The sequence below is a fragment of the Sceloporus occidentalis genome, unplaced genomic scaffold (genome assembly GCF_023333645.1).
Source record: "Sceloporus occidentalis isolate IW3139 unplaced genomic scaffold, rSceOcc1.0.p SCAF_7, whole genome shotgun sequence".
NCBI lineage: Eukaryota > Metazoa > Chordata > Lepidosauria > Squamata > Phrynosomatidae > Sceloporus > Sceloporus occidentalis.
This window is the reverse complement of record NW_028316987.1, coordinates 14,154,104-14,225,960: the sequence shown is the minus strand read 5'-3', so window position 1 is coordinate 14,225,960 and position 71,857 is coordinate 14,154,104. Positions and strand designations below refer to the sequence as shown.

Here is a 71,857-nt window from a genome sequence, read left to right as displayed (position 1 = left end):
TGTGTTCCTCGCATCAGGGTCACTATAGCTAGTTGCCAAACCCAGAAGGATTACTCAATTAAGCAAGTAAAGGGAAATAGCCATTCTGTTTTCCAAAATTTATACCATCCCTGGAAGCTTCATTCCATTTGCTGTTTTCAGGGGCAGGTTGTGTATGTCCTTACATGTATCCACATTTGCAAAGGATAATGTTTCTTGAGCATACACAACTAACTAGACTTGGTCTCAGCCTCACACCATGAAGTTGCCAGTACAAATTCCGGAACCACCAATGGCTTGGATTTGGGATTGGGAGTACGGGAAAAGGAAATCAGCTGTCGTCAAATTTGCTTTTGCTTCTGCTAATGTTTAAGGTAAGTGCTCTTTAAAAAGAAAGAAATGAAAAACAACAGAAACTCAGCTGTACAAGAAGAGAGAGGGAAACCATCTACAGGTATTGCCAAATACCCCTGTCATGTTCTACACGGTTATAAGTACATGGGAGATGGCACTTCCTGACCATTCAGATTACATTCCCATTTTCCTGATTTGTTCAGCCACATTTCTCAACAGCAGTAGTGGTCCCCCCACACCCATTTAGTGATAAACCTAATTCAGTGCTGCTTGGCTGTGTTTCCTTCAGCTACTTGGTCTGATGTGTGCAGTATGTTGGGGACTCTGGGCACCTCCTTCCTTTAATTTCTTCTCTCCTTTCCCCGTTTGGCATTATGACTTCTAATGGCCTATCAAGAGTGATCAGCTCCAAAAGTGTCACAACATGGGGGCTTTCAGTATTAACCTAATGCTGGGGGCTGCTGTGTCACCTCCATTTTAGTATATTGATTGGCAACTTCACTGCCACATATTTAATGCACTTGATGGAGAAAGAAAGGAGGAGCAAAAGAAACAGTGGCGGGTTACACACCGCCATTTAGTACGTATTCTATACGTACTAGGTTTAGGAAGGGGCGGTGCTTTTGCACCCCCCTAACCCTAGTACGTATAGAATACATACAAGATGGTGGCGCCCTGTTCATACGGGCGCTGCCATCTTTACGTATCGGACGCTGTGCGTCCGGATGTCACGTGGTGTCTATGACGTTGCGAGTCCGCCCCAGGCGCCTCGCGACGTCATAGAGGCGCCGCAAAAAGAAGCTCCAAAATGGAGCTTCTTTTTTGCTCCGTGCGGGAGCCGCGCGGTGTGGCTGCTGCAGCTCCCTCACGGAGCAAATGGCGCCGGCGGGAGACCTGCCAGTATAACCAATTCTTTCTGCATCAGTTGTTTATCTAGAAAATTGGGAAGCAAATATTGAAATCGAGATATTGAAGTGGAGAATATGGGTGCCCCAAAATGTTAATGTTAAATGTATCACCATAGAGTAGTAATGCTATGACAGTAATAATTTCTTCACCTTTGTATCTCAGACGTAGATACTCCTTTCACTTGATTGATAGCTTTCCTTTTCTCTGAAGAACACCTTCATATCTCCATAACTGGGAAGCAGCAATGGGAAGAGAGTGGTTTTTGCAGCCAGAGTAGGGAGACAGGAGAGCAGGGAACCCAGAAGTATTTTTAAGGGAGAGGACTTGATATTGACAGGCAGTTTTGCCTATTTACCGTGGGAAGGCAAATTGTTGTTCCCATAGATTATCACTGAAACATCCTTAAAGATGTTTAAGCATAAAATCTACTTAAAGTGATCTCTGTGTTTATTGTTTATTCCCAAATAATTGCATAATATACAGTGCAGAATCCTTTATTAAGTTCTTGGGAGGGCTCAGCAACAACCACTGCCTTAATATTTCTTAGTGCTAGATCAGTTTAGTGTATTTCTGGTTGATAATTCTTGGTCCAGTTTTGCCAGATCATTTGGGGACGTGTGTGTGTTAACCGAGTCTTGGGAAGGTCTTGAGCTCCCTGATCACCTGCTGCAAAGTTCATGAGGGAGAATATATTTATTGCTGGGGGATGGGGGGAGACCAGTGAAACCAGTATGAATTATCAGCAGCAGGACCTTTTCTCTCCTATGCATAAAAGTTGAATTCTGTTCCCAGTGAATTGGGAATAACTGCTTGTCTGTTTTCCCTGTGAGATTTCTAGTGTTGGAAAGAATGCAGAGTTAAGTTGAATTGTGTAAATTATTGAATATTCGCCTGTGCTGTACCTTGCGAGTTCGAACAGCACATTTCTTGGGTTTATTTTCTAACATGGCCAAGTAATGATGTGTTTCATTTCAATCAAGCATATGTAGCTCACATCCTTGGCAGAGTAACTGATGGGATCTCACCCCTTGTCATCACCACTTCCAAGATTTCCACCATGGCACTGTGCAAACATTGAAAAATCGACAGTTGTTTTAAGTGCTTTTACCTTTATTGACTTAACAGAACCAAGAGAGGTGAAATATATTTTTCTTCAAATATATATATATATTTATATAATATATAATCTTAGTTAACTCAAAGGTATATATATACATTGTATAATAAATAATTATAAAAAGAACATTTTCGGAATATAACTTTTTAAAAAAAGGACTGAAAATCTACTGCAGACTTCCACACCCGTTGCTCTCCTCCCAGATGTATTGGACTAAAGCTCCCATCTGTATGGCCATGTTGGCTGTCACTGACGGGACTTAATAGTTTCAAGACATCTGGAGAACACCAAGCTGTGGACAGCTGCTCTACAACTTTGTAAAGAACTTTGGATACAGCAGGTTGATGGGAGAAGAAGCAGGTGGACTGTGGGGATTCTCTATCTTACACCCACACCTTCATTTTGTCTTGGAATAGAGATCTGATTCCGGTAAAAAGAGGATGAAAAGGTTATTTAAAAACCGATAAGAAATATGTGCTGCTTATCTTTTTTTAAGGAAGCAGTTTTTTTTCTTAAGCAGGTTTCTAGTACTAATACAGTGGACCCTTGCTTTACACAGGGGATCCATTCCAGACCCCCCCTCCCCAAGTAAGGAAAATACAGCGGGACCTCAAGTCCCATCGATTTTAATAGTGGTGCATGCCATATGCACGCATGCCATTAAAAGGGCCGGGGCTCACCATCCACATGACCGTGAGTCCGCGTATGACCAGCTCGCATTTGGCGCGGGTGTGCTGTACATTCTAATGGTAGTAGAACTAGTTTGAAAGCAAATTCTCTCTGAAATGCCTCCCTTGGAATGCCACAAATGTGTGTTAGAACTATTTCCACAACATATTACACCGTCAGTCTTCATACTTAATGGCTTGACTATAATCCACTGCAGAAGTGCACAGCTTGTGGCCTTCCAGATACTGAACCGCATCCCATGATCTCTCACCACTAGATAAGATGATGGTGTTGAAATCCAACAGTTTGAGGCCACAAGTTGCCGGACTCTGAATTATTGGCATACAACGTGTCTGCACCAGCATTTTCCTTTTTTTGTACAATGTCAAGGATTTCTTAGGCACAGTTAGGAGGACCTTGAGTATACCAAGTGAAGAGAGGATACACATATCCTCTCACTTCAGTAGAGATTATTCTTAACTCCCCTAATTGCTAAAAAAATGGTTCCTCTTGTTAGCAAGAACAGCTTAATTGTAGTTTACAACACTGTGTTGTTGCTGAACTGATGTTAATAAGGTGGGAAAGGTAGAAGGTTGTTTATTTGAGAAATGAAAAGGATTGTGCATGGGGCATGTGCCAAAGCAATTCTCATGTTAGGTTTCAGCAACACAAGTTTCTGTTAAGCATGAAAAGATCCATGTTAAATAGATCATATGCTTAAATACATACACTACCTTGCTTTTAGCTGGCACTGAATGCCCATGCAATGTGACATAGGTAACGATACATTCAGTAGCATTGTGAAGATTGATTTGGAAGGTAAAGTGGATGACAAACTAAGTGTGTCTTGTTAATGGGACATGATGCCCAGAAGTGTGATTGAAGGTTAGGTAACCAAGGAGGACTGTTGTTTCCAAGAATTGAAGGTTACGGAAACAAGTCTACTGCAGCCAGTTTATTTGGGCTCCATTGCTCAGGATTCCAGTAGTCAAAAATGACTGCTGACAAATGGGCAAATTAAGAGGAAACAAAGTGGTCAAGGATGTAGACTGCCTCTGAAGAAAAAAACTCTTGTTAATTCATTGGGGGCAAGGGGATTATAGGGAGGCAATTGTCCTTGCATCTCTTAGAAACCCAAAAGAGGTCAGAAGAATATTTCTTTTCCAGCCACTGTCTCTTTAAAGCAACTTACTCCCATAATCATTCATGGTGGCTAAGGCTTGTGGAGGTTGGATGGTTATTGTTGACCTTCCCTTGTCTAAGTTGGACAAGTTATTCCGGTGGTGGCATAGCCATCCTTTGGAAAGAGAAGATACTGTCAGAACAAGACACAGAAATCGAAATAGAGGTGAACTGAATATAGCTTAATTTTTTTTAAATGGGTCCCATGTTGCAAGTTAGAATGAATAATGTGTCACTATGGAGACTAGGTTTTATGGTTTAAACTATAGGATCTACATGAGATGCAGTGGAGACCTTACTAAAACCATGTTTTTCACAAGTGAAGCTGGGGTATGTGGGGGTGGGCTGATGCAGAAATCCTACGTGTGTGTGTGTGTGTGAGAGAGAGAGAGATAGAGAGAGAAGTTGCCTGTCAATTTATGGTGATCCAATGAATTTCGTAGGATTTGCTTAGGCAAGGAATATAGTAGGCTCTTCATCTCAATTGGGGTTTGGTTCCAGGACCCAAGTAGGATAGGAAAATCCACTGATACTCGTCCCACTAAATACAGTGGCATAATAAAAAATAATATAAAATGGCAAAAATTGAGGTTTGCTTTGGGGAATTTATATATTTTAAAAATATGTTTAAGCTGTGGATCATTGAATTTCTGGATGAAGAATCCATGGATACAAAGGGCCAACTGTACTCAGAAGTATTTTGGCCAGTTCCTTCCTCTGAAATACAGTAATCTAGGCAAAACCAACCAGTTACTTTTGTGTGTATACATACATAGATATATATGATGTCTGATCTTTATCTGAGCATAACTACACCACAACAGAATGAGGAAGCAGAATAATGAGTTGGTATAAGAAACTGTATCATGTTGAATAGCAGATGGAGGCATCTTTATAAAAGTGCTCCACAAAGTGAATTTTCTGCAAATAAAAAACAAGCAGTAGCGCAGCAGAGAAGATTGATTGTAAACCCAGTCTTCTCTGACCCATGCTACTTCTCTACTAACTCATCACTTTTTGGGCAGCATGTCTAGACTTTGACTTGTGCTACTTCTATATTAACTCATCACTTTGTTCTGCAGCATGTCTAGACCCAAGCGTTAAGTGGGTTTTGTAGCTTCAAGAGCCTGAATACTAGAAGAGGGCTTATTACCTCCAAACTTTTCTCAGTGCTGTTACCAAACTACAGTTTTTTGAAAGAAATCAAGACAGTGAAATAGCTTTAAAACGCAGTCAAGATTATTATCATGATTATGCTAATATTGTACACAATATTAATGTATGCTGCCAGGATTGTAAGCAAAACAGGGCTGCTAAGAACTCTGTGTATGTGTGTGTATGAGAGGAAGCCCCCAAGGTTTGCAGAAGTGCTCAATTAAGAAAAAACAAACCACAGAAACTCAGTGGGATGTTAATAAGGTTAAGTATTTTCAGTAACCAAAGAATGTGGAGATATGGCCGAACACAGAAGACCAGTGGATGGGAGCAAAGTGGAATGCCCTGCTGGATTGAACTCTGAAAAGGAGCACTTCTATGGAGCGGAGAGGGTACACTAACATATTGTTTCAGGTCCATCATGTTCTGAGAATGAAATAAGCTGGTTGAATTCTTTAAGCTGTTTGTGAAAATAAGATGGTGGATTCTACATACATACCCTCCAATATTTCACAGATGAAAATCAGAACGCATGTACCCAGTCAACATCATAGTGTGGTCAAGATGGCAAAACGTTGATGACGATGAACACACAAAGCTGGGAGAGGCTGCGGCAGTTTGCTTTTTCCAAAGCTTACTATGGAGGACAAGATTCGCCCCCCTCCTCTCATCTCCCCTCCGTTGAGGTGAGTGGAAACTACTTTTGCATTGTGAACTCAGTGTACAGCAACTGAGATAAGCTGATGATGAAGGGCAAAGGTGGAAGGAGGAGAAAGAAACTGGTACGTTTTAAAAGCAACTGGATAAGAGACTATAGATGAACTGAGAGTGTCCTTGCCAAATTGGGGCAATTGGAGGGTATGCACATACTGATGACATTAGATATGCCAAAGTACCTGTCCTTATGAAATACAAGGAAATAGTGTTTAAAAAGTCAGGAAGTGGCCTAAGAAGCACCTGTGAGCGTAGTGAATATTCAAAGTGGGGCGGAGGGAGGTAGAGATCGAAAGAAACCAGAAGGTGCACAAATTGTGAATCGAGCAAACAAGAGTGTTTCCTGATGGATGGCTTCAAGTGCTACTACTCAAAAGACATCCTGTAATGTGAAGTCAAAGGCTTTCATGGCCGGCATCCATAGTTTTTTGTGGGGTTTTTTGGGCTATGTGGCCATGTTCTAGAAGAGTTTATTCCTGACATTATGCCAGCATCTATATCTGGCATCTTAATTTTTCTCTCTTCCTCTTGCCTGGCTCTTAAAGGGATTTTCCGTGGCAAGAAAAAAGACGGATGAAGTGGCAGGAAAAGATGTGAGAGTGATAAGGGTGTCATCTGGTGCTGTATAAAACCCCTTAAATGAAACGGGGTGATTGCTCAATAAAATGAAATGTTGAATGATGGTTGGGAGGGGGAAAATGGGAAGGCAGTATGGGAGAAGAGAATTGGCCTTGAACTCCTCGCAACTTTTAACACACTCAACTAATGCCTAGTTGGCTGACACCCTTAATGAGAATATTATTGTAAAGGAGTAATGGCAGGCTGCAATGTTGTGTTGCAGACCACTTTGTTTTTGAATCAAGAGGAGATGTCAGGGAGAATGCATACTTCCTACAACCCCCTTTCCCTCCTACAATGAGATTTCTTCAGACAAAGATGTCTCAGCCACCAGGGTTTTAAATTAGGTCCATGTTTACCTCCCAATAGCCAATCTACAGATAAAGCAAGTGAAATGCAAGACGGGCATTGCTATGTCATATGCTATGACGAGAAGATATCTTTCACCCGTTTGGGCAAACACCCCTGGAACAAACAAAACAAAATCAATTCAAATCATAAACATATAGTCAAGTTTGATCCTAAGTTAACCCAACCTGCTGGGAAATACTCTAACATTTAGGTAAAAGCTTGGGTTTTACAGTAAGGGCTGGTTTCAGATGTTTTATTATGATCTCTATGCCCATTCTTTTGGGAAGTGCTGGACTATAGCAACAAAAATGTATATATACACATTAAATAGAAGGTGTATGTATGTATAAAAAGATATCTCACTGGGCCACTTGGACCAACAAGTGCTGAAAGGAAGGTAAGGATAAAGGAAATCCTCTGTTTTACATGTATGAGATACTGTCACCTGCTCTTTCCCTCAAACTCCAGAATCAACGCTGTTTATAGAGCAGATGACTAGGACAAAATCATGTTGGTTACATGGGTGTATATTTGGGGATTGGGGGGAAATAAGTCTTTTAGGTTCACACATTAAGTTATTCACAAAACAACTGTACTTCAGACCTTCAGCGTGTAAAATCACTCGCCATCATCAGGGGCACTTGGTTACCCTTCACATTTTCTTGAACCTTGGCTGTTAATCATCTGTATTTTGTACATCAGTAACTGTAGACACAGAACTGTAAGCATCTGTCGATATTGCTACAGCCTTGCTCTTTTCTTATGGTTTTTAATATATATATATATAAATATTATATTTTGATATGTGCAAAAAAAAAAAAAAAAAAAAAAAAAAGATTGGGAAGACCACCTCCAGATCTGTTTGGTCTGAAGTCGGCAGCCATGCTCAGCCTGTTCAATAGCAAAGAAGAAAAATGTTGGCAGGGCTGGCAGAGGATCCAGAAAAGTCTCATGGAGTGGATTTGCAGTTGGGTTCTTCCTCCACCATTCTCTGCCTTGGTTTCAACAGGGCAGGGGATAGGCTAGAAAGAATGTGCTTCTTCTCGGTTTTCAGGAGTTGGGGCTGTCTCTGTGGAATATCTTGGCAGTCCCTCTTTCTCTTCCATGTTCTGCTTCAGCTGAACCATGGGATTCTTTTCAGGAAAGGGGAAAAAGTAAAGAATTAAAAGCCAAATCACACCAGAACCAATGTTTCTTCAGGGTTTGCGGTGGCTTTAACTCTCCCACCCACTCAGTCATAACAATGCTTCTCATCCATGATGAAGAAAGATGAGGTGACATCTTCCCCCTGCACTTCTTCCTGAATCCAAGTCTAGAAAGTTATGGGGTGTACAGACTGGCACTTCACGCTTGTCTGCACCCGAACTAGGGCTCAGGTAGGGCTGAGCATTTACAGGTGCCATATTGGCATGCAACTGTCCAGACAGTGTGCACCATGATGACATCTGTCATGTGCATCACCCAAGTGGTGTTGCGCACAAGAGACGTCATAAGGCTGCACACAAAAGACATCATAAGGCCACACCATGGCACTTATAGTGTCTGCTCTAGGGCGCAAATAGGAGCTGCATTTTGCGGCTTCTATTTGCACCAGGTTGGGGCATGGGGTGCAGCTGCCGTGTCCCCAACCCTGCACTTCCAGGGGCGGCATAGAGCTGCTCCTGTTGGGCTGTCTGTATAGCCCCTTATTGGTCCTGCAGGTCCATGCAACTTTAGAATGGGAAAAGACCAGCACTCAGTTTCATTGCCTTGGTTTGATTTCCATCTTTGCCTTCACTTTGCCTTTTTTTTTTTTTTAAAAGGAGATCCAATCATAGCACTCTCATAACTTTGCCTAGTTGTGAAGAGGGTCATGTCACACTTATAAACCCCAAATCCTGTTGTGCCACAAGGTATACATTTAATAGGGAGCCAAAGCTAATAACACCCCCTGACAAATGTGCCTATTTGCAACAGTGGCTTGTTACAGACTGCCAAAATAAAGCTGCTTCAGGTCTCTTTGGAGGTATGGCATTTAAATGATGCATGGGTCCTAAGAGTCCGGAGGTCACGCCAAAGCCACACTCAAATCCTAAGCACTGGAGTGCAGCTTTGGTGCAGCTTCCGGATTCTTAGGATGCATGCAGCATTTAAACAGCATATCTCCAAAGAGACCCGAAGCAGCTTTATTTTGGCAGTCTGTAACAGGCCAGTGTGTTGCACAATTGAACTATAGGAGGCGAGGAGCTTCTTGTCTAATAAAACAGCTATGACTCTTCAAAAGAGGGAGGGAGATGTTTAATCCACTAGAAAAAAACCCCAAAGTCATAATAAGGCAATAATTTTATTAGGATGAATAGTGGTACCACCAAGTAGCAAGTTCTATAGAGTTTATCTTTGTGCTGGATCCAAGACTTGACATTTTTAAAAGAAAGGCTCCCCCTCCTCTTCTGGTAAATAATGAAAAAAAGGTCTTAAAAATGGACTTAAAGGTAGATTTGTCATGGTACAGTGCATGCAGCCATCCCTTCTTCAGCTGGATCAGGGACATGACAACCTCATGCCACAGCTCTGATCCAGCCTTTGGAGGGTGCAAAAAGAAGCCACAAAAAGTGGCTCCTTTTTGTGCCCTCCAAAGGGCGCCATAGCCATTGCAGCGTGGCTATATGGTGCTCCTTCGGTGCTGCATCATCTTGTTACAGTGCTGGAGGTGTTTGGAGTGGTGTACAGCATCTTGGCACCTTGGGGAGAGTGTCAGGGTGTGTGTTGTCAGGACGCTGCACCCTGATTACCCATAGGCCAGCCTTTCGGGCCAGTCTGTATAGGGCCAGAGATGTTTCTGTTGGGCATTATGGATAAAGAACTAGGCAGGTTAACATGGATTCAGCAACAACATTGTTTGCTCAAACGTGGAATGGACTGAAGCACCAACGACAGAAAAATGACCAAACGTGGGTTCTAAAGGCAAAGTCAACTGAAGACATTTTGAGATTGGAAACCATTTATGGACTTTTTGAGCAATAAGAAACTTAACAATGTAATAATCTGTGGTAGTAATTGCTAGTCACTCTAATAAAATAATTTAACCTGTAATGGTAGAATATATTTCATATTTATTAATCTTTTCATTAGAGTTAGGATTAGGAGCCCTGTTATGTTTTATAAGTTTCAGCATAGCTGTTTTTCTTCTTCTTCCTTTCTCTGTTTCTTTTCTTCTTCTTCTTTTTGAATGTATTATTTGAGTGTGTATTATCTTGATTTTGATTGAAAATGAGATTGTCAGTGCTGAATGAATGAATAAATAAATTACCAAAAGATGGTTAAAAGTCTCTTTTGTCACTTGGAACCTCATTCAAAAGTGACAAGAGCCTGACTGAACCACAGGGGCTCTGACATGCAGTTCAGGAACTGAATGCCTTGCCATCTTTTCTACACTTTGAAGTTCATGTTTGCCTTCTTCAGACTGTAATCATAAAGAGTGTGCACATCTCAGCTGATTTTTCCTAAATCATTTTGACATTCAGGTTAAGCAAGGAAACACTTGTGAAATGGATGCAACTTTCTTTAAAGGACAGCTATCTGTTTCAGCTTCATCTTTTACAATTTCCCCTCTCTTTTAACTGCTTCCCTTGTGTCCTGCTCCACATAACGTTCAGTCTACCATTTTCTCTTCTGCCTCATGAGATACTAGGCTCTTGTTCTAATGGGGTTTCACCATTACGTATGCACTGTGCAAGCCCTGCTTTAAGATTGAAAAGCCAACCCTTCTTTTTGGCTTCCAGCACAGCAATTTCATTTGCAGAGGGTGCACTCCTTGACGTTCAGGTTTATGTGGGGAGTTTGGTCCCTAGACTTGCTAAAGGTTCCCACTCCTAAAAAAGACTGCATTTTGTAATTTAAAAGCATTTCTCATGCATGAATTATTTCAACAATATTACAAGAACTACAGAAGCTATGCAAGTATTGTCTCCTTATTATTGCCTGTCCTGGGTGCCACTGAAACTAAAAACTTGCTTAGATTTTTTAAGGACAGGAATGCCCATCCCTTCCTTGGCTAGCTCCTAATCTCTTAGGATGTAAAATCTGAGCATTTATTGGTTGCTCTCACCAATTCTTCGTGCAGCCAGTTCATACAACCAATCTCGCAGCTTTGTGTAAAAATTCCTAATCTTTAAGTAACTGATATATATGTGTATGTACCAGGGTGGTTGAACATATGGCCCTCCAGACATGGTTGAATTGCAGCTTCCCTTGTTCCTCACCATTGGCTATGGTGGTTAAGATTCATGTGAGCGGTAGTCCAGTCACACCTAAAACCCCTACCCTAGCATATATATTATGTGACCCATGGAGTGTGGTAGGCAATTGGTTGCACTATCCCCTCCAACCTCCAAATATGCATTGTTTTGTACCTGGCTCTCATTAGTGGGCCTTAGGGTTTTAGTAAAAAAACAAGGAAGGTTGTACAAGCCTGAAATCTGCCTATTCCAGTCTAGAAGAATTGCTGTGGCAATGAAATCTGAAGTAGGAACTTCTCATTTTATATTCTGTAGCTATCAGATTATACCAGGCCTTTTCCCCATTTTACTTCTGTGTTTGTGCCGACTGTCCCTTTGCCCCACACATACCTTTCTGTTTACTTGCAGGTGTGCACATCGTAAACCCGGATGCATTCCTGGCAGCTAACATAACAGCACCAATGGAATATGCAATGGCATTTCTCCTTCCTCTTCTCTGTCCTGGTGTTATGTCCACGGCCGCAGCAGAGCAAATCACACCCATCGATCCCATGTGAAGTGACATTGCACATCCTGTCCCTGGTGCCAAAAGAGCCAGTCTCAGGGTTGGGTTCACAGAAATTGGGTGAGTTCTCATAGTAGACCAAGTCGCGCTCAGTTGGTGGCTTGAAGAGGGCATACTTGGCACGCAATGTTTCCACCCACCCACGAGATTCTCGGTGTTTTTCCACCACCATCTCGGAAGCGCTGTCATATTTGTCCTTCAAATAGTCGCCAATGGCCCGGAAATCCGGCTGGGCCCACCAGCAAGTTTTAACCTCACAACTGCCAGAGAGGCCATGGCACTTGCATTTCAAGTGCATGTGGTCCAAGATAGTCTATCCAGGATAAAACAAAAACATGTCATGTCAGCTTAGATAAATTTAGAGAATTATTCATACAGTCAAGGGTCCTTCCTGAACAGTCTCCATTAGCATTATTTCATCTTCATTGCAACTTACTATGTTAGTGGAAAGAACCTGTTCTTGCTTCATATTCCCCAGTGTTTTTTTTTTAAGACAACAAATTCAAACTAACTGCCAAGCATTAGCCACTCAAAGCATGCAGAGCAGATATTGGAGAAGACAGTAATTTTTTTGGGACAAAAATTCAGAACATTCTAGGCAGTGAGAATGTCAGCTAAAAGACTCTGGGACTGCTAGTCCAAAAAGTAACTTTTCTGACTTCTGTTTCTGAGCCCCTCATAAGGTTGGAGACGTTCCTGCTTGCAGCTAAATGGTGTCAAGGACTGAGTCCATGGCAGATGTAGAGACTGGAGTTTAGGTCTCCGAGATCCAATTCATCTGCATTCATATAAATAAAATTTGCATTCTAAATAGGTGACAGCTTTCTCCCATTTTTGCATCTTGAAACCTTTTCTCTTTCTCTCTCTCTCTCTCTCTCTTTTTTTGCATATGTTCTTGTCAACTGTAGTCTTACTTGAGTTTTGCAACAATGAGAATGATGGACATAGTTTTGAAACTATGGCCTGGTACAGACCAATGCTTTGCGCCAACCTGGGGCCGAAATTAGGGCTAGGTAGGGCTGGGCATCCACACACGCCCAACCCTACTATTAGTGCCTGTGTGCCATCTTGCTGTGCCCTCGCCCGCACAGGGCACATGATGATGATGTCCAAGCGGCGTAATGCCCAAACAATGCCACGCCACGTGAATGTCATGATTACGCACTAGTGCACCAATGGCGCCCCGTGTGGAGGGTCAAAAGAACCTGCCAGGAGCGTGTTCTTTTTAGGCCTCATGAAGGCCGTGCTGTTTGGTTGGCGAGGTCTCCATCTGGGGCAAGAGTGGCGTCTCTTCTAAGAAATTCATATAACTGGAAATTGTTTGTCTTCCCCATGCCAAAATTTCAGACATTTTAAAAATGATTTTGCAACCTAGATTTCATGCAATATCAGTAGTTCACACTGAGGGTTTTTAATCTGTCTGAACATCTTTAATATCACCATCTGATCGTCTGATTGTGGCTGGTGATTTGAAAGCTACTGTAAAAAGTAAAAAAGGCAAGAAGCATTTTTACCTAAGTGCTTTTTAAAAAACCTGGTGTATTACACATTACAAAAATACAACTACCAAATTCAGCTGCAATTCATCAAAATGATGATGATGATTTGTAAGCCTAAGGACAGGGAATTGTCAAATTAACAATTTAATCTAAATGAATTTTTAAAAATAATTTTGCTTTTATACTATGCTTTAGAGCAGTTTGGGTAGAAAGTAATCTGCATCTACTGGTAGAGCCTCTTGAATAATTTGCAGTAGCTTGGGAAGAAGCATTCCTACTTTAGTTTAATGACAGCAGAAGCAAAACCTACGTTATACTCCTGAAATGACTGAAGCTTGGTAAGACTGGGGAGCAGGGGGAGACCATGTGGAAGGATAGGATTATAAACCCCATTGAGTTCTGGTATTCAAGAAGGAAATTCTTAGGCTGAAAAATACTTTAATTCTTAGTCTATGTCTCTTAGACTGGGCATTATAATTATGGCCTTCATCATAATCATCTTCACTATCATCATCAGCTTTCTTTATACAATGGGCCCTTGTTATCTGCTGAGGTTTAGTTCCAGGATTCCCTGTGAATACCAAAATCTATGGATGCTCAAATCCTATTAAATACATTGTAAAATGATGTCTCGTATATAAAATAGCTGAGACTAACTTTCTCATGGCCAAATGATCAAATGATTTGTGGCTCAGCTTTGTAGTCTCTGTCCAGCAACATGTAGGTCTCTGATATAGCTAGATGTTCATATTCCTTTGGAATTAATACTTTCAGTCCATTCCTGTGCAGTCTTATTCAGAAGTAAGTCCCATTTGGATGAGTGGACCTCTCAATGCAGACAAGACCGTTGTCTTTCATTTCCCATGATGACTTAAACTCAGTCTTTGTTAGTACTTAATTGAATGTTGCTGTTAATGTATCCACAATAAAACACTGGTAAAGGTTTTACAAAACTCCTTATGGTCATCTAAGCTGGTGGTTTTTAAAATCTTTTTGTTCTCCAGTACTTTCTCTGCACTCTGCTCTGATAACCAAGATGTATCTATGTATCATTCCCATGCTCCTGGATCTCCTAATTACCTAAATCAAGTTATTATTTCTGAATTTTTATTTGGTGACTCCAACTAGGTTTAATAATGATAAAATTCCATTCAGAAGAAGGATATGGATACAACAGTTTCCTCTGTTAAAACTATCTTTTCCCCTAATCTGTCTCCCTCTACTTGGGCAACCTTTCCTGGTACTCATATGTTCTTTCCTTTAAAAAGTGCTATTTCTGTAGTAAATGATTTTTTTAAAAAAATATTGGATTGGTGTTTAAAGAGAATTCATCTTCATGTATCTCCTTCAATCCCCATTCTTGCTTTCATAATTTCTTCTACTCCCTAATGCCTTTTTAACATGTAAGAACGTATGAAAATGATGACCTAAGCCAAGCTTCGCCAATCTTGTATCCTCCAGATGTTCTGGACTACAAATCCCAGGATTCCTGACCATGATGGAAATTGAAACTGAAAACATTCTGGAAGGGACTAGGCTGGAAAGACTGATTTAACCTCTCAACAATGTCGCCTAAGCATATTTTAAAATTAATTCCCAGGGAAGGAAACAATAAGGACAACAGGAAGCAGAAGGCTTTTTAGAGTTATTCAAGATATCTTGGAAAGCTACATTTTAAAATCCCTCGCCGCATCCCCAACCCTAATTATTTCTCTAATAACAAAATTAAGTTGGTTTAGAATTTACAAAGGAATAGGGCAATTAAGACAAAATGTACTGTTTTGCTTTAAATCATGTTAATATGGAGTTTGCTATTTGATTTAGTTCTTTGGATTTATTACTATATGCCCTTGATGATATAACCGAACAATACTGTTCTCCAATTTGGTGCACCTATCCAGTGTTTTGGACTTCAAGTCCCATCAACATAGTCTTATGGAATTTATTGTCCAAAACATCTAGAGAATGGCAGGCTGGTGAGGGCTGATCTGAAATAAAAAATGGTGCCTCCTTCAAAAATGCAGGCAACAAGTTGTCTCTGAGATGCTTACATAGTCTAGAAAGCAACCCTCCAATTTCAGTATGGTTTAAACTTAATTTTGCTCCAATCAATCAATCAATTGATTCAATCAATTCAATCAATCAGACTAGTCCTTTAGCACACTTATCAGATATATATCTTTAAGCTCCTAAATAATCTACATACAGTCCACCCTTTGTATCCACGGATTCTTTCCCACTGGATTCACGCATCCACAGCTTGAAAATAATTAAATATATATATAAATTCCAAAAAGCAAATCTTGATTTTGCCATTTTGTATAAGGGGCACTATTTTACAACACTATTGTATTTAATGAGACTTGCGCATCCATGGATTTTGGTATCCATAGGGTGGTGGTGGTCCTGAAACCAAACCTCAGTGGATACCAAGGGCCTACTCTATCTTGTCATTTTGTGGTAAACACTAGGAGCAACCAGAGCTTTGGCAGATTTGGAAGCACTTGCTACATACTTCTCCTCTGTTTCTTGGTGGGCCTAAACATTAATGACAAATGGGCTGGGATGTTATAGAATGGCACAGCTTGAGTGGTTGGAACCATTAAGCAGAAAGGGCAGACTCCTTGTACCTAGACTAGCCCATGTTTAGTCCTTTGGTCTGGGACATGTGTCTTGCTCAAATGTTTGGGTTCTCCTTTCTTGCAGTCATTAGGCCAGGAATGCAGACTGAGGGGAGTGGGAGCAAAACTATTATCCTGTGCTTTTCCAGAGGAGGATAAAGAGAGGAACCACTCACTGTTCTTCCAGCTTCATTATTGTGCCTGTTCATGGCTGAGCGGGCATCCGGGCGATTTTCTCGGGCATCGGCAAACTCTCGCGAAACCAGCACTCCAAAGTCAGCATCCTCACTGCAACCACCCCATTTCCATCCTTCACCTGGTGGACCTTTGTGATGTGAGTCACAGCCACAGATGGTAGAAGTGCCTTCAGCACAGGAGCGTGTCACAGCAAATGCCACGCCGGCTGATGCAATGGCATGGACAAAGGCAGATTCTCGGGTGGCTGCAAGTAAAGGGGAGAGAGAGAAAAGTTCAAATTATTTAGGTAGCAGCAAAATAGCTTCTGTCCCATCTTTCACTGCCTATGTAGAGCTATAGCTCTGGTCTTTGAAAACACAAATCAACAGTTCTAAGGGCCCTCTTGTATTCCATCATGATTTTTCAATCAAGGGTAACTATATACTTCTGACTATCATATCTGAATGCTGATGACACCTAGAGGAGTGATGTCCAACTGGTGTGTTGGGACAAATGAGTGTGTATGTGGAGAATTTGTGTAATTCAACCAGACTCTAGAAAAATGATTGCAAAAAGATAATTCATCAATTTTGTTTGGGTTTTTTAAAGAAGCAATTTGTTGCACTTCACAAGTACTGACTGATGTTCCTGATTAGTAACATATTACTTTGTAGTTTTTTAAAAAACCTTAAATTTACTTTTAAAATAACTTTACCATATTTTAAACGGCTCAAAATGACTCAGAATATATTAAGATTACTTGTTACCTGAAATAATGCTGTGTTACGTTACTTCCTGCTCACTATTTTCTTACTTCCAAATTACTGCAATGCTCCTATTTCCAAGCTAAATATCCAATGTGGTGTAGTGGTTTGAACATTGGACTACAACTCTGGAAATCAGGGTTTGATTCCCTGCTGGACCATGGAAACCCACTGGGTGACCTTGGGCAAGTTGCATATTCTCAGTCCCATAAAATCCCATGATAGGTTCACCTTAGGATCACCATAAATCTGAAACAACTGGAAGGCACACAACAACAATAAGCAACAATCTAATCATTAAAAGAGGCTGGCTGTAGTGTCTCTGTATACTTTAGTCTCCCAGTATAGATTCCTTTCAGTCAGCCTTTGGTGGGAGCAAATCCCTCTGCTGTTATTCTGTAACTGGATCATTCAGTCAAAGTGCCAAAACAGAATTAGATGACTGTTTCTTGAAGTTGTATCTGTTGTTACCTGACATTGTTGTATTTTTATTGAGAAAATTGTGGTTGCATTCAGATGTTTCAGTAAACTATGGCTTACTGTGACAGAAACGAGACTTGGTGAACTATGACATTATGTACTTTTCACTTCCAGTGCAGCTTTTGCTTTCATTTCCAATATACCACATGTAAGCCTAACATTCAAAACAGAACTGGAATTAATCTTAGATATGACTTAATAAAATATGACAACTTCTTAACCTATGGATTAAAATTGGCCCCTTTCAGACAAACCATAATTAAGATTAGCCAGTTTGATGGGTTCAGATGACACAACGACCCACAGTCAAGAAAATGGAAATGTAAGTGTTCAGGCTCCTCCTCTTTCTCCTCTACCCCACCAGAGAAGGGGAACACATGAGCCTGAATGATGTTGGCTTGTTCGTCATGATAAACTAGGTTTTATTATTATATCCATTGCAGCCAATATATCCAGCTGCTCAATTATATTAAATATTGCTGTCACCTGCTTTGGGGATTTCCACTGCAAAGCATGATTTTAAGTCTTTCTGCTCAGCTAAGGCAGTGATACAGCAGGAACGCATGCAAACATGCAGAGGTGGTCTCCTCTGATGGAGAAGTTCTTGTGAGCATTACAAACTGTACACATTAACGTGGTTTTGCTGTAAAAGAATAAAGTGCACCTCCAACTGATGTCAGATGTTTTAGAAGTATTGAAATAGTGTAGTTCCCATCTGGGATGCTGTCTTAAAACTGGTCAACCCAGTGTATGGAAATAAATAAATAAATAAATAAAGTTGGTGAGCTGGGAGGTGTCCCAGAATTACTACCTTGAAACCAGTTCAGAAATTTGGGGGAAAGTGGTCTGGGAAAATAAAACACCTCTTCCAAGTCTCTGTATTTCTCTTGTGGCTGAGGAGTTAGGAAACAGGGGCTGGGATTGCCTTCGAGAGATTTCCCAGTTCCCAGAAGGCATCGGAGGGGGCTGGTGGAGGGGGGCAAAGCTTGGGTGGATTAGGGGCTCTTGACAGTGCTTCACTGTAATGGCCTCCGATCCAGACCCCGTTACCTGCTGGGACACTCAATTTGCCATTGTTTGCGGCGTGTCACACTGTATTACCCACATAATGTGGAATGTTTCCGCCAGGCCCAGCAGTACCCACGCTGGCATTCCCTGCGGCCACCCCTTGGCAACGGGGCCCGCGTTCACCCTGCCCTGCCATCCCCCTGCAAGCCCACCAGTCAGGCTCAGAAATCTCTATTGAGACCTCTGATGCTGGTCCTCCCCTCCTGGGCCCAGAGTGGCAAAAGGGCGTGTGAATGGCGCGGGGGTTGTGAAACAGTTCAAGGTCTGGAACGATATCCCTTGCCCTGATGCACAGTGGGGATTGCAGCTTAGCTCTTTTCTCCTGCATATAAGCTCATTTTCTCTCCCTCCCCACCACCCGCACTGCCTTTAAATCTCTTGCGTTTATATCCCAGTCTCCTCTTTTAATGCAAATTTGTCATCTGTGTCACAGCTAAAAAAAAGACGAGGAAAAGGAAAAGAGGGGGGAAAAACACTGCTGGGTTATCACAATGCTGTAGGCCATTTTGCAGCCTGCGGAGCTAGCCTTTCATTTCCCTGAAGGATAGAGGCCCTGGAGATGAAGGTTTTGTTATACGTATTTGTTCCGAGGAAATGTGGTCGGTCCCGCTTAGCCTGATTTGTTTTTATGTTTTCCAAAGTTGGTAGCAGTCTGTGGCTTTTTCAGATCTTTTTTAAACCCAACTCTGAACTCTGAAACACACCTTTAATTTTTTTCATATTCCACCCTCTTCACCTTACTCCATAGGCCTAGCTTTTCCTGATGGGATAAACCAGACTCTGTCTGGGCAGGACCACTTCAGAAGATGAGAAGGGCCTTGCATACTTGAAAATTTCTGCATAGCTCTCCCCAAGCTCCTAGAAAACCTTTTCACCTAGAAAACTAGAGATTCCGAAGAAAGCGTTCTTGCCTATTATTATTTATATTTATAGTGCTGTAAAGGTACACAGCGCTGTACATACAAATGTGTAATTTTGTGAGATATTTAGCCTTCTCTATGCAAGAGCTCTGTTGCAACAACAAGCTACAAATTCCAGTATTCCATAGGATGGAGTCATGACATTAATTCTGTAGTGAAGGTGCAGCCCAAACCTTTTCCTTACATGGCCTTCTTTAAAATAAAAATGATTGTACAGCGAATGTGGTCCATTTTAGATGTATCTCAGTGGTAGGTCATAATAATAACCTGTCAGGGATCTTAAACTCAGTTCAGTTTAAAGATTCAGATCAAAGAACAACTCCTGCTACTTTGCAGCCTTTGCAATTCAGGTAAATGTTTATTTTTGATTAACCTTATGTAACTAAATAAAGCTGCCTCAGACCTCACACCAAAGGAATTGCAGACAGATGTAATCCATATCACCTTGGGTTCCCACTGTTTAATGAACGGATACAAATTACTACGCAGGAATTTACAGAGGTGGGATTGCAACCATATTAAGGCTGTGAGCTTCTTACTGCCATTTCTCCAAAATTCTGGGATGTGTAGTAAATAATCTCCTCACTGGCTGGGCGCATGCCATTTATTTATTAATCATTTTTCAAATGTACATTCTGCTTAACACACAACACCACAGTGTACACTGTAAGAACATACATAAAAGTGCTAGTGATACCATATGAGAAAAGTAATATAAAAGTGCTAGAGATGGAAGTCGTCTGCATTATTTCAGTGCTGTCTAACCCTGTTGTCTGGAATGGTGCCATAAGCAGGTTCTAGGTGGACAAAGCTGAAACACGACAGGGCTACCCAGCTCACCTGCCCAGTGAGGTCAGCTTCCTCATCCATGATCAGGTCATGGATGATCATAGCCTTGCTGTGAACCAGGCTGATATTACACAACAGCAGCAACAGACCAAAGGCCAGTGGGAGAACACTGTTATGCATGGATTGGGAGAAGATAAGGCTTAAGAGGGGAACAGTTTACAACTACCTATATCTCACTATTCTATGATTCTGCCCCTACCTTCACCTGTCACTGAAAGAGAGGCAGCATCTCCACCTTTTCCTTATTAACTCTCTGAGGCAGAGCTTGACTATATACAATGGGTCTTAATCACTTTCCTGTGTCAACTTTTGGAAAACGGTTATCTATACTCATCATAAAGCTAAAATCTATTGTGTGTGTGGGAGAGATAGAACTCAAAGACATAGATATGTTAGTCTGTAGAATTAGTATGTAGAGAGATCTTGTAGCACCTTTGAGACTAACTGAAAAAGAAATTGGCAGCATGAGATTTCATAGACTTTAGTCTACGAAATACATCTGAGGAAGTAGACTGAAGACTACGAAAGTTCATGCTGCCAATTTCTCTCAGTCTCAAAGGTCCTACAAAGTCTCTCTACATACAGATGGGTGCATAGTTATTAAATCTAGCATACTGAAAAGCATTCTCCCCCCATTAAACAGTCTGGCTTATCCTAGCTCCTAGATATGTTTTCAATTTACAATTATTTATATAACAGTTAGTGCATTTAGCATGTATACCTAGACTGTACTCCAACTTGGCATATGCTGTACCTTTATCTAGGACAGGCCCAAAAATGGCCAAGCTGTCATCAATGGTGGTGCAATTCCAACGCCGCCCACGGAACTGGTGTTGGCATTCCTGGATTCCCAGCTTCACACCTTCAGCAACACTGGGCATGATTTCAATGTAGTTACGGCAGAACCGAAGCTGTTTAGGCACTAAGCCAGGAATCGAACCACACAGGATTGGCTGAGACCCCAGCGAAGTATACTGTTGGCCTAATGCAAGGGACCTGCAAAGAGAGAGGAGACACAATCCATAGCTGAAGTTATACTGGGGCACTTGATATGCCCACATTAACAATCTGTAGTCATCCTAAGCGTTTTCTCACAATATGCATCATAAGCTTTGTAGGATTTCTACCACAAAATAAGGTGATTGCCATTCTTTTAGGTTGTATTTAAAAGAAGGATAGGATGAGTTCAGGACACATTGATCTAAGACAGAGCTTGGGAAAAGTTTTGGGGTTTTTTGGGGGGAGGGGGTTGTTTAACCCAAGACATTTACATAAATATAACAATTTTCCAAATCCTTAATGTCTTTTGTATGTGTAATGTTCTGTGTTTCCTGACTTGATGTGCAGACAGTTGCTATGTTTCTGTTATTGTTTCTACACATATTTCTTGTTTTTGTTTTGTGCTTGTGTCAGATTATGCTAGTATGAATAGTATAGATAGGTAGTGGTGGCCCTGTATCATCTATGGGAGCTTCCTTCTTTGTGTTGTTTTCCCACAAAGAGCTGGAAACTGAATGAGCCTGGAAAAGATACTCCTTATGCAGGTTGCTTTGAGATATGTAGAATCTGTAGCAATGAGAAGGGCAGCGAAAATACTCTAACACAAGCCTTATTCCAGGACATGATGCTCTGCATTTAAAGCATTCCAGAACTTTCCAAGAAAATGTTGATCTATTTCTCCCTGATCTGAACCATAGTTTCTTCCCTGCTCCTGAAAACATTTTCAAATGTTTGCAAACTGAAGCCCAATTAATTCTTAATTTTTATTTTCAAAAGTGAAAAAACATGCAATTCCTTTTTTTAGTCTTTCTTGTTCTTATTAGCTGGCATTTATTGGTAACATCTCCTTCAACAAACTTAAGATTTGCCTTCTTCTTCCCACTCACAATAACCCTGAAAGGAAATAATTTCTCTAAAGCCAGCCAGTGGAGACTTGAACCTGATCTCCCAAGTTTCAGTCCAACACCTATCATCACTTGCGCTTCTGCACTACAATGTATACATTGTACTTACAAAATTTCATTTAGAAAGAAAGGTTCCTCTCCATGAGATTTTTGCATTCTATAATTGACAGGAAGAGGAAGAGAGGAAATAGAAAGGCCTGGGTAGTAAGGGATAAGTATGGGGAGATGCTCTTACATTCATTTACATTTAAGTCTGGGAGAAAGGATTAAGATCTTAAACCAAAGGATAGATTTTGAGAACAAGACTAAAGCGAAGGAGATACGTATTCAGGAAGAGAGTTTCCTAAGTAGCCATAGAGAATGTTTGATGTCATGTTCCATATGAAAAATGTATACAGTGCGCCCTTGCTTTATGCGGGGGATCCCGCATAATAAAAAATATTATTTTATTGAAAATAATGGGGCTTGTGCATGTTGCGCGGCATGGCACGCACACCATTGTTACTTCTGTTGCGTGTCTTTCAGCGTAAGCTGAAAGCTGCATAAGAGGTGACTGCACATGATGCAGGCACACTGTATTTTATCTTCTGCTCCTGAACAGCTTATATGACTCTTTTCACTATAGAAAAGTCATAGGAACATTATAGGAATGTTGCTTGCTGACTTCCAGAGGAATCAAATGCTAGTTTTAATAAAAGAGCTAGTGTTTCTTTCAGTTACACCACCTTTACAGCTACATTTGGTGAAGGCACAAGGCAAGGCCTTCTCAGTGGGTATCCCTAAACTCTGGAACTTTCTTCCAAGTGAGATTAGGTTGCCCTCTTTCTAAATGCACTGCTACCTGCAAGCAAAGATTTTTTTCCAAGCAACTTCTGGAAACGGACTGGTTGCTGAAGAAGAGAATTTATAAGGGGATCCAGTAATTTTGCTAGATTTAAACTGTTTCTTGATGCAGTTGTTTAATTGTGTTTTAATATTATAATTTAATGTGTTTTTAACTGCATCTATTTCTTCAATCATGTTTTCCCCCCATATTGGGAAAAAAGCAGGATATTAAAAAAATCTGTATGTGGGTGGTGCATATTACATTTGCAAGCCGTCAATTCTGCAATTTATTTCTAGAAACCTAATCTGGATATAGGATGGATGATTTTATTATCTGGAGTCTAATTCTGTTAGTGCATTTATACCGGCTGTTGGGGAGAGAAATATTCTGTCGTTTTAATATTGTTGTTTAGCAAGCTCTACAACTCGGGGAGGGGGAACTCAGATTGTTCGTTCAAAGTGGTGTTGGCCTGTTGTATCACTGGAGAGACAATACAGTGGACCCTTGTTATACGCTGGGGTTTGGTTCTAAGATCCCCCGTGTATAACAAAATCCATGTATGCTCAAGTCCCATTAAATATAATGACACAGCAAAATGGTGTCCCTAATAAAAAATGGAAAATCAAGGTAAATTTATACTTTTTTGGAACATTTTCAAACCGTGTATGCTTGAATCCGTGTATAAAAAATTCGTGTATAAGAAGGGCCGACTGTATTGGTATAGTGGCCTGACTGTTGGACTAGGACTCTAGGAGACCAAGGTTTGAATCCCTATTCAGCCATGGCAACACACTGAGAGACCTTAGGCAAGCTTTCTCAGCCTCAGAGAAAGGCAAGGGCAAACCCCCTCTGACCAAATCTTGCCAATAAAAAAACTATGGCAGGGTTGCTATAAGTCAAAGTCAACCTGCAGGCACATAACAAGAAGAACACTGAATCAGTTGGTGAATGGTAAAGCAGTCTTTATGTAAATCTCTCTGAGTCATATGATCTAGATTAGTTGGGACTATCTGTTTGATTTTGACCCTGTTGCTCTCCAAATCCAGCAAGCTGGCAGGAGGCTGATACAAGTTGTATTCCAATCCACTTGGAGCAAAGTAAAGTTGTGATGAGTACAAATCTGGGAGATTTCCAGCTGTGGTCAGATTTGCACACAGTTCCACTTCTCTGCCTTCTGAACCACACTGCTTCACACCCATCTATTAAATCTAGGGGAGTGGCACATGTTGTAAAAACATGAAGCAATTATATCACCTTATTTATTTATGTTCCATGCTGAATTTAGACACGGTGTAAAGATCAAAGCAGTAGCTCTTTTCCAGAGTGATTGAGTCTGTCATCCAAAATCTTCTCCACTTCAGTGCCTTCCGACTGTCCTGGGTGGCAGTTTTGAATATCCTGGCAACATACTCATTTTGAGCTGCTTCCAGAGGAATCAAATGCTAGTGACTGCAGAGAGTTTGGCTCCAAGAAACATCTGTTGTATCTTTGGGTTGTCCAGGTCACATGTGTTACCTGAATCAGGCACTGTACAGAGAGATCCTGGAGTGTGTGCTCCCTGCTTTTTCTTCCCAGATACAGTTCTGGTATTGCCTTCCCATGCTATACTTTTATATTGTCCATTATAACTGTTCAGGAACTGAGGCTGGTCTAGAATGCACCAGCTAGCTCCTGACTAAGGACCATGTTTCTTTTTCTCAAAGAGATCCACTGCTTGTCAGTTGGCTGCCCTAGTAGCCCAGTGGTTAAATGCCACTACTGCAGCCACAATATTATGAATTTGAACCCGCAGGGCTCTAGATTGACTCAGCCTTCCATCTTTCCATAGGTTGGTAAAATGAGTACCCAGCTTGTTGAGGGCAATTGCTAACACATTGTAATCTGCTTAGAAGGTGCTTAGTTCACTATGAAGTGGTATAGAAATGTAAAGTGCTTGCTTGCTTTTGAGCACAACTCAGAGAGCTGGGTTTAACCTTTAAAATTCCCATTTAAATTAAAATATCTCCTACCCATGACTATTGGCTGGGGTATGGTGGATGCACATGGGATCAAGGACCTTGGCTGCTTTAGGGTCAGTTACTGTTTTGTACAGAGCATGGGAAAAAATACTTTTCAGAATAAACTCCCAGATTCCTCCAGTCAGATTCTGGTAGTTATGGCCCCAAACCCTAATTTTTCAAGATCACATTTGTACTGAGTACAATGTTAAACACTAGAAGTTGCCCTGCTAGGTGTTTGGCTACAATTAATACCTGCTTCTACATACAATGCAAATAGAAAACAGGCAAAGTCTTCTGTAATATCTGTCATGTTGCTGGCTGGTCAGTTTCCTAGTCCAGGGAGCTATCCAAGAAAAGGTGCTGAACCTGTGTTTTCGGAACCTAGGAAGCCACCTGCAGGAAGTTTTGGTTGGCCCAAGAAAGTATGAAATCTGAGTTGGGTATGATCCTCCCTGTTTTAAGTATATTGATTTAAATTCCTGGTTCAATCTCTCTGTAGCTGGGATGGGAATCGTGTAATCCTTCAGATGTTGGACTAGACTACAACTTTAAACATTCCTTCCCACTGGCTGTGTTTGGTGGGGCTGTTGGGATTTGCAGCCCAACAACACTTGCAGGTCTATATGACTCTTTTCCTGATCTAAAGCACTCATGGGGTGGATAACAGCAATTGCATGTTGTCAGATTTGAAACAGTAAAACCTTGCTGATCTCCTGTAGGTCACCTAGAGATCTTGTTGTAGACTTTATTCTGTCTTCTATACATTCCTGCTTTCACTGTGTAATCTTCTATTTCCTTCTCTCCCTTTCTTTCTCTGTGGCCATGGAATAGTGAACACTACCAGATGCTGTGATAAATAGCTAATACATCACACCAGCACAAAAGAACACCATTAGGTTTAGCCACCACTGTTAAAATCAATGGATTGCTCATTTCTGATCTCCTTGATGTATAGTTTGTTAATATCAGTTATTTAATGTCTCCTGATTTCCTGGATTCTGCCCTAGGTCTACTCAGTAATGCCACAGAGATAGCAGGTAACCTCTGTTCTAGATGCCCCCCTTTATATGGACCATAGAATCACAAAGTTTGAATGAAGCACAAGGGTCATCTCATTCAGTCACTCCCACCATCTCATGCTCAAAGGGACCTTCGATCTGTAGTCCACAAGCTCCTTATCCTTCAGTTTGTATAAACGAACAGACTGCAATGTATCATGTGGACAAAGTAGATGCAAATCCAGAAAGACACCTGTACAGCAAAGTGTTTCCAGATAACTGTTTAATGGAAATGAAAGTTAAAATGACCCGTCCATCTACAAACTGGTTCCTAGGCCCAAGTATGGCTTTAAGCTCCATTGCACAAGAGTCATAGTAGTTCCTAAAGTCATCCCAATTAAGTTATTATTGGATAAAACTCCAGGTCTGTAATTTTTCTTTGGGTCCTGAGGAAAGCAGAGGGCAAAGCAGGAACAAATGGGGATTCGGCTTTCATAAGGAAAAAACTCTGCTGTGTCAAGGCAGAATCCACCACAGATCAGCATGAATAGCTGAAGTCAGGTTGGATACATACTTAAATGGAAGAGATTGATATTAATCACGATTAACATAAGCACCGCTAATTTAAATGACTACATCAGCATTGAATCCATTGAGTTCAAACAGATGATAATTTTAGCACACGGTGATCCAGATGGTCAAATTACCTAGGGCAAGAAAATTCTTTACCATAGGAGTTTGGTTGCCCACATGGGCTCAATATATCAAATGCATTCACTGTTCAGCACTGCAGAGATGGTTCATATTTTTAGTTGAGACAAGTCACTGAATGATGGCATATTGTCCAAAGCCTGTGCATTGCACATACAAATCAAATATCACAAGGTCACAACGCTCCCTTTTTTGGTACAAAACAAACTGATTAAATTGACTAAAAATATTTTGTGACTGATGTGACTGGGGGTCTGTAGCAATTTCAAAGACAGCCCCCTCCCTTTGTGAACATGGACAAGCTCCCACACTGGTGGGTCAGCTTAGGTTTGGTGTTGGCACTGGGATGGTAGGAGCTCTTCCCAGAACTATAGTTAGTCCCATTTCAGGCTGAAGAGATGGGAAACTGAGCATCCCTTCTCCCTTTTACACACCCAGCATGACTGAAGTCAGGGTTTTAGAGACGGCAGTGTCCATGAACCACCACCACAGTCTGAGGTGCATGGTGCACGGTAGATAGTATAAAATCTTGGGGAAAGTGAAGAGGAACCTACAGCCTGTCTCTTTCCAGGAGATTCTTTTCTTGATAGCAAGACAGTACAAAAAAATCTGGATAAGGCCACCAGGCTCAAAGGGCCATGGAACATTTGCCCTGCTGCTAATAAGTTTTGTTTCCCATTGAGTTCTGTGTCAGGAAGAGTTTCCTCTTCATGACTGGAGAAATTTCCTCTCTGTCTCTGAGATAAACAACAACTGCATCTTTCAGAGCTGTGATGTTGACTGGTGCTGCAGGGTTGACTTTCCCTCCTAATTCCCTCCATGGAGCTTATTCATAACAGGGTTTTCACTGATCCCCACATTTGCGGTCAAGAAGGAATTTTTCCATCCACATCAATGTTGGCAGCTAGCTTTCATGTGCTGGCAATAAGGGGTTAACTCTGTCTGTGTGTCTCTAGATCTGTCTATCTGTCTGGCCAGCTAAAAGAAATGACTTGCAAACATTACAGAGCTATAAAACCAAACAGTAGGCAGAAGCAACAGAAACAGGCAAGATTATTTAATGCTCTAAGATGATCAATAGATCTCTCATAAAATCTTTCTGCCTTCTGGTTGAAGTGGGAGAGTTCCTCAAATTAATTTCAAGATTGGCTCATGTAAACTTTACTACAGTTCCCAGATTGCTTCTCCCCCGCCCTGTTTAAAGCTTCCTGATGGAAAATGCCATGCGCGCACACATTTTTTTTAATAAAAAAGAAAAATCACAGCGCAAAAAGGAATCTTGATGCGATTGCATGAGCAGATCAAGATTTCTTTTTGCACTGTGGTTTAATCAATGCGCACACGTGCTGATGCCCATCAGAAAGCTGGCAAGGGGGGGAATCCAGCGGAAAAGAGAACCAACTTGGTAAGTGCAGAGATTGGAACAAAGTCCATAAAGAAGAAACAAGGAGAGTGGGTTGCTAATGGGGAAGCAATGTCCCGGAAATACAGCCAAGGCATTTGGACACAGTTCGAACATCGGCAGAGAAATTTTGAGTGAAACCTTCACAAGGCATCTTACATGAAACAAGAACATCCCACCATTCTCTAAAATTTTGGAGTACTTTCACTACAAAGGCAAGTCAGACAGGAGGAGTGTCCGACAGCAGTTCAGCATCTTACGTCCCAAGGACTTTCTAAAGCTTTCTTCCTTGTGATCCTTTATTTCACTCCTGCTGTGAGTGCTCCTTATCAAAAGGGCAACCACAGACATTAGTGGCATGCTTAACCCCACTGGGCTGTTTCCCTGGCTACCGTATTAGAAGATACTTATGGCCCCTTCTCCATGGGGTGGGGGGCTTCTCCCATAGAAGCCACAATAGAGTCAGCTCACCGTGTAAGCCACGCGGAAGTCCCCAGTGCATGTGTACACACTAGAAGGGAAAAGGCTCCTGAAGCAGGCATGAGTTGGGTCTCTTTCAAAAATTGACAAAGGTGAACTTTCAGACTCCCAAGCAAAATTAGGAACAATCCCTGTTGCACCCAGCAGGACTTGCTTTTGGGCGAATGGACATAAGATGGGATTGCTAGCTGTCTTTCCCTGTTCCCCAGTCCTCCTGTCACATTGAGAGTGCATAAAAACATGTATGGAGCCAGTGCAGTGTAGTGGATTGAATGTTGGACTATGACTGTAGAGATGGGTTTTATTCCCAGTTCAGCCATAAAACCCACTCGGTGATCTTGGACAAGTCACATTCTCTCAGACCTCAGCGGAGGGCAATGGCAAACCTCCTCTAAACAAATTTGCCAAGAAAACCCCATGATAGGTTCGTCTTAGACCTGAAGAGACACAACAACAAACTTGTGCGAGTTGGATTCTACATCATCAGATGCATGAAATATTATTTTTATTTAGTAGGTTGGCATAAAACAGGCATGATGTTCTCTGAAAGTTGCTGAGGATTTCCTTAGGAGTAACATGGGGAGATGATGTTAGCAGGGTGTTGGGCCACAGCAAGTAATTAGGGGATGCTAACCCCTGTTTCTCTCCTTGATTTTGGAAGACATTAATCCTGGGGGCCACCTTATGTTGGGCAGAGCTTAGAAATGTTACTGAACTCCCAAAATTCCACAGGCATCACAGGCACTGGGCTATGTTGGCTAGGGATTCTGAGTGCTTTGGTCCCCAAACTTTTCAGCGTCTAAAATTAAGTCAAATCAGGGCTGCAAGTTGGCCACCACTCTTATTGTAAACAGAAGGTTTCCAGGGGCACAGGCGGTGACAATTCAGTTAAACGTTAAAGGCATATATGCTTGGCACTGAAATTGACCGCATGTTAAGCCTTACGGAACCCCTCAACCCACACTGCTATCCTTGTTTCATGAGCATGGTCCTTCAAATGATTGTAATAAAGACACCAGATCCTAGCTGGTCTTGGAAGCTAAGCAAGGTGAGCCCTGGTTAGTACTTGGATGGGACAGCACCAACTAATACCAGGTGTTGTAGGCTGTATTTCAGAGGAAGGAACAGGCAAAATCACCTCTGAGTCTTCCTTGTCTAAGAAAAACCTATGAAATTCATGGGAGTCACCATAAAAGTCAACAGGAAATTGAAGACACATACATGCACACTTGCAAATAGGATCTCAGTTGTGGATCATGGACCTTTCCAGTGGAAATTTTCCACTCTAAGCATTCCCTCAACTACAAAACCAACAAAGAGGTAATCAGCCAAATCTTGGGAGTTTGCTGGCAAGTCAGAAAGGTTTCCCCATATAGAACAAGAGGTGCAGTCAACTCTGAAAGGCTCATCCCCATAGGGCACCCTGCACAGTCGCTTGTCTGAATGTTGGCAAGCTTCCCTGCCCCAGGGAAGCGATTAGGTGGAGATAATTGCTCTTTTACTGGCTGCTTGCTTTGTTGTCATTACCTCTGGAGGGAACCTGACTTGGGGGCAAGAAGCAGCAGCTTATTTTTAGCATCTAGGGAAGGTAAAAGTTGGCATCGGTTCCACTTGGTGCCTCTTGCCAAAGCAAAGATGTCTTCCAAGTTAGGTAACCGAGTCCCAGTCATATCAATTGTTACCTTGGAGCTGGAACAATTTTGAATGCTCTAAGTCTATGGTAAGCTCCAAAGACATAATGGGGTAAGTGGGTGGGGGGACTCAGAAGATACTTGAGTATCAGGGAGGCTGATCATACCATTTTGGTTGATGATAAAGGAAACAGCCCAAGGGTGTATCAACTATAACTTCCTGTGGTGACCATCTCAGATGTCAGTGCAAGGAGCAGGGATAGATTTCAGCAGGAGGAATGTAATAGCATCAACCCACTTTTTCTTTCCAAGCAAAGAGTTTTGTATTTTTAGGATGTAGCACAATTGTTGTTGCTGTCTTGTGCCTTCAAGTCATTTCTGACTTATGGCAACCCTAAGGCAACCTATCACAGGGTTTTCTTGGCAAGATTGGTTTGGGGGCAGGGGGTTGCCTTCCTCTAAGGCTGAGAGAGTGTGACTTGTCCAAGGCCACCCAGTTTCTGTGTCCAAGAGAGATTCGACCCCTGGTCTCCCAGTGTCTTAGTCCAACACTCAAACCACTACACCATACTAGTTACACAGGTCAATATAACTTGCAGGCTCCCAAACTGTAATCTATGCAGGTGGCCCTAAAAATAGATTACTTTTAATCAAAAACATACAGTACTCAGAAATTTCTAGTCAGTGACTATATTGAATCATAGAATCATAGATTTGGAAGACACCACAAGGACCATCTAGTCCAACCCCTGCCATGCAGGAACTCTCAATCAAAGCATCCCCGACAGATGGCCATCCAGCCTCTGTTTAAAGACTTCCAAGGAGGGAGACTCCACCACACTCCAAGGGATAGGAGATTCTGAGAAATGAAGACCCTATAGGAGGTAACTCTTCCAAGCTTTAGTCTTAATCCAGTGTGAGAATGTCTCAAGTGGACATTTGCTTGGTGTTATGACTGTACGATTTGGAGTAGCCAAATATTTGAAGGTCTATCATGCTTCCTAGTACATATATTGGTAAAATGTTTGTGTGGGGAAGACTCTTTTTATTTGTTCAAAAGGGAAGCATTGTGCTGGTGTTTAGTCACTGCAGACACAAATCTTATTTCGGCATGCAAATCCTCAGGTATTTCTTTAGTTTTATGTACATTAGCAATTAGTAGCTAATAGCTACTGTATTGTAATATTACCTTGATCTTTGCAATGGCCATTGGCCAAAAGCAAGAAAGAGAGATTCAATCCTGTTGCTCTTTCCTACATTAGCAATTAGTAGCATAAACCCAGCATGTTTGTTAGTGATGGCACAAAAATTAACACATTGGGACAGACAACAGGCTGGGAAAGTTACTTTTTGGGCTACAAACCCAATATCCCTGAGCAGCAAGACCTATCAGCATTTTGAAGTCCTGGCTGTGGGCCCGTACAGACAGGCCAAAATAAAGCTGCTTTGGGTCACTTTGGAGGTATGCTGTTTAAATGACACATGCATCTTAAGAGGCCAGAAGCTGTGCCAAAGCTGCACTCCAGTCCTTAGGACTGGAGCGTGGCTTTAGTGTGGCTTCTGGCCTCTTAGGATGCATGAATCATTTAAACAGCATACCTCCAAAGTGACCCGAAGCAGCTTTATTTTGGCCTGTCTGTATGGGCTCATGTGCTAGCTTTTCTTAGAAAAGACAATGTCTATGTTGTTGTGCCTGAATGCTAATGACACTCCCAAATAGAGAAGACCTATTGAATCAGTGAGGTTTAGATAAGACTTTATTCACTATGAGTCTGCTCTAGTAGCAACTACCAACAGGATTCAGGCCTAGGTATGTCATCTAGAGTGGCCAAAACTTTATTTGAGTTTATATAGTTTATAGGCATATTGGCAGTTAGTGGCATGATGTAAGCAGTAATGCCAAAAGAGGTGTCCTCTATTTAAAAAGCTGTCCTGTTCAATTCTGGTTTAAAGATGAAGAACCTTAAGAAGGCAGATCGGAGGCCTTGTAGTTGCCTATCAGCGGTGAACAAGGTAACAGGAGATGAAGCAGGCCAATGGGCCAACTGGTCACATTATTTTACCCTCACATTAACTCTGTCCATATTCTGATTTTTTTTATTCAGAAAATTAAATAAAATCACCTTTCTTCATTAAAATATTAACCCAATGTAATTTAAGATATGTGAGAAAAATTACAATGAATATACATTTTATACATCTTAAAAAATATTGCTTATTTAAAACATTCAGAACATCATATAATCTCATAGCAGTTCAATCAATAGCTAATGCACAGTGTCACTGTACAACAGTAGAGCAAGATGTTGAGCACTCCTTAATCCCAGTTTACTTACAAACAAAGACCAAATTATATCATTAAATCAAGCCCAGGATCTAGTTTGGGATTTTCTGCAGGATTTTCAAAGGCTGTCTTTCAAGTCATTTCTGGCCTAGCAGGGCAACCCTAAGGCTTGCCTTAGAGGTCTTCTTGGCAGAATGTGTTCAGAGTGTGACTTGCCCAAAGTCACCCAATGAGTTTGCATAGCTGAGCAGGGATTTGAACCTTGGTCCCCCAGTGTCCTAGTCCAGCACCATACTGGCTCTCATGTTTTTCTTATATCAGATCTGAAATAAAAATTGGCTAAAAGCCGCTACCTTGAAATGCACAGGAGGCATACAGCTTGCCTAAAAACTAGTTCACCTCTCTTTTATTCTTAAACCAAAATCAGTGGAAGAAGGTTTGGGGTTTCTTTGTCTATTCTATATCTACCTTCAATCTCCCAAACCTCTCCAGAGGCTCCTGAGCAGAGTGGAATGGGGCAAGAAGAGAAAAAGGAATGGTTCTTTCCCATGAATTTCCTCCATTGTTTTTATTATATATATTATATATATCAAATCAACTTATGGCAACCCTATGAATGCTAACTCTCCAAGGGCTTGTCTATGTGATGAAAATACTCCTCATTCTATTTGAATAGAATGTGATCCCTCAGATGCAATTTGGAGGAATTTGGCCTTTCTGTGGGGTGCATGTGAATAACTCCTCAGATTCCCTAGAAAAAGGAATCACAATTTTTACCAGAGCATCTGTGTGTATTCATGAGGATCTGCATTATCGAACATATGGCTGTCTGTCCATGTCACATGGATTAGCATGGATTCACATGGCTGTGCATTTTTGGCAGAGGGAGGGCAAATAGATGCAGATTTGCATAGAGAGGCGAATACAATTAAGTGTTGATGCAAATGTGCAATAATTTGCTGCAGTTCACGTAATAATATGTAGACTAGCCCTAAATCACCCTGTTATCAATAGCCCTGCTCAGGTCTTGAAAACTCAAGGCTGCGGCTTACTTGACTGAGTCTATCCACCTATAATGCAGTCTTCTATTGTTCCTACTGCCGTCTACCTTACCATGCATTATTGTCTTTTCTAATGAGTCATATCTTTTTATGATACGTCCAAAGTACAACAGTCTCAGTTTGGTCATCTTGGCTTCTAGGGACATGATGGATTTGCTCTTGCACCCATTTATTGGCCCGTTTAGTAGTCCACAGCATCTTTGGAACTCCTCTCCAGCACCACATTTCAAATGAATTGATTCTCTTCCTATCAGCTTTCTTCACAGTCCAGCTTTCACAACCATACATAGAAATAAGAAATACGGTGGCACGGACAATATTGACTTTAGTATTTAGTGATATATCTTTACAGTTGCTTCTTCCATTAACATATCTTAGAATTCCAGACTGATGTGGGGCAATTCTCCCTCTCAGAGCTTGCTACTTGTCACCCCACTTTGTCTAGGAGCCCCCAACCCCTCCGTGGAAGTTTTCCATGTGGATGGGTGGGACTGCTAGATGAAGGGGTGTGTGTGAGAAAAGGAACTTTCCCTTCCATTAACATTCTTAGTTCTATTTGTATCAGGATTCAGTCATTTTGCAGAGGATCTAAGGATCTGCAACATGCTTTGGTTCATTTAATTCCGTTGCACATTTACCAGTTATCTTGCTTGCTGTCTTAGTAAATGAATGTTCCTTAGGTTTCCTAAACATATTGTAGTGGTGATCATGAATCAAAAGCAGGTTCTAAATGGATCTCTCAAAAGCAGTCTGCAAAGATAATTCCTAATATGGATAAGTCAACCAACCTGAAGGCTCCAGATCCCATCTGATCTTGGAAGCTAAGCAGGGTCAGCCCTAGTTAGTACTTGGAAGAAGGACTACCAAGGAATATCAGGTGCTGTAAGCTATATTTCAGAGGGAGGCCATGGCGAACTTCCTACAAGTATTCTTTGTGTAAGAAAACCCTATGAAATTCATGGGTTGTCAGAGGTTGAAGGGTGATTTGTAGGTACAGGCATATACATTCACACTGATGAATTCAGGCAGTAAATTCAGCAGGTCTGAGAAACCTTTTTTTTTAAAGCTTAAAGTCTAAAAATCTAAATTCCAGGAGGCAATAGTTTTATAGAATAATCAGGTTTGGGAAACCTGAAAAATCTAAAATCTAAAAATGTAGGTTTCAAAATGCAATAATTTCATAGAGAAGTCAATTTCCTCTAGTGTATCTGTTCAACTGAAATAATAATAATAATAATAATAATAATAATAATAATAATAATATAAAAATAAGATGCTTCTGTATTGCCCGGCTCTAGCCACCAGTTTTTCTGCTTTGTTTCTGTTTCCCCTTTTATTTTCATTTTGGAGTTTGTGTTTTTCTTTCTTGCTCATTGTTATGGAAGCAAGAAAGTAATAGCAATAGCAAGCACATTTCTATATTGCTTATCAGTGCACTTAAGCATTCCCTAAGTGGTTTACAATGCGTAAGCTAATTGCCCCCAACAAGTTGGATACTCGTTTTAGCAACCTACAGAAAAATACCAGGCTGAGTCGAGCCTGAGTCCCTGGTTGGTATTGAACTCATAACCTTGTGGTTTGTGAGTGAGTGGCTGCAGTACAGGCATTTAACCCACCAGGGCTTCTGTAAGGACAAGAAGGAACAGGTTTAAACATTTTTCAAAAGTCTTGTCATCTTTTATCAGATCAGCCTGGAGTTTTTATGTCGGAGACTCATCTGACTGTGCTCGGTTCCCTTACTGTACACGGACAGTTCACATTCCACAAACTTTGGTCAACTCCAACTGCACCTCCCCAGCCAGACAGTCCTTTACTCACTTTCAAAGAATATATTTCAAGTATTGCCATCAGCAGGAAGCTGCAGCCGCTCACACTTACCAATGCAAAATATGTGTTAGCAAGCACCTGTTTTTACATTTATACACCGACTTTGCAAATGTATAGTTACAGTGCAATCCTATACATGTCTAGCACTTCAAAGTAAGTCTGATTGATTTCAATGGGACAGTCTCAGGTAAGGATGATGGAGATACAGGACTCAAGACTTAACATATAAAGTGCCTCCAAAGAAGATTGCCTTTTAAGACTGAAGCAGTCTTGGAGAATCTAATTTTTTTTTATCCTTATGCATAAATTTGCATGTGAAAACTATTATTTTGATAACTGTTAATTTCTGGTTTCTGAACTTTAAAAAAAATATATGTCGATTACACAGAGAGCAGCCAGCTATATAAAGCAAGTACAAAGGAGCCTATACAAGACATCTAAAAATACACAAAGAACTAAAGGTGCTGCAAAACAGTTCCATCATAACATGTCACTGCATGGCACATACAAGTGAATCAAGTCTCATGCTGGTTACCACCTATGAACAACTGGTTTATCAGAACTATAATGGGGACAAATCGTCCTATGCAGCTGTGGGATCAGTTGGACTCCAAACTTGAATGAAGTTCAACTACCATTATCTTCCAGCCTGAAACACATTCGGTGCAACTTCATGCTAGCAAACTGTTTAAGACTTGGATACTAACAGGACCTAAAAGTGTCCTTTCATACCACACAATTGTAGCCATAGATTCCGCTTTAACTTCCAATGGAATTCTGGGGTTTATATTTTGGTGAGGCACTAGAGCTCTGGCTGATGATTCCAAATGGCCCTTCCTAAACTGCGAATCCCCAAATAGGATGGAACAATCACAGTTAATAAGAAATCACAGTGTGATGTCTAGTGTGAAAGGGCCATCTGTATGTATTTGTCCATATAGGAAGATTTTCTGTAGGTGCTCCCAACCACTGGAGATGAGATGGGAAAAGACTAGAGGGAGGGACATTCTGTATTTCAATATGCTTACCCCAGAAGTATTCACCTGATGCCTACCCTGTTGGCCATGTCAGTACTAGACAATGACCTTCTTTATTTTCCCAGGCCCTTTAGACTTAATTTTAATTATGATGATTTTTCTTATCTGGCTTATAAAATCTTGCTGCTTTTTATTCTTATGTTACATGACTGTTTCAATCTCATTTGCTTGTAATAGTTTTCTATTTTCTTTTAATGTTAATTTCTCTGGGATATTTTTTTTAATTGAAGGGTGGTATAAAACTATTCACCATTAAGTAATATAAACATATAGCATTCTGCTTCTGATGCTGTAGAGATAAGATGGGGGAAGGGATCCTTTTTTATTTTACTGGATTACTAGAACATAAATCACACAATATTCTTCGTAAACCATAGGAATCGTCTCTTGAACCCAAGGATGTTCTTAGCTCTGAACATTGGTCCAGGATATTCTGCAATCAGATTGTGAAAACCTCTTGGTTGGCATCCTAAGCTGGATATCCAAGGGGAAAAGACAGGGAATTGTGAATTTTGATTTTAAAAGTGTCCCAGGTTACAAGGCAGGTCCAAGAAAGCAATAAAAATGCGTACAAAGAGGTGCTTCTTACAGGGAAAATCATGTGTCTCTTATGGAAGATGCCAGACAGGCTTGTCACATCTGTAATGGGAAGGTTTCTCCATTTATGTTCCAAGGAAACAGCTGGGCAATTCATCATGTGACAGAACGCTTCCAAGAATTCTAATATCATTAGTATCAGTACTTGTATTAGCATTGGTATTAGCATGATTAGGTTTTCTATTTGCATATAAAGCTACCAATTGCATGCCTGCACTAGACTGCCAGACAGTAAACAGTTTTAAACATTTCACCCTGTTTTATTTATATAAACATACAGATACATCTTACACATGTAGTAAATGCCAGATATATAATGAATATTAATGTTTAGTGGCAATTCCTGAAATTTCACGTACTTTATAAAAAGTTTCAGGAATGCTTGTGTCATGAGCCTTTAAAAAACAGAAACAAAACAACTGACCACAACAATGCATGATAGATTTATTTTTTAGTCACACTGTAGAAATACATAATGATACTTTTGTCATTAATGGAACAAATTCAATTGTTCTTTATTTCACAGGTTATCTCAGTAGATTTATGACACTTGTCTTTATACATGTGCTTTGTAGGCTAAATCCAAATGTTCATCCCAAGTGGACTAGTTCCACTGAATCAACTGAATTTATATAAATGTTGGCTTCACAAGTTCTTTTTGATTTAATGGATCTATTTGAGTTGGGACTAACAATTGATTTTAGCTGTGTGTCTGTGTTCAAATATCTAAAATACTGTCTGAAAGAGAATAAGAGGCTTGACCCACTCGTTTTACTGCACAGGAGGTAGAAATAATGAATGCTTTTGAGAATGTGCAAAGTGCTCTCCCCATTATCTCTGAGTAACTTTTCAATTTTTGGAGGCTGGAATAGAAAAGTTAGACAGCCAGAGAAGTGCAATTTATTCAGGTTTGTGTGAGTTAAGGGTAAGACCTGATGCTGATGACCCCATAGGATGCCTTCCAAACGCTCCAATTTAGGCACTTTGTTTGGTAAGATGAAGCTGAATTTGCTAGTGTTTAGCACCAGAAACTGTTTTTAATGGAATAGCAGCTCTGTCCCACTTTTCAGTTCAGCTGCTTTCTTCTGCAAAAGATTTTGTCTCCAAAATTCATTTTCACTATCTGAAAGGTAAAGTTAGCATGGATGCTGATTTCACATTTGCCTAGGCAGGGCAATGACTCATCTCTTTGGCTAGGGCTCAACAGATGCCTGTTGGCTTCTGAAAACAGCTGACAATACTGGTTTGCCAGATAAAACCCCCTGAAGCAAAGCAATCAGAAGTGAAAAGGAATATGAAGTGTCACTCCTAAAAGCACCCTCTCCTTCAGCCATACACACTGACATCTTGCTTGACCACAGGGAGTTCACATCACTTCTGGGAAGCACCCAGGCTTTGATTTTAGTGGCATTTCAGGGGAAGGATGAGAGTCCCAGGGCTGAATATAAAGCATGGCATAGTGGTTTGAACATTGGACTATGACTTTGGAGACTAGGGTTTGAATCATGAAAACCCACTAGGTGACCTTGGGCTAGTCACAGTCTCTCCAACTCAGTGGATGGCAATGGCATGTCCTCTCTGAAGAAGCTTGCCAAGAAAGCACATGAGGAGAATTCTTGGGAGACACAGGATATTTGAAACATCTCTTTTCAAAGATATGAGTAGGTTTTCAAAATGCCACCACAAAACTCTTGTAGTCCTCCTTGTAGTTCGGGATGAGAATGGCTGCATAGTTTCCCATGTTACCACTTTCTGGTATAACAGCAAATAGGAAATAGCAAGCCATGAACAAAAGAGTAGGGTCAATTTGGATGGGCAGGTAAATATGGAAGAATATGCCCCCCAGGGCACTAGCTGTGAGCATGCATCAAGTAGAAGCAAACACAGATTTGTCATGGATGTATACCCATAATGAAAACAGGCAAAAAAGGAAGTCTCCTTCTTGTTGTTGTTGTTGTTGTTGTTGTTGTTATTTGCATTCAGGTTGTTTCCAACTTATGGTAATTCTAAGGTGAACCTATCATAGGGTTTTCTTGGCAAGATTTGCTCAGAGGAGGTTTGCCATTGCCTTTCCTTGAGGCTGAAAGCATGTGACTTGTCCAGGGTCACCCAATGGATTTCATGGTGAGCTGAGAATTGAACTCTGGTCTCCAGAGTCCAACACTCAAACCACTAGGGACCAAGCTGTGGTGACCACTGTTCATTGCGCCATAGGCTTTTCCCATGTGTGCACTTGTGTGGAAAGGAGGTGTTTGCTTTGTATGAGGCACTAAGAGATGTTCCATTAACTGGAGCCTCCCAAGATGGGTGGCGGAGAGGAGTAGCTAAAGAGCATCTTGCTACTGGAAGGCCAATGTGCTTGCAAGGTGTGTGTGTGTAGAGGCACTGGCAATGCCTAGCTGAGACCTCAAGAACCAGAGGATTGCTGAGTGCCGAGACAGCCACCACAACAACAGCTAAGCATGGAAGTTACCACAACTAGCCCTGCAAGATGGCACAAGTGGCACACAAGCTTTTTCCCATCAGCAGCAACTGATCCTCTTGCTCCTCCTCCAACTTGAGGGATTGCAAGTGGGGCAGGTCAGGCAAGCAGGCCCCTCGGCTCAGAACAGAGGGCCCCCACACACACCAGTCCAGCATAGCTATACCCCTGCCCCCTTATACTGAGCCAGACCAATGGTCCACCTATCCCAGCACTGTAATTCTGACTGGTAGCAACTCTCTAGGGTTTTAGGGAGGGTTTCTTCCCTAGCTCTTTTGGAGATTAGGTGTTATTGTTTTGTGCCTTCAAGTCATTTCTGATTTATGGTGACTATCATGTGGTTTTCTTGGCAAGATTTGTTCAGAAGAGGTTTACCATTGCCGTCTCCTGAGGCTGAAAGCACGTGACTGGCCCACATTCACCCGGTGGGTTTCATGGCTAAGCAGGAACTTGAACCCGGTTCTCCAGAGCCATAGTCCAACATTCAAACCACTACACTAGGCTACTTGAACAACCCAGGCCTTCCATCTGAGTATTAATAAGGCCCAACTCTCAGTTGTTTCTAAAGTCAGATGTGATCAAGCATGTTCAGGGTGACATGTTAGGTGACACAGCACCATGGGCAGTCACAGATCCCTGTAAAGGTAGCTCTTTGATAGGTCACTGTATACACTGTGAACACACATTTTGAGAAGTTTCAGCCAACCGTGGATTTTTAGAATGTATAATGTGTTAAATATATATGCATGTTTTTAAAAAAATGATTTTTTTTAATTTAGAAAACTGTTGACTGAGGAATATTGCACAGAGGATCTAAACTGCTGCAACAGTTTCAGTGGTCACCTGTTCACTTCCAAATACAAAAGCATTAGTTATGACTTTCGAAATTTTCTATGTCTTGGGTTGAACTATTTGGAGGACAAATTACAATTACATTTTTCAGAAGAGAGGCCTTTCTCTCAATATGATTACTCTCAAAAGCTTTGTCTCCCATCTCCAAATATATTTTTAAAATTTTTAAAAACTCTTTTCAAGTTAGTAGTGTTGACACAATAATCCAGTTAACTTTGTTTTAACCTTATTTTATTATTTTTTTTAGTTGAATCTGTATTTTGATCATGTATGGCTTGGGCCCAGGGTACTTAGAGGACTGCCTCTCTCCGTACAATCCGCCCCGCACACTCAGATCAACAGGGCAGCATTTATTAAGAGTTCCAGAGGCCAGATTAGTTAACACCTCTAGAAGGGCCTTTTCCATCTCGGCCCCCACCCTCTGGAACTCACTGCCCGCTGAACTCCGCTCAGCTACCTCCTTGGCCCAATTTAAGAAGGGGTTGAAAACACTTTTCTTCGAGCAGGCCTACCCCTGACTCCTCCCCCTGAATGCCTCCCCCCCCTTTTTTTGCCAGTTGCACTGATGACCTGGCATGAGTTTTAAGTTAAATGTATTGTTGTTGTTGATTCCTGCCTTGTTATGTTATGTACATGTATTTGTATTGCTGTAAACCGCCCTGATGTTTTCGAAGGGCGGTATATAAATAAAGCTTTTATTTATTAATTATTATTATTATGTAAGCTGCTTTGGGTCCCAGTATTGGAGGAAAGACAAGATTGAGGGGGGAGGAAGCCTCCCCTTCTCTTTCTCTCTCTCTCTCTCTCTCTCTGTGTGTGTGACGAAAGAGAGAGGAGGGGAAAGAAGGAAAGAGAGATCCGCTGAAGCAGCCCCATATCTATGCTACTGACACTCTTTGGTGTTTTTTCTAACAAGTCACAAGGTGCTTCTGGTGATTATCAGGTTCTTCTCCCTATGTTATGCAATCTAGTTTTCTTTGCTCTAGTGAGTTTGAAACAGTTTAATTGTATTTAAGTTCTCTGAACCACATTTTTGGTAAATACAAGAAGGGATCAGCTTCCTCATTTAACAAGAAAGCAAGAACACTTGGCAAAGCAGCACCATTCCACTGCTAACTAATCAAATGTAGGTTTACAGAACCTGAGTGGCCAGATTAAACCAGAGCAAGTCCACCTTTCTTTCTTATGGTTTAAGAAGAAGCTGGGGGCTTGAAGACCAGGAGTATAAATAGTTTGGTCCTATCATGCACATTGCTGCATGCCTTGCAATGGAGCTCTTTATAAACAAGACTGAATATTACTACCATGAAACAGAAAATAGTAAGGAAAAATAGTGTCAATAAGTTTGGTAACTCATGGTGTCACACACACAAACATACACACACCCATTAACCTCCTCCCATGCCACACTATACAGAATCCTTAGTAATGTTTTTGTACCAATGTTACTCATTAATCGTAATGCCTATATATTTCTGAATGTCATGGGAATTGCTGTGACATAAAACAACTAGCAAAATTAACATTATACTTTTAAATTACAATATCATACAGCCTAAATGCATTTACATATACATAGTTCAAGGTGTTTGAAGTGAAAATTTGGTTAAAATGTGATGTTTTTAAAGAAAATTTTTCTTTCTCTCTCTGGTCACTAAGTCTCACCCCACTGACACCATCTCTTCAGCATTTTAAAGGGACAGAGGCAAGTGCCACAGCCAATTTCTGTCCAAAGGCAGATAGATGTTGGCCTACTGTCATCTCCCACCCTCAGGAAAAGGCTTTCACCTCTAACCCCCGTTTGATCCAGACATGACTTAGAGTTGCATTTTCATAACATCTTACATTCTTCATTGAGCTGAATCTGAAAGTGATATTTGATGAATACAACAGTACTCCAAAGCACATTCTTTGCTGATTCTTTGCTACTTGATACTTTCCCACAAATAACTTTACTCTCATAAACCTTCTACAATGAAGTGTGCAAATTGTTTGACTTGAACACCTTCAATGGTGGCGATGTCATTTTATTCTATTTGCTTAATTTATACAGGATATCGGCTGAGTGAAGTAAAAGAATTTAAGATATTTAACACAGAACTATAAGGGCATGATGCTCACCTTGCAGAGAAACTGAACACTTGCAAAGAGTGCTAATCTTTATCCATCAACTCAGATCTTGCAAAGCTTATCTTTTTATCATGACAGTTTCATTATGGCTTGCCTAATACTGTTCATGCGCAAAGATATGTGCAGTCTTGTTGATCTGGCATATCTTGCAAAAATCGTATTATTCTTATTTCCCATTTGTAGAGTTCAGGATCCTTTGAGGGAACAGTGTTTCCTGAGGATACACAATTCATTCATAACAAGGAAGGTGTGTAGTTAACTGATAAAGGATGGGAGACCTCCAGCTTGCTAGCTGGATGAGCCTTATGAGAGTTCACCATCCAGCAGGGGAGATTCCCTTCTAGGCCACAATCCCTTCCTGTGCTTGTCTTCCTTTTGTCCCATCCCTTCTACCAGTATTGCAAAAGAACTGCCTGTGACACTGTGAAAGGAGAAACCATTCTCATCTTCAGTAACTATGGCCTGATATAGATGGGCAGAATGGTGCGCCAAGATGCCACTACTTTCTGCCCCACATGGAGGCTACAGCAACCAAATACCATGGCCTCCAGGACCCCTAAAAACAGGGGTAGGCAACCCTTTTGAGCCGGGGGCCGGGTTGCTGTCCCTCAGACAACTGGGGGGCCGAAGCCAAAAAACAAATAATTAAATAATTTTTTAAAAATTAAATAAATAAATAAACCGGGACAAATGTAGGACAAAATTTTCTAATGGAGGGCACTTTTTAAATAAAAAATGGAGGACACGTGAAAAAATTTGCTGATTTTTAAAAAAAATGTTAAGATAAATGCATGTTTCTGAAGCTTCTATAGACAATTGCCCCACCATGCCCCTTGCGCGAGACGCCAAAGGCCCCGGCGACAATCGGCGGCAGGACCGGGCTGGGGCCGGTCCCAAGGCCTCGCCGGGCCGCATCCGGCTCGCGGGCCGCAGGTTGCCTACCCCTGCCTAAAAACAACCTGCTCCTTGCGGGTTGTTCTTAGGGTGCATGCAGGACACCATTGGCACCCTCATGTGCACTGATGACGTCCACGTGGTGTGGCGCCATTTGGATGCTGTCCCACACGTATGTCATCATGGCGGCGCCCATGTGGATGGTGGTGAGCCATTATGGTGTGCTCTGCTCTCCCGAGCCCTAATTTCGGCCCCAGGATGGCACTTTTTGCCCATCTGTATCGGACCTAATTTCTCCAGTCTGTGCTGGGAGAGGAACCCATGCTCTTATCTCTGATCACAGATTGCCAATCAGGAGTTGAAAATTAAAATGGGGTTTCCTCTTTCAGCCTTGCAGAAAAGCTGCTTCCTCTCCCTTTCCCCACATGGACAGATCATTCTGTGCCTCCCTTTGCAGAGAAAGGGATTTTTTGATATTGGGGGTGGAGTTCCAGGGGAGGGGCGGAGCTTAGGAAGAAGGAGCCCCGTCATTCATATCATCTGATCTCTCGGGGAATAACCCAGAAGGTACTTTGGTCTCTGGGATGGAAACAGTTCCCTACTCCTAACTACACAATCCAAAGGCAAATACTTTTAAAATGAATTGTACTTGGTGACGGTGATTGCCAACCATACTGTTCAAAGATAAATGAATGATGAAATGAACCTTGGCTAACACATCAGACATTTTAAAAGAAGCTGACGAAAACGAAATGATAGATTAAATGGGAGTGAGGTAACTTATTCTTTACCGTAAGGCTGGAAAGCCATATTGGATGGTGAACCCAGAGCTTTTCTTCCTCACTCCTTGAGATTCTCTCGGCTTTTGCTAGTCCTACTATTTCTTTTCTCCTTCTGTCCCACTCCACCATGCTTGTTTCATACGCAACGTCTCAAGCAAGCTAGAAACAGTACAGGCTTTCTGGTTCTTTTCCTACTCTGCAGCCATGATTTCCAATACTTTGGCCAGTAGTGTCATTCACCTCTAAAAGTTAAAATTGTGTTGTGGGAATGAGTTCAATCCTTTAAGTCAACATGTTCATCCAGAAATCTGGTTAGACTAGAGAATTGGGAAGATGTTTCTGTTGAACTGCTGAGGTATAACAGCCCAGATTTTGGAATCAGGAACAGACTGACTCTCCTATCTCCTAGTCCAAAAGGCCATCTCCAGTGTCACATATTTTCTGGCTATCTCTGTGCCCCAGGCAGGAATCAAAATGATAACACTACCTATATATTCAAATCATGTATACATTTACATTCATCCACATAAAATTAATTAGTTTGTTAAACCACCAAACTGTGAAGAAACTCAGAACAGCTATGTCTTAAGATTACCAAGCTACTCATCTCTCTGTCTTTTTTACATTATTTGTAGGCAGTCTTAATTTTTCCTGTTGTTGATCTCTCTAAAATGTATAGGTTTATACTGCAGGTGGAACTGAGCACTTGCAAGGGGCTCTAGCTGATCTAGAAATGCACCTATTTGCTATGCTGTTCTGAAAGCCCAGTGTTTAATAGCTGGTGAAGGAATAAACCTGCAATATCAACAGAAAATAACAAACTAATCTGGAAGGATAATAAATGACCAGGAGGTAGCATGTAGCAATAAGCATAAGTTAAGAAGATGGATGTGGAATGTATATATACAAACCCCCAACTCACGATAAATTATATTTTGGCCCAACAATATGTTAATGCATACAGACAGGCACTTACCTTTAAATTATCAATAGAATAAGAGGTGTTAGTCTTGATACAAAATACAATTGTAGTATTTGGCTTCTACTTTAGAGCATAATTGTACAATCGAAGACGGATATACATATTTATGTATTTGTAAAGTAGATGGAGAGCCCAATTCCCATCTCCTAAAATATGTTGGGTACAAATATGTTAGACCGTCTAGGTTCTTGGATCCAGGAATTAATCCTTTTTCATATTCTATGAGGCCACTCAATATGCCCATGGGTGTTTCTATAGTTGGATTGTTTTTTAAGGGAGGAGCTGTTTGAGGGAGACGAAGTAGTGACAGGAGAATTAATCTTTCATTTCTTCATTCATGAAGAAGGATAACGGAACAGATGGGTCTTGCCATTCAAATATCAGGATGCCTCCTCATGTATCAGAATAGTTCTACTTCACTCAAGATTTAGAGGCCTGTTTTGCTTCAAAAGTCCAACTGGATTCCAAAAGAGCTGTGTTTAGTAACCAAGCCCAGCCCTCTGAATCTGTTCGCACTGACTATTCCTTCACTTCTAACAAAGCTTTTCACTATAATGATCAGATGTGCCCTCTTTGCAACCTTTCCCTATAAATGTTCACTGAAAGTTGTTGTTATGAAACCTGGGGCCACAAGAGACCTGATTTAAATTACCCTAAATGAAGGGACCATGAATAGGAGAAAGCTTGTAGCCATGCTATAGATATACGATTCCAATACATTTGGCAAGGGCAATAAACTGCCTCTATACCATTTCCATACAATATGACAAAACGTAATTAAAATATTGCTATACATGCCAAAATGTTCGTGGTGCATTTTTATGACAATTTGCATGGAGCTAAAACAATTTTAAAAAATTGTTCATTTTAGCTGATTTCTTTGTTGTGTTCGCTTAGAATGGACTTAAGGAATGAACAGTATAGAAAGGAAGCCAAGAAAGAAGATGAGAGCCATATCTTGGTACAGTATTGTTGGAGCTATGTCTAATTCCGTTAGGTTTAGCATTTTTTGCTTCATTGATTTCAAAGAAAACCTTCACTGATTGGAAAAGACATTGACTGAGATACCAAATTATGAAATGCTGATATATTTTTAATTAACCTGAGATTTCTGCTCTGCTGTCAATTTCTTTTCCCCTCCCTCCCTTCCTTTTACAATGACAGATGAATCTTTGGCCAAATTTTCTTTATCTTTTATCTTTTTGGGGTTTTTTTTTTAAATGGGGGACTAAGAACAAGTTTTCTTTTGGAGTAATGGGGCAGTTTGCTTTTTGTAGAAGCAGCCAATGGGAAAAAAATTCTTGTAATTACCAAAAAGGAAAAAAAACCCTTCATAAAAATATGACTTTTATTTTGCTTGGCTTTATAAATGGCTTTATTGTGGCCAGTTGCTTTAAATCAAATATTTAAAAGAACCAAATAATACATATTCTCTCACGCAGGTCAAACATTTAAGAAAGAAGGATGGTCACAATTTAAATAGTGAAAGGGCAGGTCTGACAAATATCCTTTGACACAGCATTGTCAATATTCCATTATGATCTTCAGCAACATACTGTACCTAATAACAACAAATCTAAATTATACTTTTCCCACTCAGAAATTCTGAGCTTCCATCATAATTCAACTGGATTTACAGCATTAGTGCACAGTGCTTAAGAATTACGTTCTCTGATGTCGTTTCAAAGTACTAATGGCTGAGGCTGTGAAATTGCCTCTCAGATAAACTATGGAGGAAAGATCTATTAAGCGTCACCCTTTCGAAACAGAAATGCAATGCCATCACCTTGAAACTTTGCATGAATTCTGAAAAACGTGGAAGGATCAAAGATATGATTCAAAGCAAAGCGCTAACAGAGAATGCAAACACATATAGGAATATATCGTACAAATGAATCAATAAGTTGCCAAAAGTTTGAGACGAGGGGAAAAGGCATCTTACCACCAAATGGGGTAACCGGCTAAGACCTTTGCGTCACCAAAGAGAAAAGATAAAATTAATCCAAGCAGGTGGTAATCCATTAGTCCAGGCGTGGTGGCGAGGAGAAGACCACTCTCCACGAAGTTTGCCGAAAAACATTTAAGGACAATTTTTTTTGTAAAAAACAGAAAACAAATAAGAAGTCAGATTCTTTCTGTCCTCTTACCCATCCCACTCCTCTATGCACAAACCCTTAATAGCCCAAGAGAGTCCCCCTGAAGTGGGGGGGAAATGACTTTCTGCCTTGTCAGAAGTGAACCTCACTGAACCCTTTCCCCCACCCACCCCCGGACAATCTACTCAAAGCTTCTATTAAAAGTGCTGTGCTTTGGGGATGTCAGGGGACAGCCAATCAGATTGCATGGCCTAAGGTAAGGGATGAGCCTATAGTTCAGAGCTGTCAATCATTCCAACATTCCCCCCCTTTTCTGCAACTTTATTCCTAGTGCTGGCTAAGGGGAAGGAACAGGCAAACCTTGAAAGAGACTTTTCCAGGCTAACATGATTTCTTCCTTTTTGAAAAAAATCTCCAAGGGATGTTCAACGCATGGCCCCATCTGGCATGATATGATAAGGCAAGCCTCTTGGAGAAGGTAAGGAGGGAGGGGAAAGCAATCTCTTGAATTTCATTTCAATGCAGAGGGGGGAAAATGTCTAAATGCATCTTCCGTCAGCTGGATGGCAGAAGCAGAGCATGAAGTCACGTCAGTTTTGAATGGGCAGGAGAAGGGATAAATATCTCTGTTTAGCAAGTATTCCTTCTCGGTGTCAAGGGCTAAGGTCGGGTTAAAATTGACACATCTCTCATATTCTTCTTTCATAACTCTTCAGGGTGCTTTTAGGCTTAGAGGAGTAGCCAGTGTGGGGCAAAGAAAGATCCTTAATCTTCTCCCTTTTCCTCTACAGGATTAAGATTACTGACAGCTCCTGCAGAAGGCTGCCACAACTGAGGACAGGCTGTTGGATGCCCTGGAATTTTGTCTGTGTCAAAACGTTATGGGGAGCATGGGACATTTTCCCACATGTGAGGTCAATATCATTGGTATTTGGATACATGTCTGAACATTGTTAAGGCGGGACAAAGGGAGAGAGTAATTAGCCAACTGGGTGTATATTCTTGCTAATCAGAGGAAGACTGAGAGTCATATTATGCAAATAGGGGGGAAAAACCCAAATTGACAAGAATCATTTAATCCAAAGCCTTTACACATTGCATTTTAAGTGCACAAACAACGCAGGGGCAGTTCTGTACAGTGGCATGGTATAAGAGAGAGGAGTAAGGAGGTAAACAAAGGTTCTAGACACCTCAACTTCAGAGTTGGAGTGAAGGACTGGATCCCTAAATGATCCACACAAGCTATGGTTCTGCACAATAACACTTTAGATTGGGGGCTGGGGAATGCATCTTTGACTATTTCTAGTAGACAAGACCAGATTGGTAGTGAAGACTGTTCTGAGCAGTACCATTTCAGGATGGAGGTGAGGGACTAGCATTCTTAATGGTCTCCTGTACACTAACCATGGGATTATATCATTGAATGTTCTGCAGATGTTTTTTAAAACCTCCTGTGTGTACATTTGCCTTCAAGTCACCTGTTGACCTACGATGACCCCATGAATCTCATAGGGTTTTCTTGTTATTGTTGTGTGCCTTCAAGTTGTTTCTGACCTATGGTGAACCTAAAGTGAGCGGATGCAGTGGCTCAGTGGTTAAGACACCAATTCTGATGATTGGAAGACTGGAATGTTGGCAGTTCGAGGCCCAAGTGCTGCATGATGAGGTGAGCTCCTGGGACTAGTCCCAGCTTCTGCCAACCTAGCAGTTCGAAAGCATGCGAATGCAAGTAGATAGATAGGTACCACTTCTCAGTGGGAAGGTAACAGCATTTGGTGCAGTCATGCTGGCCCCATAACCAGTAGAGCAGTCCTTGGACAATGCTGGTTCTTTTGCTTAGAAACGGAGATGAGCACCACCCCCTACAGTTGGTTACAACTATGTCAAGGGACTACCTTTACCTCTTTAAAGTGAGCCTATCATGGAGTTTTCTTGGCAAGATTTGTTCAGAGGAGGTTTGCCATTGCCTTCCCCTGAGGCTGAGAGCATGTGACTTGCGCAAGGCCACACAGATGCCAAGTGGGGAATCGAACCCTGACCTCCAGAGTCCTAGTCCAACACTCAAAAAACTTCTTTGTTAAGAAAAGTCTTTGTTAAGAAAAACTGCCCAAATTCTGAAATCGTCTGTGATTTGATTGTGTATATATCAAATGTTGCTGCCACACTTCAGAAATAAAGATGTTTGACACCACTTTAACTTCCATTGCTCAGTGTTATGGAATTCTGGAGTTTGTAGTTTGGCTGGGCCCCAGACCTCTCTGACAGGGAAGGCTAAATATCTCATAAAACTACAAATCCCAGATTTCCATAGCACTGAGCCATAGAAGTTAAAGTGGTGTCAAACTGCAACCCCAAACCAAATAGTTAACAACCTTTTGTTTAACAGCACCTTTTAATGACTTTTAAAAAACTAGTGCATTAAAGTAGGCTAAATGGTGCTTCCTCTTTCTCCTCTATTTCTAATAGGAACACTGGAAGATGACTTCTATGGAGTAAGCCAACTAGTCTGTCTAACCAAGTATTGTGCCTCACAAATATTGTGTAGACTACAACTACCATCACCCCAGCAGCATTAGTGACTATGATGACTGGATGTGATGGGAGTTGTAATCCAATGCCACAGACGCTGGCCTACACAATGAACAAGAACAGTCAAAGGATGTCAAAATGAGAATCTGTCTCAGCTCCATGTGGAAATGTTAGGGACTGAAGAGACCTTTTGCCTGCAAAGACTGTGCTTTGCCACTTATCTCCAGCTGTTTTAAATTAATGCTTATAAAGCGTAAGAGAGAACTCTGACCTACACTATGACTATGAATCTGGAATCTGGGACTAGCAATACTTCAGATTAATTATCACAGCTTTCCAGGTTGAAAACTTGTGCGTGATACAGCTCCTACATCATGAAGGGACTGTTGTTTTTATATCAATTAATAATCTGACTAAATTGTGTGCATTTATGACAAAATTCACTTTCATTACCACTGTAGTCTTTTTGTTTTGTCTGTTGGAAGGCTTCTGGGTAGCTGATAATATTGCTGAAGTAGTTCACTGGTAGGAAATCTTAGGCATCACCCTGGTGCAGAGGGAGCATGAAGATTACACACCACTTGGGGACCAAATGGCATGAATTCCAACCAGACAAACATGCTAGAACTGTATGAGCCCAAAATCCAAAGAAGAAGGCAATGCTTGGTATCAACTGACCAGGAAGTGAGTGCTTTATTATATACCTTCAAGCTGAGTCTGACTTACAGTGACCCTACCATAGGGATTTAACAGTAAGATTTATTCAGAGGAAGTTTGCCATTGCCTTCCTTTAAGGCTGAGAGACGCTGTGATTTGTCTATGGTCACACACTGAGTTCTATGGCTGAGCAGGGATCTCAACTCTGGTTTCCTAGAGTCTTAGGACATGAGCCCCATTCTTGATGCAATTGCATTAGTTAATAAAAATTGAAACATTCTAGTTCAATGATTGTACATCTTGTCAATCATGTGACAGGCTGCTTCTGCCATTGTGTTGTCTTCCACACTCTCCTGTAATCTCCCTCTGTGCCCTGTGCCCTACTCAGCAACAGTGGTGTCCCTGGCATGTTCTGGCCTCTCTTTCGCCACCATGGTGTAGCTGGGATGGGTGCGCTTGGACCTTTTCACCCTGCAGCAGGAGGAGGGCGCAGCCAGGTGTCACCCCTCTTAAGGGGTGTCACCCAGTGTGAGCTGCACCCCCTTATGATGCCATTGCTTAGCATGCCTTTTATTCTTAAATTTTTATTTTTACTTTTTAATACAATTCCAGAGTTCTGCGAATGCAATTTAAGTTTTAAAAAGAAAGGAAGAAATAGAAAGATAAATTAATAAATGAAACCATCCTGCTTTGAAATAGCGAGGGAGAGGGGGAGAAGAGGAGACACTGACACCAAATGACTGCCAATATCACAACTGTCACAGCAGTGGTGCTTTGCACCTGAAGACTATGCAATTGGCAGCTTATTGACAGTTTTTTTTCTGACAATGAAAAGGAACACCCTAACTAAGCTTTAGAGATAGCAACTATGGGTCAGAGGCATTGTTGTCTGATAAGTATTGCCAAAGCTGCTTTTTTTGCGGCTGTAATTGTGGTTTAAAAGCTGTGTGTAATAATCTCCCTAGTACAACACTCAGACCACTAAACCACACAGGCTCAAAAGGGAAATGATACCACTTTTTATGTTAGAAGAGGGAGGAGAATTGTGCAGCCCTCCAGAGTCCGGATATTGTTGAACTAGAACTCCCAACAGCCCTAACCACCATATTGATGGAATGATAAATGCGGGGAGTTATAGTCCAGTTTAATCTGGAGATCTGCAAAATTCCCACTCCTGTTCTTTAGGAGGGCTGTTTGGAGAAGACAAAGGTGGGTGGAGAGCAACCAAGTTCTTGAATGGAGTTGTCTAGGTAAAAAACACACACCCTTGTTCAGTTATTGCAAGCAGACAGGCAAAATTTTCAGAGGATGAAATAACCCTCAGAACTGACCAAGGGATGCCCAGCACTGTCTTCTTATAACACCAGAAATTGACATTATACCCCAGTTGGATTCAACCTCTCTCCCCATTTTTGACATATCAGCATAGAATTTGGAACTGTTCCATAAAAAAAAAAGATGAAAGATAAATGAGGATTAATAGATTTCCCTCCATGAAAGTGGTATATACTGTAAAATATAGTTATATATACCTAGCAGGTCTATAAATCTGGAACACAGAAGCAGAGCTATAATTATGGGGGGTGGGAATAAAGTGGAATCCTGATCCAGAATATTAGTTGAAATGTACTGTTTACCTTGTTCCTACAATTGTTGTATTTTATATTTTACTGTTGTCAACCGCCCGGATTGGTTTCCCATAGGGCGGTATACAAATAATAATAATAATAATAATAATAATAATAATAATAATTATTATTATTATTATTATTACACACTTAACATTCATAGCATAGATGGGCAACAGTGGCCCTCCAGATTCTGTCATCACCTTCCCCTGAGGCTGAGAGCATGTAACTTTCCCAAGGTCACCCAGGGGGTTTCATGGCTGGACAGAAATATGAACCCTCATGTCCAGAGTCACAGTCCAACACTCAAACCACTACGCCATGCTGGTTCTCATGTACATACAATTGGATCAAAGAGATGGTGTTTCCATGAAGTCAGCTGTCCTTCGTCTCATCTACTGTACTCAGAAAAGGTACTTTTTGAACTGGAACACCAGGCTGGGAGCTTCTGGGATATGCAGCGTTGACAAAGGTAACCTTTCCAAACTCTGTCTCTTAAATATTTTTCTTTCTCTCCTGTATCACACGCTCCCTTCCTCACATGCCAAAAAAAGTCAAAGTAGAAATGTCCAATGGATTTTGCCTCAGGGCAGATGATGACTTGAGCTTTGCCTGTACTTGTTCTACATTCTGCAGCATAATTGGGCGTCTGGCCTTCCAAACATGAAATCTATTCCTCTAAACAGCTGTCTTGACTTCCATTATACTTATGGGCTGCTGGCGGGTAAGTGGGAGAGAGTTTTTCTGGGTCTGGAAGTCAGTTGAGTATTTAAAATTCAAAGAAAGGAATTGGTGGCTCTTATCTAGAAGAGTCAACAGAAATAATTATCTGATCCCAACACCAGACAGAAAGAGGCAAGCCATCCTCCAAGGAAGCCTTTCTGGGACACAAGAAAAAAGAACACACACAAAGTGAGTGGCCAAAGTGTAGCCCTCCAGATGTTGTTCGCCTACAATTCTCATGAATCCTAGCCAGCATGGTGACGAATGTTGGGAGCTGCAGTCCCAGCTTTTGGAGAGTCAGGTTTTGCCTCTCTTTGACCTAAACCAGAATAGGAACAGCCCTAGTATATCAGAGCCCCAGTAATCCCAGTATTCTGTTTCCAGCAGTGGCCAGCCAGATGGGTATGCAAAATTTATGAGCAGAACATGGCAACAGCTTTCCCCGTCACTTGTCTGCTAGCACCAGGTATTTGGAGACTTGGGCCGCATATGCACTGCAGAAATAATGCAGTTTCATGCTGCTTTAACTGCCATGGCTCAGTGTTATAGAATTCTGGGGTTTGCAGTTTTGTGAGATATTTAGCCTTCTCTGCCAGAGAGCTCTGGGGCCACAACAAACTACAAATCCCAGGATTCTATATCATTGAGCCATGGCAGTTAAAGCAGTGTCATGTTGCATTACTTCTGCAGTGCAGATGCAGCCTTGGACTGCTGCTGCTGCTGCACATGGAAGATCTAGCTAGAACAGTATCTGTAACAAAAACAAACAAATTCAGCATTACGGTAATGCATATTATGCATATTTAAGAAGAGTCAAATTATGTAAAGGTTGCAGAATTTCTCCTGATTTTCATATTTGGCCACTTTGCATCAATTGCTTTTCGGGTTGGATTATCACAGCAATGTATAATAAAGTTTGCTACAAATAATTTATAAGATAGGGGTGAGGGCATTATCCCCCCAGAAATAAGAATTCTTCCCCTCCAAATGAAACTTCCCTCCATTCCCAGATTTCTAGCACTACAGTAATTTTAGGCTTCTGTTGAGCAGTCAGAAATACAGTTTAGGCATCCTAATAACAGAGGTAGGCAAAGTTATTAATGGAATGCAATGTGTAGTCTTTCAAGTAATTTCCAGTTTAAAGTGACGCTAAGGTGAACCTATTATTCTTTGCAAGATTTATTCAGAGGGGAATTGCAATTGCCTTCCTCTGAGGCTGAGAGAGTGTGATTTGCCTGAGGTCACCCAATGGGTTTTCATTGTTGAGTGGGTTTCCGGGAATCCTAATCTAATCTGTACATCACACTGGCTCACAGCAAATACAAAGAGATCTAGGTGTGAATAATTTTTATATCTCACTATTTGCCATGCTGGAAATTGGGCATCTGAAGGAAAATTCCATTGGGGGGGGCGCAGAATTCTTATTTAGGGGACAGTGACTTCATCCCACCCCCCATAGCTACACCTCACCGCCAATTCATTTCAATACACTGTTTCACATGAAACAGTCCTCTCTGAGGACTGTGTCATATGCTGCAAACTTTGGTTTAAAAGAATAAAAAGTAGGAGAAAAAGTGTGTTACTTCTAGGGTGGCATCATGGAAAAGTGTCTTGAAATATGTGACTCATATAATAGGTTATGAGTGAGAAGTCCCTGGTTTGAATAGCATCTCCTTTTTAAAGAATGAAATAAAATGAAAGATCTCTCTATGTATGGCCTTAGATAAATCACTCTATCTCAGTTCTCTCACCCGGTCTGTAAAATAGGAATAATAATATTCAGGTGCAACAGGAAGATAATAATATGAAGGACAAGAATATTGAGGTACCTCAGATTTGTTGCAATTCATGCAGTTTATGCACCGGCTAGAAGATTCTGGGAGAACGTAGTCTTGAGAATTAATTTTCCAAGCTCTAGCAGAAGAATAGAACAAAGAAGCAAAAAATGGCTTCGGATGAAGATGCAACACAAAAGAGAGGACTGAGAGAGAATCATGTAATATGGAGTAGCTGGTCAACTCTAAATATGCTTTGGCTGAACTGACTGGCTCCTCATTTCAATCCATTTTAGACTTGGGTTTGTATCTGGAACTGCGTGGATTGCCTTCAGAGGTAGTTAGTATAGCTATGTTATCTGTGAGGCCAGAAGATCCACTTTGGGTTCTATGGCTACTCCCATGGCATCTGAGGCTAGATAGTCCACTTCTTCCTGATCATTTTGGTTTTTAAAACATTGCTACAGTTTTCTACCAGGCTGAGCTTTTGTTACTCAGTTTTTACATAAAACCATTTGGAGAAGATATATGCGAATGATACATGGCTGTATTTCCCTTTTGCATCACAGCCAAGTGAGGCAATGCAAGTGTCAACAAGAGATTAATGAAGATGTGACTGGCCTGGTTGGGAGTTAATCCACTGAGGCTCATTCTAGAAGAGATGGAAGTTCTGTTGGTAAGCAGTACTATGAGTCTGGGCAGTGGTGTACAAGATTTCTTTAAGAATGCACTTCTCCATACAGAGAAGGTGCTTTTGGATCTGATTTTATTTTGGATATCATAGCCACAGATAGCATAGGTACAGTTAGCCATGTTCTAGTTCCACCCAAGTTTGACTACTGTAACTCCCTTCGTATAGAGCTGCCTTTTTCAAAACGGAAATTTCAGCTGGTTCAGAACATAGCTGCAAGCCCATCAATGGCGACACCTCAACCTAGTTGTAACCTTTAGGCTTTGGAGTTTAAGGTGCTGGATCTCACCTTTAAAGTTCTAAATGGCTTAGAACCTGGGTGGCAGAAGGACCCTTCTGCCCATATGAACTTGGCACTCTTATATTCTAAGATGCTTCTCCAGGTGCCCCTCTCGGATGAGCTGAGGTAGGAGCCAAAAGAGACAACCTTTTCAGTGGTGACATCTTTTGTCTGGAATAACCCGCCACAACAGATCCGTGAAGTGTCTTTGCTGATATTAGCATACCACCATTCTCACCCTCTGCTTGTAGGCAACAAAGGAGAAGGGTCCTTGAAGAGCACCAATGAGTGGGTGTTTATTTTCTGTTCTTTTTGGATTAGATCAAGAAATAATCTGATCTGTTTCTGTTTTAATCATGTTAACTGGTTTTAAATGGTTTACATTGTATTATAATAGGTTTAAAGGTACTTTTTTTGTCTGTAACCCGGTTTCAGATCTCCAGTTATAGGGAAAGATGGATGGATCCAGTTGTATGATGAAGAACAGAAACTCTTTCCTTTCCAGGTCAATCAAAGGAGAGTCAAAGGCAGTTCACCAGTTACAGCTGCTGACCTTCATTTCTAATGGTCTCCCCATTTCTGTTCTGTAAGTAGCTCCCCAACTGCTGAAAGGGGGCACATCCACCTCCCTCCTTCAGAATCCACAAGTCCCTCACCATGAGCCATAGCAGTGTCTGGAGAAGTGCTTTCATAGGGTCATAGAATCATAGAGTTGGTATTGTTTCCTTGTGGAGTTGCCAGCTTACATGCTTCCGAACAACATCTGCCCCCGTATCAGTTCCATGAGAAATGGTTATGGAATTAGGTGCAGGCATGAAGCCCGAGGGCAGGGAATCATCTAATTAAAAAGATTGTATGTACAGCGCTGTGTAAATTTACAACGCTTCATAAATAATAATAATAATAATAATAATAATAATAATAATAATAGGAGGGTGATAGAGTCTCCTTCCTTGGAGGTCTTTAAACAGAGGCTGGATGGCCATCTGTCAGGGATGCTTTGATTTGGATTTCCTGCATGGCAGGGGGTTGGACTGGATGGCCCTAGTGGTCTCTTCCAACTCTACGATTCTATGATTCTATGATTCTAATAATATGGAGTCATGGGGAAAACCCTGCTAGTTTCTTGCTATCTGTCATGATACTGCCAAAGGCACAGGAGCTTTGTGAGAGCAACATATTAACCTCAGACATGTGTTTGCTTTTCATTTCAGAACATGCTGCACTTCTTAATGTTGTCCAATAAATACTTCACTGGATCCACATGTGTTGTTTCTTTGTTATTGAGGTAAAACAAACAGGAAGCCTATCATTTCCATGTACTCTCATTTCATTTGCAAGTGGGATAGAATTCTGATCTTGCTGTTTCCCCAGGCTCACGATCACTGAAGGCACCATTCTCTACCTGCCCTGGCATCATTAACTGTAAATGTGGGCAGGAGCTTGAAGCATCCATATGAACAGATACTACTGCCTAGTGGTGGCTGGTAGCTTCCATGCCAGTGGAATTATTAATCTGCTTCAAGTTTTAGTCTAAAGGGGCTATTCCGGGTGCAACCCACATCTCCAAATAGATCCAGTACCTTGGATAGCTCTATTACATTATGGATCGAGACTTGGGGAGTGCTGCCATGATGTGTATGAGATAACTGCTGTTATAGCGGAAGGATAATAAGGACTGTTGGGCCAAGTGCAATTTCAGTTTGCCAGTCAAGTGAAGTAATGATATATTTGTGTGTGTTTGTGCATGCAATGGCCACAAGAAGTTACAGAGGGAGGTCTGGGCTCAAAAGGCCCCTTCAGGAGGCAAGTCCATGTCATTGTATGGACTCTAAAAATAAAGAAAATTGTCACCCTGCATGGCTCAGACGCCACATTTACACAAATGTGCCTGGGTGTGTGTGCTCCCCACCTTGTCCATTCAGATTCCATATTCTAAATCTGTTTTGCTCAATGTGTGGTCCTTCATATGTCTTTGGCCTACAACTCCCATCAGTCCAAGCTAGCAATAGGCAGTGATGAGGGACTATGGGAATTGCAGTCCAAACATATCTGAAGGGTCACAATAGTCCACTTTTGATCTCTGTTATGTATGATGGCTTTGGAGGAGTGTGTGTGTGAAAGGAATTGGAGAGTGATACAATAGAGGTGTTCTAGAAGTGTGTTGCCAGTGCAGGGAGCAGCAAAGGATAAAGGGTGTATTATTTAGGTGAGCAGGAGATGTTTGGTGTAGGGAGGATATTTCAAGATGCAAAGTGAGAAACATACATGGGAGAAAGAACAAATTCAGGCAGGCTTTGAAGAAAAAGAAGAATTTGTGGGTCTAAAAGCACTCAGGAAACCAATGAATTGATTTAAAACAGAACTTGGAAAAGTTTCTTTTTTAATACTTCAGTTCACAAAATCCCCTACTCAGCATGGCCATGTAAGTGGTGATGATTCTGGGAATTGAAAGTTTTTTTTCTTAAATATTTTTCTCAAGCTCTGGATTTAAAGGGGATCTCACTTGGAAGGAAATGGAATTGCCTTATCCAGAGTCAGACAATGGGTCTTTCCTGACCTTTCTTCCAGCCCTGTATTTGAATCTGGAACAACATGCAAAGCCTATGCACTTCTCAGATGCCCCCTTTCCTCTGGTTTGAATGATGAAAGGTGAACAGTTTAAAATAATCACTCAGGGCCTGAGACCATTTCATCCAATCCATCTTCCACTCAAAAACACCTCTTCCACCCCAAAACTTTGGCAAATCCAGGATTTAGTCCAAAGTTAAAATTAGTTGTCCAAGGTGCTGAACCTATATTGGGGATAAGATTAGCACCTTAGACAACTCATGCTCATTTTGGAAGGGGGACTGACTAAAGTCCCATGCCCACCTGACCATTGGAAAACCTACTCAGATGTAAAATTTTCTGAAAGTCCATTCATTTTGACACTGCTTTACATACACATGGATCAGAAATTTGCCTTTTTAAAAAGGCAGTAAAGACTGTCAAGTTGCTGAATTGCATGGTGTTTCCTTGTGCAAAGAAAACTACAGTACGCCTGTGTCATACACGGGTGTTCCATGCCTGGCTTTCAGCTTATGCTAAAAGCCATGTGCCAGAAGAGGCAATGGTATGCTAATCCATGGCGCATGCACTGTGCCACGTGCACAAGCCCCGTTGTTTTAAATGGGGGTCCAGAATGGATTCCCTACATAAGGGAAGGGTGCACTGTAGCACTCTGAAATGGTGTGCCCACTGATGCTGTATGTTGTAAATGGAGATATAGATTTCATCATGTTGCATATGGAGATCTAATCTACACTGTTCCCACCAAGTGTTGATGCCCAGTGACTTTCTTCTTTACCTTTTAACTGTTGGAGCCATATTACTATTACTATCCCCTATGAAAGTATTAGATAGTGGCCCCTTAAAAAGAAGTGGTAGAGAAAAATACAAGTTTTATATAAAAACCCACAGATGTGATAGAGTTAGGACTGCCAGAGTGAAAACTGGAGAGAGCTCAGGTACCTTTAATGGTTGTGTAGAAGCGGGAATGTCAGTATATTTTGCTTGTGGCATGGTTATGTGGCCCACGACTCCTGCTGAAATTCTCTCATCTAAATAACCGTTAAAGTACCAGGTTCTTTAGGGTATATTTCAGAGGAAGGAATGGGCAAAACCACCTCTTGCCTAGGAAAACCCTATGAAATTCATGGGATCAATATAAGTCAACAGTAGACTTGAAGGCATGCACAGCCACCCACCCGCAGTTGATGACTATAATGCTATCTTTGTTTTGAGCATCTTAGCAGATTGGTTATTTGCAAGTGTCTAGAATGATATATTCATCACCAAATATATTAAACTTTTTATTTATTTCATTTATTTATGTTATTTATATCCTCCTTTTCTCCTAAATGAGAGTCAAAGCAGCTTTAAAAATAAGAGTTGAAAGAAATTATAACTTCCCCAACTTGCCACAAATGAAAATAGGAATATGGTTATATACCTGCAGCACTTCTAATGCTACACAAAAAAATTGTTACCTGACAACATCTCCTCTCTAATACCAACCCATAGGTTAGAACATTCTTAGAGTTTCCCCAGCTTTCAATGGGGTCCTTTAAATGCATTTAGGATTGCAGCTCAATTTGCTCTGTTCTGCATGGACCTCTGAAGTGGATACAGTGGGTCCTTAGTATTCTGGGGTTTGGTTCCAGGACTCCCATGGATACAAAAATCTGTGGATGCTCCAGTCCCATAATATATACAGTGGCATACATAGTAAAATGGTGTCTCTCATATAAAATGGCAAAATCAAGGGTTGGCTTTTTGGATTTTCTTATTTTTCAATTTTGGAATATTTTCAAGCTGTGAGTGGTGGAATCTGTGGATGCAGAATCCGTCAATATGGAGGGCTGACTGTACATTTATAAATGCAAACTGGAGACTGGTTCTTTGAATCAGGTTGTGATTATTACAGAGTAATGGCAACTGCCAGCACATCGGTCAACATTTGCTATGTGAACAAGCACATCATGGAAAAAGAAGAGAAGACCAATGTCAGCCATATTGTCTAGATATTTCCGTTTCTATGGGTATAATAATAATAATAATAATAATAATAATAATATGTTTTATTTATATACCGCTATTCCAAAGATCATAGCGGTGAACAGCATGTAAGCTAATTAGCAAGTAAGCTAATTTGCCCCCAACAGTCTGGGTACTCATTTTAGCGACCTCGGAAGGATGCAAGCCTGAGTCGAGCTTGGGCCCTTTTGCTGGTCTTGAACTCGCAACCTTGTGGTTTCGAGTGAATGGCTGCAGTACAGGCATTTAACCACTGCGCCACCATATATATATATATGTGTGTGTGTGTGTGTGTGTGTGTGCGCACGCGCGCGCGTGTGTGTGTATACCCCATTCACCTGGAAAAAAAGTCAACCTGGGAGGATCTAAAGCTTGAATAATTATTGTGTGTAAATGTGGGTTTTAAAGAAAACTATCCTCTCCCCCACAATCCACATTAAAGACAGAGGGCAGAAGAGAAAGTATATTCCTGGTAGTAAGGGTCGCTTGAGGCATATGGTGAAACATCTTCATGATGGTGATAGAAAGACAGGAGAAGTGTTAAACACAATACAGGTTGAGTATTGCTTATCCAGGATTCTGAAAGTCGAAATACTTCAAAATCCAAATATTGTCCACCTGGGTGTCTGAGACAGTGACACCTTTGCTTTCTAACAGTTCAGTGTACACAAGTTTCATTTCATGCACAAAATTATTAAAAGCATTATGCCTAACATTACCTTCAGGCTACGTGTATAAGGTACATGTGAAACATAAATGAATACCATGTTTAGATTTGGGCCCCAGCTCCAAGATATCTCCCTATGTATGTGCAAATATTCCAAAATCCCTCCCCCACCAAGAAAAATCCAAAATCCAAGCCGCTTCTGGTCCTAAGCATTTTGGATAAGGGAAACTCAGTCTATATTTCTCTTGAGTTTCTGGGAACAGGAGTCTAGGTAGACTGAATGAGATTGCGTGTAAGGGGCATGGATGATGAGGAGGAATTGGCCTAGATTTTTCTTCACAGACACATCCACACATATGTTTTTGCCCCCAGTCAGAATTGGCAAGAGAGGGAAAGGCCTACTAAGGAGAGAGACTGGCCCTTGCCACCGAAAGTGGGCACGTTGCCTTTAATCAGCGACCATAATGCCCTCCAGGACTCAAAGGCGGCTGTGAAAAGCGCAGGGCTGGCTCAAAACTTCCTCGGGGTCTCCATGGGAACTGGCCCTGCAGGGGGCCTTTTCTCACTTTCCTCCTTTTCCTCTTTTGTCAGTGGTTGTTGTTGTTTGTGTCATTAAAACTTCCTTTCTCAAGCACTGGGAGTGAACCTCTACTTGGCCTCTGTTACAGACTCGCCATCCCATCCCTCCACCCGCTGCCTGCTCCTGCTGCTGCCACACATAGGAGCCTGACCTTCTCCTTTACCCCGGGTTACTCATAGCAATCACTAGAAATCTTCATTTAATACATTCTCAAATATTCAAAGGGCTTTTACATAAAACTCCATATTGTTCTCTCCAAACCGGCAAGTTATAGTCCCTGTATGTGTGTGTGTGGTGTGCCTTCAAGTTGTTTCCGACTTATGAAGACCCTTAGGTGACCCCATCACAGGGTTTTCTTGGCAAGTTTCTTCAGAGGGGGTTTGCCTTTGCCTTCCCCTGAGGCTGGGAGAGTGTGATTTGCACAAGGTCACTCAGTGGGTTTTCATGGCCGAGCAGGGATTGAAATCCTGGTCTCCAACATCTTAGTTCAATAATCGAACAACAGAAGAGACAACTGAGAAGTGATACAATTGCCACCTTTAACTAACTGAAAGGATGTCACAGAGAAGATGGAGCAAACTTGGTTTCTGCTGCTCCAGAGACCAGAACATGAACCTGTGGATTCAAATGAGATTTAGATTGCACCTATACTTTAGGAAGAACGTCCTGACAGAGTGGTTTGACCATGGACTCGACTACTTTAGAAGGAAGGAAGCATACTACTGTGGAAGTTTTTAAATGGTAGTTGTATCTCTCAATAGTGCTTTAGCTGTGGATTCCTGCATGGCAGGGGTTTGGACCCTTGTGGTCCCTTCCAAGTCTATGATTCTAATTTCTCCAGATGAAGAAGTGACCAGAGCTTGGAGAAATCCCTTTTTGGATTGCAACTCCCAGCATCTCCCAGCTAGTATAGTCCCCCAAAGGTAACTCTATGTTCTGAATAATATTTTCTCTGTCTACTCTAATGCTAAGATGAAAGGTCAAACTTTAAGTGGCAATAGAGTCAAGATACACAAATTGAAGTTCACTGCCACAAGACGTTCTGACAGCCATTGCCTTTGTCTTAAAAGGAGATTGAACAAATTGATGATAGAGGAGGAGGAAGAGGAGGAACTTTGTCAGTAGCCATGATAGCTAAATGGAGCCTACGTGTTCAAAAGTGGTATACAGTATTTCTTAACAGTCTGATGCTGCTGGAGACAGTACATGTGGGACAGCTGTGGCCTTTATGCTCTTCTTGCAAACTTCCCCAAAACATCTAATTGGCCACTGCTGGAGACACACAAAGTTTGGAAGCGTTATATTTTAGACTGCAACTCCCACAGTGCCCCAGCCAATGTGGCCAATGCCCTTGTGGATTCTGGGAATAACAGTTCAAAAAGCATTGTTTCCACTTTCTGAGCTGGATGCTTTATTTGACTGTGAGCCCCCCCTCCCCCCCCCCAATGTGTGTACCATGCATAAAGGAAAAATAAAAAGGCAAACATATCAACTTTTTAATGAAATATAAACAAATAATTTTGCAATATGTTTTCTTGCCAGAGCAGCATCTTGAGACATTATGGTAGTATTTTACTCAAAAAGAGGACTTCTAGATTTGGAAATAGCACCACCAGGTGGATTCTGTGATGAACAGTTTATTAAATGTATTTCTTGTAAGACCTTGTCTTTCCTCCCCAGTTTTCCATCTTGCATTCATAGACTGCCACCTTCATAGTAAAGGATCAGTTCCTGAAATGGTCTGGGCTCAGTATATCAAAGCAGATTATAGCATTACCATTCAAACTGGATCTTTCTACAATACAACTGCTGTGGTCCCCCATGAATGCCCTTTTTGGCTCCAATGCCCCTGGGGATGGGTTATGCAGCTGCTTAATCTTAGGCCTTTGGAGATGCCAGGTTTGAAGTTACCAGTGTTGATGGCAATTAACAGATTGTTATGCGAAACTCTTTCTAAACAAGGGCTGGACAACTGTGGCCCTCCTGATTTTTTCACTGCAGTTCTCATAACGCCTTACTATAGACTATTCAAGCAAGGGCTGATGGGAGTTTTAGGCCAAAAAATGTCCCATCCCTGCTCTTAGAAGAGCCTCAGCACAGAAACTAGTTTCTCACTGCTGCTTATTTCAAACTGGGGGTCTCAGTCCAATCAAGTGCTAACTGCAGGCAAGACTGGGAAGAACGCTAGAGTGGAGAAGTAGGAGAAGGGAAGACCAGAGCTGAACAGAACAAGAAGTGGGCAACTACACTTCTAGGCCTTCCTTGCAAGGAAGATCTACTTTCTGTCTCATCACCTTTACAGGTGTAGTTGGGAAGGATACAAGCTTCCTTGAGTTGGGGAGGATACAACCTCCCTTGTGGAGATAAGCAGGATACTGAATGAATGAATGAATGAATGAATGAATGAAGTGCATGTGATTCTTGCTCTCTTTCAGACTACACAATGATAGCACTTTGATCCCACTTTAACTGCTATGACATTAGCCTATGGAATCCTGGGATATGAGATTTGGGGAGGCAGTAGAATTTTCTGGCTGAGAATTCTAAATACTTCATGGAACTACAAATTCCATTATTCTATACCTCTAAGATTGTACAGATGAAAATGGACACGCACGCGGCCAAGCAACATCGGAGTGTGGTCAAAAGGGTGTGGCCAGGCAACAAGAGAGCAATAACTATTAATCAGGAAGAACATACAAAAGTACTCCTTGAAGCAGGAAAGCCCTGGAATTTATATACTGGGTCTAATTAAGATTGAATAAAGAAGGGAAAGCAAATGAGGATATTGGGGACATCAACACTTTGATCCCTCCACTTACTTTTCTCCTGCTGAATTAATTGGCTTTTGCACTTTCAACTCAAATAAAAATTAATATTTTTTTTGAAATTTCAATTTAAAAACCCTGGGGCCTCTCCTTTCACCTCCCACGGAGCCTCACCTCACTCACCCCATCCCTTCACTATTTTAATGAGACATCGGTGAATGCCATGGCCTGTTCCTGCCAAAAGGCAGATGTTTGCAGAGCAGTGGTGTCACCCCATATTATGGTGTCACCTGTTGTGGTCCACACACCCCACACCTCCCTAGTGACGCCAATGATCATAAGGATTAAATGATAATGCAAAGTTACAAGTATGAGATACGAAACTGGCTACATCAGACTGAATATTGCTGTTATCTGCTTGGCGGAGACTTTTTTTATTAGGGAGATACTGCCACCTGGTGAAAAAGAAAAGACATAGCCAATGTTGTTTTAAATGCTGCTGTTTTGTGTCTGCAAGTCATTTCCTATTTATGGTGACCCTAATCCAAGCCTTTCATAGGGTTTTCTTGGCAAGATTTGTTCAGAGGAAGTTTGTCATTGCCTTCTCCTGAGGCTGCGAGCATGTGACTTTTAAATACTGTAGGACAAATAGGCCTTGGTTGCAAAGGGCATTTGGTAAACTGAAACATATTTCAAGAGAGTAAATATTGGGGTCTGTATCATTTTATTTGATAACAGTGGAGAAAAATAATTTTTAAAAACATTTAATTTTGGTATCATACCACAGTGACTGTGTGAATTAGGACTGATGCCTTCTGGCTGGAATAAGACAATGGAAGTAACCTTAGTTATATGCACATTTAAAAATGAAAGTTTCAGTTGTTTAGTTTAGTTTTGTTTTTGGAAGGGTGTTGCACTTCATAAATGAAGAGCAGCCATGAGCCTTGCTTTCCGCACAAATGTTATTGCATCAGCAATACAGTCACACTCTGGAAAGGATAAAAGATTATTGTCAGTCTCTGGAAGGAGTTTGTCAGGAATCGTGTTCATTCCTCAGCCCCACTCTGGCTTCCAATGAAGGTTTCATGCAATCTGAAGGCGCACTATCCATGTGATCCTTTGCTGCTAGATGATGCTAAGTTTATACAAGAGGGTCTTGTCACATATGAAGGGGATCACAGTGTTCCAGACCCAAGAGTGGTTTGGCCACAGAGCAGTTCCAAAGGTAGTGCCTTATTATATGCATGTGTAAGCTATTTCTAATAGTGGTAGTTTAAATAAACAAATGACAGAATGCAAAATACAATTAGCAACACCATATCAATCTCCATATGACAACTCATTTTCAACCCAGCAACTTCAATGAGACTAACTCCCTGATCCCATCTATTTTAAATCAATTACTTAATAAGTTGTTGATGACAGAGACACCTGGAGATTCGAAAAGTAAGCTACATGTTTTCACCTTCAGAACTGGCCCCAGTCAGTGAAGGGCCTGGAGCAAGTACATCAATTGAACCTGTCCAATGCATAGGCGAAACTATCATGGAGTTTTCTTGACAAGATTTGTTCAGAGGAGGTTTGCCATTGCCTTCGCTTGAGGCTGAGAGCATGTCACTTGTAAAGGTTAACCAGTGGATTTCACGGCAGAGTTAGGAATTGAACCCTAGTTTCCAGAGTCATAGTCCAACACTCAAAAACTGATCAAAAACTGCACATGTGAATTTTGCACAGAATAAATCCCAATAAATCTCAGAATAAATCCCAGTCTGTGAATCATCCTCAACATCTGCATAGTTTTCAAAGCTTTTTTGCAGTGGCAATAAAACTGCTAAAGTTCCTTATTGCTTCCTTCAAGAATGAAATTATCAAAGAATGACATCCCTAGTGGAAAGTTATCTAGCCAAACTCCTTACTTGGCCCAGGCTTTACAACAGGGGAGTGAGTTATATGGTCCTCTAGATGTTGCTGGACTGTAGCTCCCAGTAGTCCTATCATAGCCAATGGTGAGGAATGCTGGGAGTTGCAGTCCAACAAATGTCTGGAGGGCCACATGATTTTCACCCCCGATGTACAATGCAGGATAAAACTACAGTATCAGGGACAGATGGTCACCCAGTCTCTGCTTAAGTACCTTAAGCAAAAGCAAGCAGCCACCTCTGGAGACAAAATATTTCACTGCTGAAGGTTTTGTACAATTAGAATTTTTCTTTCAATGCTATGTGGCAGTCTACTTTCTTGCAATTTCTATCCACTGGATCTAGTCCTCCCGTCTCAAGCAGTAAGAACAAGCCTGATCTGTTTTTGGGGGTTTTTGCATGATAATCCCTCAGATATTTTATCACAGTGATCATTTCTACCCTTAATTGTCTCATCTCCAGAGCAAACTACACAGTTCTTCCAGCTTGTTTCCACAGATCTTCATCCTAATCCTCATCACCTTTGGTAAACCTTTGGGGTGTCAGATGTTTTGCCCTACAACTCCAATCTGTCCTACCCAGTATGACTTAATTCTAAAGAACTGTGGGAGTTGCACTTCATGCAGTCTGGAGGACCAGAGGTTTCTCTCCTTTGGTTCAGAACAGCTTTGGACAAACAATAGGATTCTGGTTTGATTCCCAAGCTTTGGCCCTTCAGGAAGTCCAAAGCATTTGGAGGACCAAAGTTTGGGAACCAGTGGTTTAGAGGCTAAACCAGAACTGGATGTCAGTCATTGGGAAGACTTAACCAAAAGCAGCCATCAGAGGTGAGACAGGGAGTCAGAGCCAAAGAGGACATCAACGAGTGAGAGCCACGGACAAATCAAAGTCAAGACAGACAACCAATGCCAAAAAGCCTTTAAGATTCTAAATTAATTTGGACCACAATGTGCACAGTTCTGCCTTCTCCAGCAGCCTTCCTGGTTATCCACATATTCTGGGGAAGTATTAGTTCATACTAGCATCTGAGCTGTAGAAGGTGAAGAAACAAGAAAGGCTTTCTTGGTGGGTGTATCTGGGTGTTGGAACGTCTTCTGTAGGACAATTATTTTTGACTGTCTTATGCCCATATGAAGGTTCTTTCCTTTTGGTAGGCATTTAACCTGCCAAGGTATTGGTGGTTTTCATCTCTCTAACCTTCAGTTTCTGAAACTAAATCTGTCATCTTTGACCATTTGAAGGCCTGTAGCCAGCTGGGGTGGGACTAGGAATGGAGGACATGTACAGGTGGTCACCCCAAATGTCCCCTGGGCCTTTCTCTCTCAGCAGGGAGAGCCTAGTCATTGATTTCACCACCAGACTGAACTTCTCTTGCCTGTCTATAGGAGAATTTTATTTATGGAGGAGGAGTAATTTCTGGAACATCCAGGAGGGACCATATTACCCCGGTTCTAAAGTCCCTCCACTGGCTGCCCATTAGCTTCCGGACCCAGTACAAGGTGTTGGTTATCACCTTTAAAGCCCTAAATGGCTTGGGTCCAAGCTATCTCCAGGACCGCCTTCTCCCCTACAATCCTCCCCGCGCACTCCGCTCCTCTGGGAGAGGCCTATTTCAGCCACAAAAATCTAGGCTTTCGACTACCTCCCAGAGGGCATTTTCCATCGTCACCCCCAGACTGTGGAACGGCCTGCCGGATGAGATCCGTCTACTTACATACTTAGACAGCTTTAAAAAGGCTGTTAAGACAGATCTCTTCCGGCAAGCCTTCCCAGAATAGAGAACCCAGCCTTAGAAAAACGTCTGGGAAAGATACTGCTGCTCCCACTGGTTGCTTGTTGGTATGATGTTGTTGACCTTCTGGTCAGTTTTTAACTTGTATGTTTGTTTGTTTGTTGTTTTTTGTTCTTTTTTTTTTTAAATATTGCATTGAATTTAATACTTTTTTAAGGAGGGGAGGATACCAGGGATTTTATATGTTTTGTATTTTTAACTTTGTTAGCCGCCCCGATTGTTCTCAGAGGGGCGGGATACAAATACATTTTATTATTATTATTATTATTATTATTATTTAGCACACATTTTGGCTGGACAGAATGGCCAGAATCCTATTGCTCATCCAAAACCAGAGGAGAGCCACTGGTTGAACCAACTGTTGACTGGTGAAGCAAAACTTTTCTAAACCCCATTGACTGAATGAATCTACTCTAGTTGGAATAACCAATGTGATCCTGGCCAAATTGTTACAAATATGCTGTCCCAATTATGCTGGCCATCTTCTTATATGCAGGCCACGTCAATTCAACATTCCTGGCTCCTTGCTTTACCTTTTTTAGTATTTGACATAATTAGTATTTACTTATTTTAACATTTGTAATAATCTTGCTGTCCTACGTACACTGATATGAGATTAAGTCTCATTAAATCCTGCAATAGTGAATACCCCAAATGCACCAGATCTTGTCTGATCTTGGAAGCTAAGCAGGGTCAGACCTGGTTAGTAATTGGATGAGAATACCAGATGAATACCAGATGTTGTAGGTTACCTTTCAGAGGAAGGAACTGACAAAACTACTATTCCTTGCTTAAGAAAGAAAACCCTATGAAATTAATGCAGTTGCTATAAGTTAGAAGGCATATATTAATTATATTATATTATATTATATTATATTATATTATATTATATTATATTATATTATATTATATGCCTGCATATAAATGCCCTGATGTGAGTGCATGGCTATGGCAAAACAAAGAAATGAAAGTGCAACAACTCCAGTGGATTTAATTACAACAAGCACAAACCAGACAGTCCAGTAAGAGGGCATGGTGTGAAGGGGGTGAAGGGGGCATGTATGGGGGCCTCCATGATTGTGGTTTGCCAATGTATCATGCATACAGGAATGCACTGATGTCCTATGCCAGCAGAACATCGCATGTGCAACTGTGTGGCTGATCAAAGGGGCAGCCATGCAATGAGATGGCACCTGGGCAGATGTGGGAAATACTTGGATGTTGTAGGTGGTACATTTGTGTGCATGGAAGGGAAGCAACAAAAAAAAATTACTCAGAGCCATGGCTTGACATGTGCGGATTTGGCTTGCCTTGAGAGCGGGCCATGAAGGCAGTGGGGTTTCAACTCACTTTTCAAGGTGCTTTTTCCAGTTCATGTGCTCTGGCCATTACATATCTGAGAACAGCTCCTCAGTGTATTCTTTATGCTTGCTAGTGAACTATTGTTTTTTTCTATCTTTTCCATGACTATATGACTAGAAAACAACATGACTATGGCCTGAAATACATGAACAAAAAGTGCTGGCTTCGGGCTGCACCTCGAATGCACCTGGAAGCTGCGCTTACACTGTATCAAGCAAGAAGAACTGGGACAAAAAGGAGCAGATATAATTCTCTCCTTCCATTGGCCTGGTTGAGGACTGCGGTGGTGGCTCAGATCAGGCCCAATGTGATTGAGGCCAGTGCGATGCCGGTGTGGTCCTTTTGACCCATTTGCTTTGGGCCTATACAGTGGGTCCTTGTTATTCACCTGGGTTTGGTTCCAGTATCCCCCATGGATAAAGAAATTCCCATGGGATTAAAGTCCCATTAAATACAATGGCATAGCAAAATGATGTCCCTTATATAAAATGGCAAAATCAAGCTTGGCTGTGAAGTCGAAGGCTTTCATGGCCAGCATCCATAGTTTCTTGTGGTTTTTTTGGGGCTGTGTGGCCATGTTCTAGAAGAGTTTATTCCTGACATTTCACCAACGTCTTCTGGTTTTGCCAGCATTTCTTTGAAGATGCCAGCCACAGATGCTGGCAAAACATCAGGAATAAACTCTTCTAGAACATGGCCACATAGGCCGAAAAACCCACAACAAATGATCAAGCTTGGCTATCTGAAATTTATACTTTTTAAATAATATTTTCAAGCTGTGGATGCTTGAAACCATGGATAAAAAAATCCGTGGATAAGGATTAAAAATAATGGATAAAATAATGGATAAAGGATTAAAAATAATGGATAAAAAATCCATGGATAAGGCTGATCGTATGTTGTTTTGCAAGAATATAACCCTTAAAAGCAATTTAAATGGCTTTAAATCAAAAAAGTAAATGAATTCTATACTGCTTATCTATTATTTATACTCAAATGAGCCAATGCTGTGATTAAGTGTCAGCACAATTAAGTTTATGAGACATGACTGCAACCCTGTTTATAGGAGAAAAAGAATTTCCTACAAATGTGCAGAACGATATCTGCATGGACACCCCTCTACCAGGCACCTTTAGTCTGTTGCTCAAACTTCCCCCAGGCTGGAGGGACGTCTGGTTATTTTGGCTGGGACAGACTGCCTGAAAAGGGCTGCCTGCCTGTTGCCTTTTTTCTTCTAGGGGGAAGCTGCAACCGCCAAACCGCACGGCTTCACTCCGGAGGAAAAAGAACCTGCAAAAAGCGGTTTCTTTTTCCACTGTGCCAGTTACGTCTGAGTGTGCCAATGGCACATTCGTGACATAACTAGCATGGCATGATGTATGAACGCTATGTGTTCGTTATGTCATAATGGCAATGCCCATGTCCTCAGGGCACCACCATTATGGCGCCCCCAATACGTGCTAGGATTAGGGACTGTACGGTTGCCACACAGTCCCTAAGTCTAGCTATGCTGCTGCCATGCCACAAAAGGACTGTCTGTCCTGCACCATAGACTCCTTACTCAAACCCTATGGCACCAGTACTACATGTTACAGACAAAAAAAAACCAAAAACAAACAAAAAATTCTTCCTTAGAAAATTGTAACTGATCTCCCAAAATACACCATTTTAGCTGCCATTGATGCTGAGGTCTTTACACCAAGTGTGGGCACTGTGTAGCCTTTCAGATGTGATTGAAATGAAACACCCATCTCTTCTTACCATTGACTATGTTGGCTAGGGATATTGGGAGATGCAGCATCCCTCAGGGGGTCTGCATGGCAAACGCTTCTGTTTCACACCAAATCCCCCAAAAGATGAGCTATGAGCCACCAGGAATATCATTACTCACTATGATACAGTAAGTTTATTCCCCAACACTCTGCTACTTTGGGCTTACCCACAAGTATCTCTGTTATGGAGAGGACACTTATCTTCATATCAATGGCACAGGTGTAGTCACACATTGGTCCCACAACATGCCAATATCTGAAAGGCTACTTTCAAATAACACCTTCTCAGTACCTGTCCATCAAAGGGTCTTCCTTATGTGAGATTCACTGATGAAATTTTTATTATCTGGAGTCATGGTCAGGAGGCCCTGGCAAAGTGCAGCTAAAACTTCAGTAATGCCCACCCCACCATCAACCTCAGCCATGCCCAATCCATTGAACAGGGTCACTTTCTGGATATTCCTGGACAATTACACAATGGATATATGGACACCATCTTACAGTGGAAACCTTCAGTCCATCACATGTGTTTAGATATGTCTAGCTTCCACCCCAAACACAACACAAAACCCATTGCCTACACAAAACCCTACCACATTGCATCTGTTCAGTCCCATCATGACTCAGTAATTTAAAGCACAGACCTAAGGAAGTGGGAGTGGGTGAGAAACAGATCAATGCAACAGTGGCAGCCAGTAGCTCCAAAATCAATGAGATAGTGAATTTAGGTTTTACTCTGTTCTCTACAAGAGCTGTCCTAGGTACTGAATCTGCTTGGTTGATAAGATCAGCATCTTGGATAGCTCTGTGCAAATTCAGATTACTACCCAGAGTGGATTTATACGGAAGCCACTAGGTGGCTATCAGGAATAATCCACTGTAGGGAAAATATTGAGGAGAGGCAGAAGAAAGAAAGAAAGAGAAAGAAAGAAAGAAGAGAATGCCACTCATT

General features: G+C 41.3%; 1 protein-coding gene across 2 annotated transcripts; it reads right to left on the bottom strand.

Moving 5' to 3' along the window:
- Positions 1-11,663: 11,663 nt before the first annotated feature.
- Positions 11,664-47,699, bottom strand: LOC149309232 (proto-oncogene Wnt-3). Of its 2 annotated transcripts, none has more exons than XM_089531204.1 (4): positions 47,545-47,699; positions 20,963-21,204; positions 16,127-16,392; positions 11,664-12,143 (listed from the first exon to the last, which is right to left on the bottom strand). In XM_089531204.1, the coding sequence occupies exons 2-4, from the start codon at positions 21,087-21,089 to the stop codon at positions 11,664-11,666; spliced, it is 873 nt and encodes a 290-aa protein (XP_089387330.1). In that variant the 5' UTR covers positions 21,090-21,204; positions 47,545-47,699. The 2 variants fall into 2 exon arrangements, with proteins under 2 accessions (XP_089387330.1, XP_089387331.1); XM_089531205.1 differs by lacking the exon at positions 47,545-47,699 and adding an exon at positions 47,031-47,110.
- Positions 47,700-71,857: the final 24,158 nt, after the last annotated feature.

Bases quoted from the DNA above. Each gene is read 5' to 3' on its own strand.
- LOC149309232 (XM_089531205.1), bottom strand. From the start codon at position 47,110: ATGGATTACCACCTGCTTGGATTAATTTTATCTTTTCTCTTTGGTGAC. The intron at 16,393-20,962 runs GTACAGCATATG...CTTTACTTGCAG, and splicing joins TGGGCCTGTCCTAGATAAAG to CCACCCGAGAATCTGCCTTT. The intron at 12,144-16,126 runs GTGAGTGGTTCC...TATCCTGGATAG, and splicing joins ATAATGAAGCTGGAAGAACA to ACTATCTTGGACCACATGCA.